Source organism: Tetrao urogallus (genome assembly GCF_951394365.1).
Source record: "Tetrao urogallus genome assembly, chromosome: 6".
NCBI classification, from domain to species: Eukaryota; Metazoa; Chordata; class Aves; order Galliformes; family Phasianidae; genus Tetrao; species Tetrao urogallus.
In genome coordinates, this window is record NC_136819.1 from 46,492,977 (window position 1) to 46,565,065 (window position 72,089).

At 38.9% G+C, this 72,089-nt stretch overlaps 1 protein-coding gene across 1 annotated transcript; it reads left to right on the forward strand.

Annotated features, from left to right (window-relative positions):
- Positions 1–23,588: 23,588 nt before the first annotated feature.
- Positions 23,589–53,183, forward strand: LOC306947418 (uncharacterized protein C14orf132; the record flags this gene model as incomplete). Its single annotated transcript, XM_079536729.1, has 2 exons — positions 23,589–23,615; positions 52,959–53,183. 2 exons carry the CDS (start codon positions 23,589–23,591, stop codon positions 53,181–53,183), a joined length of 252 nt encoding a protein of 83 aa, XP_079392855.1.
- Between the last annotated feature and the right edge of the window lie 18,906 nt (positions 53,184–72,089).

Below are 72,089 nucleotides of genomic sequence, written 5' to 3' on the forward strand. Positions count from 1 at the left end.
TGCATCTACCAGAGCAATTCCACAGTGAGTGCCTTCCCCTAGAACAATTTCAGCTACTTGCTTAAGCTACATATTTATTTATTTATTTATTTTGTCCCTTCAAAAAATTGAAAACAAAGATTGGGATACCAAATCAGCTGTATTATTAGAGCACAACAAATACGCCCGTGTCATTCCTTCATGGAGTGTGTATTGAGGACATGCTTAAAACATTTAAGAGATGTCATTTACAAAGTGTCTCATTGCTGAACTTACAACTGTCTGGGGATTTGCTACATGTCAAAATTAATATTAAACAGCAAATATTATATTTTGGAGTTATTGGAAAAGCCAGCTGACAGATTCTTATGTTCCAGCTATATTTGCACAATGTTACAAAATTTACTTGTTTAGATTTCTTTAGTAAATCACCTTGATCTCATGTATGATACTCTTTTAAAATGGCATAAACTCACTCTGTGCTTTAAAACACCCATGCTGAAAGTTTTATACATCAGAGCTTCCCTTTAGCTTCTATAAATGCCATTACAGCACCCAAAGGAATGGTGTGGTCTGGAAGCACTTCTAAAAGCCTAACAGCACGAGAAACATGTTAGATCTTGAAGAAGTAGGAACTGATGAAAGCATCCCATGTTCTCACTTTCTGTTTTGTTTTTTGAAAACTTTATCTATGGGACATGTGTTCTAACTGAGACATATACCCGTTTGATTCCTTATTCTCTTGGAGAACCAAGTGCCCAGTTTTATCTCTCAGAGTGAGCCTTGGTTAATCAGGGGAAGTGCAGACATTGTTATCACAGGGAGTTGAATTACTCAAGTAACTGTTGCCCACATAAACAGGCATGGGCGTGTTATGAGAAGTGCATTCTCAGGCTATTCACATTTAGCTATTGACCAGTTTGTCACAGAGAAGAGAGCGTGGAGCACCAAGTGACACCATTGATTCTGTTCGCTGGTCAGAATTTTCACAGGACTAAACCTGTCCTTCACTGCAAAATCCTTAGGCAGAAAATGATCTAGAAATTAAGATGATCATTTCAGAAAGTTCAATTGTACAGTACTGTGTACTGTGATTTAATTCTAGATGTCTCCACTTGTATGCTGTTAAACTAAAGGATTACTTTCTTTATAAGTTCTCATATGAACAAAATTATTTTTTTTACTGCTAGATTCAGTGATCTAATGCATCCTTCACCTATAAATGCTTTCATCTACAAATGCTAGATATAGCAATTCTGTGCCAGGAGTTTTCTAACTGTAAGTATTTTGGTATGTACACAACAAAAATCTCTGCTAATAAAATCACAATTTCATAATAAAGATTTATATTCACATGGTGTGCTAAATTACATCCAAATTTCAAAATGGATCTCAGTAGTTTTGTTATTTGTGTTAGGAATGAATTTTATCCTTGGTTTTGAAAGAAGGACTCTGAGGTAGGCTTTTAGAAAGTTCTCACACAGAGCAGATAAGTGAAGCAGAGAAATAGAGTACTCAATTGAACCATCCTGTGCTGAACATTGACTATTTCACAAAGCATTGTCACAACATTGAAATTATCAGCTTTTTTCAGATTCAGCTTTTCTGGTCTGAATGCTGAGCCACTGTACAGGCCAGTTAAAGGCAGCAGTTTCATTATTGTTAATTGTACTTGTTAATAGGGCACCAGGGCACTGACAGAGTACCTCTGACTGTCTGTGGCAGAAATTGCCTGAGACTCTCATGTCAGAATATTTTCCATATATTTTCCTATTCTAATACAAGTGACAAAAGCAGTGGTAGTAAGCTGTATACTGTAAATCCCAGAAAGCTATGTGCAACCTGTCTGCTTATGCACATAGGAGATCTCAGTTCTGTTACTGCTCTTGGAGAAGGAGGGAAGGAGGATACTGTTTGTATTTATGTCCATTCCAGAAACAGTGCTCAGACTGAACCAAGAAGCATGTTTTTTCTCATCAAGGTTCTATTCTGAATGGTGATTTCTTACATGGCAGGGACATCTGCTGGTGCTGAAGTAACCCTGCAGATCTGAGCAGCTTGTCCCAGAGCTATACCAGTCTGCGGTCTAGGGGCACGTGGGAGCCCTCACTGCAAGGCTGAAGCTCCACAAATGGGACCTTGGGCTCTCTATAAGGAGCAGTAAATTTTTTAGAAAGGTAATTCAAAATGTTGGACTTGCTTTTGCAGAAATGTAGTTTACTTGCATACTGCCTGATTTTACCCGCTTTTGTTACTTAAAGAGGTTGAATGTGTATGAGAGGTTGAGAGGATTGCCTCAGATTGCACCAGGGAAGGTTCAGGTTGGATATTAGGAAAAACTTCTCCAAAAGAGGGGTCAGGCACTGGCACAGGCTGGCCAGGGAGGTCGTGGAGCCTCCGTTCATGGAAGTGTTCAAGAAGAGTCTAGATGTGGTCATGGTTTGGAGGCCAGTATTGGTGATAGGATCTCAGAGGTCTTTTTCAACCTTTATGGAAAATTATCATCCCCACTGAAATGAATGGTGAAGAAGGCAGGCTGTACACCTCAACAGGCTGTGACATTTCTCAAAGGAAAGGTGAGAGCTGATTAAGTCAATAAATGTCTTTTTGGGAGAATGTGCAAATAGAATGCACCAGACAAAAGTGATTTGTTTCTGTTGAGTTAAGGTCAGAGGTTTAAAAGCAAATCTTGTATGATGAAAATTGATTAGGAATAATAAAAGATCTTTTTCTATATACAGGATTTTCCATAGAATGAATCAGAATTTCTAAGAGAAGATTGGTTTACAGTAATATTTCAGGTATACCAGGAATTCTCTTTGAAGTTAATTGTCCAATATTTGTGCAGTCATCTTTGACTACACAAATTGATATATATTTTTAGATAAAATCAGATAGTGGTTCTCCAGGAGTGAACCTAAAGCACTCCAGCAGCTAATGGGCCCAGCTTGTCTACAGTTAATATGGTATGTACTTTATGTCTTCAGCATCAGCTAGTTCATTTGCAGATGCAGCCTCTAGAATTTTCTGATGAAGCTACAGATAATTCATTCTGTTAAGATTTTCATAGTGTCTGATATATAGGTGAGAATTTGTGGCATTAAAACTCTTTGAAAGACAGCCCTTGTTCTACAGGTTTTCCAAGACTCCTAAATTTATATGGCACAGTGGTGTCCATTGGAAAGATGTCAGAGTGTTTGTTCTATGTTGACAAACTTTTGTCCTTACAGTTTTTGTTATCCACAGCAGTTTTACCAGTGGCTTCAGCAGAAAAAGTTTCAGGTCAAAGACTTTTGTGTTCCCTAATTCCATGGTACTTGTTTGGGTACTGAAAATTAAGGTTCAGATTGGGGGTAAAAGAAAAAATTCCTAAGGCTGAGTTGCAGAACACAGGCACCAATCCTCTCAACTGCACCCTCCGCCTGCAAAAGGCATAATAATAATAGTTTGGAGTACAATTTGTTCTATATATTACCTCATATAAATACTACATGTGATATAATCCTGCTTGTTTTAGGCACCACCAAGATATAAATCATCTACTTACCCAGCTGCAGTGGATTATGCCATATGATTAAAATAGGCACTATGAAGTTCATGTATGGGTAGGACATAATTAAGCTGGGATTTCAAATTATAAGCAAAAGTAATTGCATTGATGTCTTCAGGAATTCAATTTCTTCCACAGCAGAAGGAAAAAATGGAACAAGGTTAGCATTCATGTGCCTGCAGAAGTCTCAAAAGAATGTGTTTGTCACTTGTGGTGAAGGTACCCAATCTGTTCCTCCAAGTACAGATTCTTTAATGTTCTTTGAGTATTTTCATACTGCTGAAGATAGCTGACTGTGGTACTGGGGTGGCTGAACTATTCTATCCCTTCCCTATCTTCATCCTCCAAATCTTATCATGCAGGCACACATTAAAAAATGGTAATGGCTATTCAGTGAAGTGAGTCACAGCAGAGTGGGTTAGGTAAGGTTTACGTGAGCTTTGTAGTACTTAGGGGCAAGTCTGATAAACCTCACTGGGTTTGGAACTTATTACCAAAAAACCTTACAGACAGAGTGAGGAGACCCTGTGCAGCCCTTTGTTCCTGTGTCTGGGATGAGAATCCCACTTACATTTTATTGTATTGAAAACCCTCCGTTGTAACAGTAATATTAATAATACCAACAATAACGATGCAGCTGGAAAAAATTTTCAGTGAAGGGTATGAACAAGAACATGCTGGGTATGTTTAAGCCCAAAAAGCAGCAGAGGGCCTGTAGTTGTCGCCAGGGGGCAGAAGAAGCCCAGGGTTGGGGCTGCTGAGCTGTGGCTCTTTCCACTCGGGATTCCTGCTTATACAATCAAACTCATACAATCCTCTTTGACCAAAAATGTAAGCACGCGATTTGACGCAGTTATACCCAGCTGTGTTATTAGCTCAGTCTTGAAATATGATGTTTGAAACGAGGGCTTTTTATAGCTTAATGGAGAGATTAGGTCTCTTTGGAAAAGAGATTAGCCGCCTTTTGGGAAGGAGGATCTCCAGGAAGCCAGGTGTTTAACGCTGTCCTTAAGCACTCTTCTCTGCTCCTTTAAAAACCAGTCGTAAGACAAGTTGTGTTTCCTGGGGGAGAAGACATCAGCGTAAAACATAACTCTCCTCCCCCCTTCATCTTTGTACATTCATCTTTTGATTCTGGCACCCAGCATGAATTGTTGTTCTGATACACAACAAGAAGTTGCTTGTGTGCATTCAGCACATAACACGTGTCCTTGTCATGGTTCTGTCAGCTCCTGTGAGGCCACAGAAAATCCAGAAACATGGAAGCAGCCTTTCAGTATCTAATGGGGGGATATAAGAAAAAAGGGGCAGACTCTTTAGAAGAGTCTGTTGTGATAGGACAAGGGGAAATGGTTTCAAAACAAAGAGATGAGATTGATATTGCATATAAGGAAGTTTTTTTACAACAGGGAGGTGAGGCACTGCCTGAGGTTGCCTGGACTGATGGTGGATGCCTCATCCCTAGAGACACTCAAGGTCAGGCTGGATGGGGTTCTGAGCACCTGAATGAGCTGTTAGTGTCCCTTTTCACTGCAGAGGAGTTGGACTGGATGGCCTTTAAAGGTTCCTTCCACTTCAAACAATGCTGTGATTTCTATGATTCTTTTCAGGATCACTGCCCAATACTAATTTTAAATTTTAACATTAAATTTTAACGATAATACCTGACCTTATAGAGGTGGCAAGCCTGGAAATCTCTATATTCAGAGAAATTATCCCCAAAATTATTTCAAATGACCTCAAAGCATTGTGAGATAGGTATTTTAGCATGAAGTTATGTGAATTCTTGATTTTAAATCTAAAGTCCAAATCAGAGCCTGCTCCTTCCTGCCCACAGCTCTGGATCTAATGAACACATAGCATACCTGACTGCTTCCAACAGCTTAGAGGAGGAACTGGCACAGCCCCGTTGGATGGACCGCAGGATCTGAGCTGTTCCAAACTCATCCAGCAGTTCTGTTCTAGACAAGAATAACCCTTTAAATTGGAGCTCTGAGCATTGCCAAATCATTTAGCTAATGAATTATTCATTTGGATCAAAGCTTGTAATGATTATTTTTAGAAATTTTTCCACTTACAACTTAAGGAAGAGGACAGACAGACTCCCCAGAGAACTTAGCTGAATCCCCTGCCTAATGTAATACATGCCTAATAAATCTAATCTTTTCATTAACACAGAACTTAATTTAATGAGGAGTGGAATATTATAATTAATAATATAATAGTACTATATATATACATATATATAAAACATAGATAACAGCATCATTGGTGAACTTTTGAATGAATCATGTAATAAAAGGGATTCAGCAATCAAAGCCTCTTTTTTGGTATAATTTGCAGGCTGCCTTGGTGTAAAGGGATATACTTCCCCACAGAATGGACTGGTGTAGCCTGAGATACCAGTGAACTTTGAGATAAACAGCTTCCTCCTGCAACAGTCCAAAGTGACACTGAATGCTCATCTGCATGAGCTTCATCACACTTCAGAGGTGACTTGAAATGAAATCTTGGTTCTTTTCAGGGATTCCAATCTATGATTCATCTTCAAAGCAATAAAGATAATGGTTTCCAGTTTCTACTGGTTAGTTCCTACATTAAAATTGTAGATGTTACTAAACAAATAGAGACATCAAATTCTTTTGAGCATAAGAATAGAGTTCAAAATGTCCTTAACAAATTGCAAAAATGAGCTTAAAAATAGAGTGAAACTAAAAAGACACCAGAGTGAAACTTGAAATAAAGCCTAATATAGCCTAATAAATAATTTATGGGTGGGATTAATCATCATTGATGCAGGATAGGGAACAACTGGGAATCATTTCTGAAGAAAAGAATATGAGTTGGTATAGGCTATAAACTGGTCTCCTGTCAACCATGCCATGTCATTGGAAAAATAGTTAAAGTCATCCTTTTACCATCCATTTACCAAAAATAAATTTTGCAAGTTGCATGAAACATTTCCTTCTAGCGTACCTTTCCTTAGTAAAGCTTCAGCTGGAATATGTTATTTGCTTTTAAGTGCTGTCATCAGAGGAGTAGACCAGTGGGATCTGCTCAAATTAAAGATGAGAGGGTAAAAAATGTTGACTCCCTGGTGTAAGGTGACAAGGAGAAGAATTTGAAAAATTTGAGGAGTCCAAGCCTCAATGCTGGGCTTTTAAAACTGATAAAAGAAAAAAAAAATCATCTTAAAATCTTTAATCTTGTCAGTGGGAAAAAGGGAAGAATAATATGATAAATTCATAAAAATAATACAATGAAATTACTTAATAAACATGTAGGAATATAAAGATAGAAAGAAATGAAAAGTAAGCAAGTTAGAAAGTTTTAATCCGTACTTTAGATGGTACATTAGAGATGGAAACTTCAAACTAAAGCTCCTGGGAAGACATAACTGCAGATGGCCTGTGAGGATGTACTCAGCACTTGAAGGAATGTTGGTTTAGAGTTTCTTCCTGCTTACCATATCACTACTTAAAACTACTCTAGTTTATGAATAGCAAGTGGGTACAATTATGTTGTTTACAATTAGGCTTACTTTACAAACTGTGCTTCTTGAAAGTTCCAGCTCATCTCTTGCTTCTGAGAAGTGTGTTTTGTTTTTTTAATCCTGCTGTTCTCCTTCTCATTAGCTTTACTTATGCTGGGAAGAGGCTTAGTGATCTGTAACTCTTACTGCTTACGGTTTTCTAAAGGTATGCCTATGTTCCCATGGCTAGCCTCCCTTAAAATTCACTGTACTTACAGCCTAAGAAAATAAGATAATTTTAAGTCAGGCTGATGTTTAAAAGCAGGCTGAACAGCCGTCTGTGAAAAGTGGTTGTGTTGTGGAGTAGGGGAATAGGGGATGACATCATGAGACCCCTTCCAATACTGTGATCTTGAGAGGCTGAAGGAATTAGTTGATCAGTGTCTTATAATGTGACTTTGCTCCAGGGGCAAAGCTATGATCTGGGACTTTATTTGACTGATTTATCATATTTTTGTGTTTCATGTTTTCCAGTGACCTATTCTGCATTAGGTCATGGGTTTTTTTTCATGGTTTGTTTGTTTTTTTTCTATATTCTTTATTGTTTAAAACTAATTTACCTGGAAACTATTACCCTTTTGTCCATCTGAAAGTTTTTTAGTGCAGTCCATGTCCATTCCAGTTTAGTTTTTACCGTATATAATCAACAACAATATCAGCTTTCATGAAGTGTTCAGCTTTGTTTGTTTTCTCGCTTAAAATTTCTGCTTTAGGGTTTTCCCTTTAAAATGTGCAATGCATTCATTTATGTTTTGTTTGTGCCATCAGCATATTTCCTGCTAACAAACAGACTGTTTCTGTGAGTGGTTATTTTCTGATTTTTTGCATTTTTCCTCGGGTACAGACCTCATATATTGTATATGAGAACATATAATGTTCTCTGCTGACCTCTTTCTTTTGGGCTTTCTATGCAAGCAGTTAATGAGCTTTGGTATTGCATTAAGGCCTTGTTGACTGCTCCCCGGAGAAGAGCACTCTTCTATGGATGGAGTAATAGCACACAAATATTAAAGTCTGTTCCCAAGACACTTAGACTGTGAGCTTTGCGAAGTAGGGGAGGAGATTAGTTCTTTGTGCCATGTTGTAATGGTAGATGAGGGAGCACTTAGCAGCTCCCTGCTCTGTCTCTGTGGAATCCCACCTCCAAAACGGGACAAACCTCACACATCCAGATACCACTTCCTTTCCTACATCTCATCTTTATATCCACAGTGAAAAAATATCCAGAGCACAGGGACTGGGAGTATTCCCAGAGTGCACAACCAGAGAAACAGAAACGCTGAATCTGAGATGGGAAATAACAACCTGGACCTCATCAGTGCTATGACTGTACATATGAAACCAGTAACACAGAGATTCCTTCATAGCTACATTTGTCTGAGAATTACATTCAAATTACAAAGAATACACAAGGCAAATAACAATGCAGTGCTGCATTAGGGACACTAAACTTCACAGGCCAGGAAATTTAGATGAACCATAAACTTTTCTGAAATAAGTTCAACTCTACCTCACATTTCCTGCCCTTTTTATAAACACTCCAAAAGGTTTCTCAATACACTATCATGCAATCAAGATGACAATTTGCTTTAAGAAACAAGCTGAGATTGGGAAACAAGTATTACCATGCTCAAGAGGTGTGGCATGAAACCACAGCTGTGAGGTAGAAGGTTAATTTGGCACAGCTATAATAAACCAATAACCCTTTCCACCACCACTGCCTCTGGTCATGAAGAGAAAGTAGGCCACTGTATACGTATGTTACTATTAAGGAATGAAACCATATTATTGTAATAGGAAGGAAGGATGAAAGAAGGTGTTGCCTTGGTCTTTGTTTTATTTTCAAGTTCTCTTGGCTCTGCTTTTAAGCAGATTAAGAAACATTCAGATTTTCAGTTTCAATACTGATTTGCAAACTGCTGGTGTTTGGAAAGTTAAATGCTTCTATCTCTTGCTTTTTCTTTTGGAGGAAGCAGAATGTGTCAGGATTTGTTCCCGGAAGAATGAAGTATTCTTACTCCTTAGGCACTTCCTCTATTTCTGATCCTAAATACAGCTTGCTAAGATCCATGCATACAAAAATGAGAGAGAATCAGCATTAAGACCGCAGAAGTACCTTCAGTTGGCAGTATCACTCCCACATTGCATTTTAAAATGGTACCTGGAAGGACTGAGACAAATATGAAACAGCTGCCTCAAATCCTGTAACTAATAACATGTTAGGTCATACTAAACTGTTTCTTCAATGGAATTAATAGCTCTGGATGAAGCAGGAGAGTTACGTTTATTTGCTGCCAAGCTATTATTCTGATCATTCATGGGAAAAATCCAGAGCAAGTACCTTCCAGGGCAGGAAAGGTGCATGCTATTTTAAGACTAAGCACCTGACAGTGAAAAAAAAATCATACTTTCTGTGTCTCATGGAAAAATCAGATACGTAATCTGAATCATGTGGCTCCACGATGACTACTTAGTCACATAGCATGAGTATACATTTTTGTCAGATCTGACATTTTCCTACGCATACTATTTTTTCAAAGTGTAGAAATTCCTCTTAAGCTAAAATGTAGTTGCATACCTTCCTTAAATGTAGTTGCAGTAAGTAATATTCTAAATTGCAGCTAGTGAAATGTACAAGATGCAGTCATTTGACACAGCACATGAATCTTTAATTTGGATTCATAATAGTCTTTTAATACCCAGATGTACACTATTTGTGTATTGTGATTGTAGTCATCTAAAGAGCACTTCGAGGAAAGATAGCAAATAGAACAGGTTCTGACAGTGTGCACCTACACATCTGCTAAATCATGTGACATTTCCAAATGGCCTTCCCTACAGCAGTATTTGACAACTGATGAAACCTGGGTTGTTAAATCTGACAGTCTCTCTCTCTGTATCTCCAGGACACTTGTAGTTAGAAGGTCCTCAGCTTTGTGTCTTCCTGAACAGAACTTCTGCAGTAATAACTGCACCAACATGTTGAAGTACACTTGTTTATAATAACTTATTTTTTAGAGGAGTCTTGCATTGAAAGATGTTTTTTTGAGGCACCCAAAAAAAGTTGGAGAAAATGTTCCATCCCCTCTATTCTGGAATTGTGAGATCATCTCTAGATGGACTTGAAGGTCATCCCCAGGCTATTCGGTGTATAAAGAATTGGTTGGATGGTCACAACCACAGGGTTGTTGTCAGTGAATTTATATCCAGGTGGAGGCCAGTAGTGTACCCCAGGGGTCCATCTTGGGGCAAGTGTTCCTCATCATCATTATCAGTGACATAGACATTGGGAATGAATGTACCCTCATTAAATTTGCTGATGACACAAAGTTGAGTGGTGCAGTTGATACAATAGAAGGGAGGGATGCCCTTCTAGAGGGACATGTACGGACTGGAAAGTCGGCCCACACAAACCAAATGGTTCTGTATGGTAAGTGTAGGGTGTTGAACTTGAGTCAGGGCAATCTCAGATAAACATACAGTCTGAGAGAAGAACTCATTGAGAGTAGCCCTATGGAGAAGGAATTTGGGGTTCTGGTGCACAAAAAGCTGGACATGAGCCAGCAATGTGCATTTGCAGACTGGAAAGCCAACAGTATCCTGGGGTGCACCAAATGAAGGGTGGCCAGCGAGGAGAGGGAGATGATTGTATCTCTCTTCTCATTAGGCCTCATCTGTAGTTCCAGGCCTAGGGCCACCACCACAAGAAAGATGAGAAGATGCTGGATGCAGGTTCAGAGAAGAGCCTTGAAGATCAAAAGTTTGTAGCACCTCTTCTGTGGAGAATGGTTGAGCTGGTTTAGGTTGGAGAAAAGAACACTCTAGGGAGACGTCACTGTGGCCTTCCAGTACTTGAGAGCTTGTAAGTCTGAGTCAGACTGATATTCTATGCAGTCTGGTAGTGAAAGGAAAAGGTGAAATGGTTTTAAACTAAAGAAAGGGAGATTTAGGTTAGATATTAGGCAGAAGTTTTAACTTTTTACTCAGAAGGTAGTGAGGCACTAGCACAGGCTGTCCAGAGAAGCTGTGTGTGCCCCATCCCTGGGGCAGATTGGATGGGGCTCTGAGCAGCCTGATCTGGGGAGTGGAAACCAACCCACAGTGGGAGGTAGAACTAGATGATCTTCCATCTTGGGCCCTTCTATGATCTCAAGTTCTGCATTCAAAATAGGGCTTTGTAGTGCTAGAGACATGGATGTAATGAAGCAGAACAAGATCAACAAAGAGCTTCAGTGTGTTTTGAGATCATACAGTCATCAAGGTTGGAAAAGACTTCTAGGATCATCTAGTCCAACCACCCACCTACCACTAATGTTGCCCATTGTATTTGGATATATGAGGACAGGCTGAGAGACTCACGGTTGTTCAGCTTGGAGAAGACAGGCTGACAACAACTACGTATGCCTTTCTTCTCGATCACCATCTTCCATCTCAAGACCTGCCTGGATGCCTACCTGTGCAACCTGGTGTAGGGAACCTGCTTTGGCAGAGGGGTTGGACTCGATGATCTCTGGAGGTCCCTTCCGACCCCTACAATTCTGTGATTCTGTGATCTTTCTTATGGGTGATATTTTCAAATGGAATGAAAAGCTCTTATCACTGTGCACCAAAGTAAATAAGTTTTGCTTAAGATTATAACAAAATACTAAATCTTGCAACAGGACAGCAAAGAAATTTAGTCACTCATGGAGGTATCTTAAAACTCATTCAGTGTCTGATTTGATAGGCTATTTCTTTCGCTACACAGTCAGGGTATCTGATTTGATTAGGTCATGGTTTATTTGACATGATAGGTGCTATGTATTGGTCCATAAAAGATGCATCAGTTATGACAGGTGAGGTCTATGAAAAACATTGATACTTCCACGAGCTGTTCACATTTCACTTGGCAATGTACAGTTCAGGACAGCTTGTTAATGGGCCAAGTTCTTTAATAAAGAAAAGGTGTATTTGCAGTATTTAACCAAACATACTTTTTCCTAAATACTGATTATGAAGTCTCAAAACATTTTCCTTTTTTTTTTTTCTTTTCTTTTTTTTTTTTTTGTTTTGGTCAGTAGAGGAATACACAACATCCAGCAACAATGTCTGTTCTGTGTTGCTATTTTGCTTTTTAAAAACTTTCCTAATCCTGTTTGTTGTGGAAGTCATTCTGACATTTATTTGTAAGCTCACTAGGAGAAACCTTCAATTACTTAATGCTGAGCAGGCTCAGATGACATATTCTCTTTTTGGATTTAAAAAAAAAACAAAAAACTTCATTACTTTAAGGGTTAAAATAAAGTTTAGTACTTGTAAGTCTGTAATTGATGTATAATATCCCATTTTAATCCTCATTATCACAAGCGATGCAGACTAATTAGAGGAAGTACAAAGTAGAGGAACAAGAAGTCAAGAAAATCTCACATGGCCTAGAGAGCATGAGGTGGGTAGAAAGATTGAAGTATCTGGGGTTTAGCTGCAGGAAGAGGAGAAATGAAAGCAAAATTATAGTAGTCTTTATATTTCTGAATGTTTGCATTTGAAAAAGAAGGCACTGAACTGTTTTCTGTGTCAACTGAGAATGAAAGAAAAGTAATGGGTTTTAGCAGTACAAGGAGAGATTGTAGTAGTTAGTAGGGGAGTTAGCAGTTCTCTACCATGTGACCTCCTTACTGGATGTTTATAGGAGCCAATAATAGATTCTGCTTCAATGTGGGAAAATGGGCTTCATGGCCTCTTCAGGTCCTATTTAGTCTTATTTTCTGTGACTCTGTATTAATTCAAAAACAGCCACAGGAGATGGTTTTGAGACTCCTGGTGCATTGTAGCTTGTTGCTGCCACAGTGGCTGAGCTGGCATAAAAGTGAGCTAGAAATGATTTCTTCTTTCTCTGAAGGGTGAAGAACTAATTAGTGATATCTGTGAGTGTTTTGCATCTCAAAGCAAAGGGTGCTGTATGTTTTCAATTATTCTTTTTAATTATATGACTAACAGAGTTAGAGGCAGACTGAGCTATCCACAGATTTTCAAAACCATGGGAAATCAGACCAAACAGATTGGTGTAGGAATACATCCTACATACTACTAACTAATCCTACATACATACTAACTATGGGTTAGTGCTCCATCTATCAGGTCTTTAAGATTTTCCTTGTTTCTCTTCTCTGCTGCAAGCTTCAGTTTAGTTCTAAGATGTATAATTTTAAGACAGAGCCTCTCCTTCACACAGAAAACAGAAGAACCTGGGATGCTCTTGGCATAATCAAAGTTAAAAGGAGCACTACTTTGAACATAGAGCCCTGAAAACTGAGTATGGTCAAAAGACGCCTGACCACATTCTCTGCTGTTGGCTCCTTTCTCAATAAATTCATCTTCAGTGTCTATATCAAATACTACTGCTTTAACAGTGATTAATGTTAATAGTTATGACTGTTCTGCTTTAATTCTGTTGCAACTAGAGAGACAGCTTCATTTTCATAGATGTTTGTCAAGACTGGATTTATCACAGCACTTCTTAATTATTGGTGGATAAGTACTCCTGATAACAGGGCGTGCAGTAGGAAGACTCCAACTTAGTTTCCAGCATGGGATCGTGTTTGTTAGCAGCAAAATTGCAAACATAAATTACTGTAAAAGAAAATTTAAAAACACATTTCTTTACATTTGGAGTACAACTATATGAGATTTCAACTTGTTTGTCACCATTGTGCTCTTTTTTTCTTTTCCTTGACAAATAAAAAATTTCTGCAAATGTACAAGAAGGGAAAGGGCACTTATCAGTGGTCACATCAGTGGTTTACATGCTATTCTGTGATGGATGAATGAATACTTCACAAGTAGCATGGAAACAATCCAAGATCATAATTTATGTGCACATGCACCTTAGGAGCTGTTGTTATGATGTAATAGCAATTCCATATGTGTTTAAAAAGTCTGAGCAGATGGCCATACAATGTTCCTGTAAACAGGCAAGGATGTGAAGAATAGAGAGCACCAGAGTCCAGGGTTTTGTGCTGGTGGGGCCTCACCTAGATTACTGCCTCCAGATGTGGAATCCTCAGTACAGGAGAGACATAGAACTGTTGGAGCGTATCCAGGAAAGGGCCACAAAAATGATCCTTGGAATGGAGCAGCTCTCCTACTAGTACAGGTTGAGAGAGCTGGGGCTCTTCAGCCTGGAGAAGAGAAGGCTGTGAGGTGACCTGATAACTGCCTTTCAGTATCTATAGGGGAGCTACAGGAAAGAAGGGGACAACCCACTCTAGCAGAGTCGGTGATGATAGGACAAGAGGAAAAGGTTTCAAGCTCAAAGTGGGTAGATTTAGGTCAGAAACAAGGAAAACTTCTTTTGCAGTAAGGGTGGTGAGGCACTGGAACAGCTCACCCAGAGATGTGATGGATGCCCATCCCTGGAAAATTTTGAGGCAAGGCTGGATCAGGCCCTGGGCAACCTGATCTAACTATGGATGTCCCTGTTCATTGCAGAGGAATTGGACTAGCTGACCTTTAAAGGTCCCTTCCAGCTCTAAGGATTCTAAGATTCTATAAAGTAAATGGTAAGAGGTAATATCACAACAAACTCTGGACAGTAAACCTCCTTAGTTACCTAAGTCTTGAGAAAACAGAATCTCTACCATAAGCAAAAACGTAATAATAGTTTTATTGGTAGTTTTTAATAGAGCAGAAAATGCATTTTAAGATACTAAACAGCATGAACGATTATTGCCATACTTACTAAAACAGGCACAGACTAGAAAAATAAGAACTATGGGCTATGCTGTAATTATGTCTCTGAATGACAGTTATAGAATGTGACACTCATGCAATATTTTAGATTCATAAAATACTTGTAATGAGCCAGGGCACTTCTTGTAACACCAGTCAAAATCTAATTGTTCACATTAAATCCATCACATTATTAAAGAAAAAACACAGCAAGAAAATAAAAGGATAAAATATATTAAAATCTTTTATAAAACAGAAAACTCTGAGATATGCCATCAGAAAGGCATGCCTCTGTTGTTCTCCATCTGGTAACATCTATGCTCTATCTCACTATGTCTTTGAAATTGTAGCAGTGGCATAGCTCAGGCTCAGAACATTTGCTATTGATTGCTGTCCCCAAAACCACGTGTCAGTATATAGCCTATGTCTTCGTACAGATGGGATGAGGGACAACTCATCCAGAAGCAGACATGGCCTCTGCTTGTGTTCTGCAGTTGACCGCAGCCAGAAAAGCGTCACTCTGGTCCATTTGTTTTGGTCAATGTCTTCAGAATGATTTGGCTTTTTCACATTCATCCCTGTCAACTCTGCCATGTTGTAAGGAAGATTTTTGTTGCACTGCTGCAGAAATGTATTGCCAGTGTTTCTAGCTGGTTAGCATTAATTTCTTCATATCCAAGAGAACAGAGAAAGGGGAACCCATTAACAAATTCTCCTATTCATCAAACAAAGTGTAATCCTTATCATATTAGTAGCTTTCCTCATCAGCAAGGAAGAGAAAATCTTGACACCCACTCTAGAAGCATCTGTTGTGGATTCCACTATAGGATCCTGCAGGTCGCTTGCATTTCCCTATATTGCTTTTGCAGTCCTTTAATTAAAATAAATGAAGCTGGACAAAAGCACTGACAGGTGGGAAGGAGGAAAAAGTGATGTCTGCTTTGTGAGCAGGTTACTTTGTATTACTTAGACGTACTAGTACTGAAGTGTCTCACTCATAAAATGCAGTGGGAGGTATTGACGTGTCAGGAATACTAATTGGATCTTCAGTAAATGAGGCATTTATCACATTTTACACATGAGAAGGTCTCATTTTCTTTATTTTCATTTTAAAACAAGGAAAAAATGTGACTAACATTTCTGTTTCTAAAACTCTTACAGTGCTGAGACCCTTCCAGCATTACTGTGGCAGAGCTTTCCCTCTCTCAATCTTGTCTGGCACCTTAGGTGTGGTCCATCAAAGCCTCTGCATGGAGACATCAGGTTGTTATTTTGCTTTGCATGATTATTTCTGATGTAGAGTGGCCATGACGGTCAGATGACTTCTTTCTGATATAATTTTTATTTTGTGGAATGTTTTGAGATAAGGAGAAGACAAAAAAATGCAGAGATCAAAAGCAAGATCTTCTTGTGATAGCCTTTGATTGTAGAGAGTGTAGATCATGCCAGAGTGGAATGCACAATGAACGTTTCAGTAGTAGCAGTAGTACACCGTGCTAATGTCCACTTAGTAATGTTCTCTCCTGCATTTAAAAGCTCCTTGCATATTTTAAAGAGAGAAATTTGATTTTTCAGGTGCTGTCACATTAAACACATGGTACGTTACTTGGGAAGACATCTTCATTTGCTTTGACTCACTAATAAGCAAAGTTAAATGGTTGCTGATCACCCAAATTCAGCTCAGTTCTGAGTATCAGGGACTACCTGGTGCATTAGAAAACTACCAGGTGACAGAAACAGTGAAATTCAATTTGAGTGTTTCATCAGTGTGCTCTTTCAAGTAACGAGAGACAGTGGGGTTGCTCTGTATGAGATGAATGAGTAGCTTTTTTCTATTTCTCTACAAGCCTTCCCAAGATGAAGTTGTCAGAAGGCAGACTGTACCTCTTAGCTGCTGGTTTTTGATTCCTGCCTCTGTGGCAATCATTTGCAGTCCTGCCATGAGTCTGCCTTGGCTCTGGCTCCAGCATTTCCCCAAGGAAATGTTGTAAGTAAGAGCAAGAGAAAAAAAAAACATCAAATTAGGCAGGGCTTATTGCCAGCTAATATTTCCCACTCCAAAGCCATCAAATTGTGTGGTTATTGTTTTGGTTGCTTTTTGGTGTTGTTGTTTTTTTTCTTGATCCAGTGACAGAGGCTGAATTCCACCCCACCATGGGAGAGATTGATGTATCAGCTAACGAGATAAGCATGGCTGCATCGAGACTTGTACACTAAGCCTTTGAAATGTGGATAAGTTTACATAGACCACCCCAAAAGATGCTTGTCTAACCCATATACAAAAGCCTTTCAAGAGGCCAATCCTACATCCTCTCTGTTTAATTTGTCAGTATTGCCTTACTGGGCAGTTAGAAAGCTGATCCTAACTTCTGTTGCTATGTGTTTAAACTTTGATTGCCTTCTTCAGTTTTTTTATGTATCTTACCACTTTCTACCACTGCCTGAGAAGAGACTGTGGCAAAGTGAGATCACCTCCTTCTCCCTGATAACAATGGTAGGACGAGAGGTGGCCTCAATTTGCACCATGGGAGGTTCAGGTTGGATATTAGGAAAAATTTTGTCTTAGAAAGAGCAGTGAGGCATTCAAACAGGTTGCCCAGGGAGATGGTGGAATCACCCTTCCTGGAAGTGTTCAAGAATAGAGTAGATGTGGCACTGAGGGATTTTTGCCACTTTGTCTTCTTCTGGATCTTGAATTATCATCTAAAATGAAAGCTGATAGGTTAACAGGTTCACAGGAGTATCTCTTTTGCAAGCTATTCCCTACAGAGTCTGGCTACAACCAAGAAATTCTTGTTCTCAAGGCCATATGCCCCCTTCCAACACTTTTACCAGTATCCTAGTATTATGTCAACAAATTTGCAGTCAGTAGGTTTTTCAGGAAGGTGATTATGGTTCTCTATATGTGCTTACTTTTCATGCTCAGAACAGAATTCACGTTATGATAATTCTCTTTGTAAGCTTTTAATAATGCACAAGTATGTATCATTTTCTTGTTTTTCCTTCCTCTTAAATTACTGCCAGATCTGTAACAAATGACTTTGCTCTCTAACATGAAATAAATTAATTTTTAGCCATTACCTGAACAGAAAATCTCTAAGAAAAATGATTCCACACCAAAATACTGTAATTAGGAAGAGAGGCTACATTATCTCTCTTGTGTTCTAACCTACCCATTAGTACAACAAATTGTCAGAGCCGGGGCTGTAAGAGAGAGATTTGAATCCCTAGAAATATGTGTATCTCCATTGAGGCTAAGTAACTACCCCTCCCCCTACCTACTGATTTCTCACTTCTTCCTCCCAGCTCTTCTATCTATTTCTTTCAAGGTTGAGAATGCCTTCTGCCAACGATGCTGCTCCATCCTTCTTATGGGAGGTCACACATGAGACTCAGGGGAGAGAATAGGTTGATAAAGATAGTTAGTATGACCAGTTGGATTTCTTAGTTTCTTAGTTAGATTTCTTAGCTGCTTCAGTTGCATTTTCAGATCACATAAATGAGACAACAAGAGAACTGTCAATACCTTTAAGACTTACATTAGCCAAGGGTATAGCAGGGATTCCTTGGGAGTGCTGATTCCTGCAGGGCTGAGAGCCTGTTTGTCCCACAGCGGAGACCAGGAGCTAGAATGTAATTGAAGGCTTTCTTTTTTGTTTTCTCTCTCTACATTCAGTTTCCTCTGCATTGCTCCCCTGTGCCATCATGATGTGGACTGTTAGCTTGTAATTCTGCAACACCAGCAGTACAAGAGCAAATCTCTTGGATCTTAGGAGTATTCTTGCCCATTAGAGCTAAATTTTACATGAAGCTTGAATTGTTGAGAATTTGAGCACTATTACAGCTCATATCTCTGTTAATGATACTGTTTTCAGGAGTGTTTTAAATCCAAAACTCTTCTGGGAGGAATATTGTGCCCACAAGTAATTTGAGAGTAACAGCTGACTATTATTATTCTTGAGTGGGCAACTGTTGGGATTTGGGACTCACACACAAAGTTACAAACAATTTTTTTTGTTAAATTATTTGACTGTAATTTATTTCATCAGACAATTACGTATGAGTGAGGCCTTCAGTATACAATAGCTAAAGTGGAAGTTCAGATGCATAAAAAGGGGCGTATCCCACACCAAATATAATGGGCAATGTTGCCTATTCTCTTATGATTACTGAGATACTTTGAGAAATTACAGGGGTTGCTTCAGCCTTAAAAAAATAAAGATATTAAAAATAAATACGTGGTTTTTTTTATTTGTCAGGTCAGACATCTTGCCAGTAGGATCTGGGACTCTGTCTGCTTTTCTCACATTGGATTGACTTAAACATTGATCTACAAGAAGATTCTAAGTTTTTTCTTCCTCACTCATTGATTTACACATCCTTCTGCAGAGATAACTGCCTTTACACTGGTTTGAAGAGCAGGTCTTCTCCCTGCTCACAGGCTAGAATACATTACTCTGGCAAACACGGCCTGTTTGGTCCATCTTGGTCTTGGTAAGGTCACTTGATAGTTAGTTTCCCTCTCCTGTCTTTATCCTTCATCCTATTATTTTAAATAGGGAACCTCTTCCAGCAGATTATAAAATGGACCAGTACTCACACATTATCTTCATGAAAGAAAAGTTGTGGTTATCCTCTCTAGTGACAGGCAACTGGATGTGGAGACAGGGGATCTGCAACATGGATTCACGGCCTGGTGTTTTAGAAAGAAGTATTTTTTTAAGCACATAATCTGTACTTACTCTTTATTAATGGCCAGTTCTAACCAGCTTTATGCCTAGTTTGACATTTTGAAGATTGTCTTCAGCAAGTTCTCTATAGACCTGGGAAGGTGCTTGGATTCCACTCAGGGAAAGTAGCAGCTTGAAAGACAAGGGCTGCATGATGTTAATTTACAGTTGATGCTGTTGGTGGTGGTGGTTGTTGTTGAAGAACATAACACTGTTACAAAAATTAATCTATTTTCTGATTAATCATTTGATTTCTGAATGAACAGAGAGAAATAAGTCAAATGGTTCTGGAGGGATTTCAAGCAGACTATAGATGAAAAATTCAGCATCCTTGGCCTCCTTTATGTTAACTTGAACAGCTGGGGTCTGCCAGAGATAATGTGCGCTGTCTCCAGATGGGATACCACGTGTCACTGGCTGACTCTTCATTAAGAGAATTAATTGCCTTGTGTGACTGTAACCTGCTGCAATAAGGCAGCAGTAGGTTAATATTGTAGTTCAGTAAAAATAGCATTTACATACACTGAAAATTCACCAAGAAGCCAACATAATACTCTTTCCCATAGTGGAAGTTAATCCTCTCTATATACATTTTGCATTTAAATAATATAAACCTAAAAATTGGTATTGTGTTGTCTTAGGTAGCAAAATACAACATATGGTAAATAGGGCTGTACAGATACAAATCTTTAAAACCCTCTTCAGCTGCAAGATTCAATTGTCATGTTTTGTTAAGTTTGTTTTGCGAAGCAAAGGCAGAGCTTATGCACACATTCAGAGCAACAGAGGATTTCCTACTATGCCCCAGGAAAACTGAAAAACCAAGCTATTCTCTAATGGAGTCATGTTCTGCTGTAATGAAAATGTGGTCTTTTTAGAAAACAGCTTTAAAGCTAATTAAATAGGATATTAGGCAACCTTAGCTTGTTTTTAAGAGTAATGTTATACAACTGTATTTGCAGTTTTAGCTGTCAGCTATTGTGTTTGTCCACAACAACAGCAAATGATGATATAATCTATTTAAGTGTTCTAGATAGTTTTGACGGGAAAGCTGTAACAAAAGGTTGACAACACAGCTGCCAGATCTCAATTTAAATTCTCCATCAGCACTACTGGAAGAGAGATGGTCTAAAATACTTGCTTTATAGAAGAACTTACTAGTGGCATCTAGATGAATCCAGCATTGGACTTTATGGATGCTCATGGTTAGACCACAAGCAGAGCAGCTGATGTATGCAGTAAGCCTTAGCATGACTTTATTATCTGTCACTTTATCTGAAGTCTCTGGGTGCTTAACAGATATCATCACCTTCTATCTATATTATCAATAAAAGTATAAAGACATGATGATGGGTACCACTTTCCAGTGTTGCTGTATAATAAATGCCTCTTTCTCTAACCTAATAGGAATTTCTCTGTATCCACAACAACCAGAGATTTTCCATATTACTATGTAAGCTTGTGCCATAGAAACTGAAATCAGCTGTTTACTCTCCTCTGTTTGATCCTTGCTTTCACTAACTCCATTTTTTTACAGATTTTTTTCCCCAAAGAAGTCAGCATGGAAATTAAAACTTAAAACATGAAAAATTCACATTTATTTTCCTCCACTGATCTCTCTGTAATGTGTTCCTGAAGTAAGCAACTACATGAGACAAGGAAGAGGAAATCAATATTTGAAATACCAAGACTGAAAAGATAATTGTACAGAAGTATATTAATAGACTACTGTAAGCGTGGGTTGTTTTCTCAACGGAAAGGCAAAATTATTGAAAAACTGATGCCAAGAAATCTAAAGCGATGATGAGCCATCACCCACTAAAAGGCCAGCTAAGGGCAAGAATCTTTTGTTGTTACGTACTTAGGAACCTCTTGGGGATGACTTAGTTGTCTGAACCTGTTGAACATCACAGTAAAATACTTGAAAATCTGACTGAACAATCTTCTTGCCACCAGCAATCCTCATTAAGTGTTTTTAGGAGATGGACAAGACATCATAATATCAGACAAAGACAAATACAGTGCTCATCAATAGCCTCAGAAGGCAAGCAGTTGTCCCAGAGAAAATACTCCTCTCCGTGTCACAGGTAGACACAGCCTTAGGAAATGGCCAGTGGAGTAAGGCTATGTGTTGCCTGGCAGAGAATGAAGTTTTCTTCACAGAATGCTTTCAAGAAGAGATTTTCTTGTTTGGAGGACCACAGATATAACTGGCTATATTTTAAGCAAGTGCATGGACTAGACTAAGCTCCTTTCCAGATTTGTCTGTTTTATTCCCCCCAAAAATAACCAAATGTAGAAGTATTTGGAACTTTAAAACCTCAATTATTTTGTTTTTCTAATGGAATGATACTAAAACTGGTGCTGCAAATGCAGGCAGCCTTGGCTGCTTTCATCATGCAGAGACACATCACATGTAAAATTTATGTGGATGATAAGGACTAAAATGATTTTGAATTTACTTTATGGCTTCTGATGCATATACCAACATTCTTTCAAAATTTTGGAGAAAATCCACAAATAGATGATTTCATTATTTAGAGAACTGAGTTTAAAAATTCATAAAGTGGCACTGTCTCTTTTGGATTTTACTCGTTAGAGTTAATGGGCCTCTTGACATAAAAGCATTCTTGGCAGGTGCTCTAGCAGTCAATCAAGTAAAGCACTGATGTAAAGCAGCTGAGCTTCCTTTCACCACCACCTGCTGCAACAGCCCAGCGTTATACCAACCCAAGAGCACACAGTTCACAGTACAGATGCATGTGCTATTTTATTCCTCTATATTTTAAAGCCCCACAGCAAAGCTGAGCCTCCAATTAGCTCTTTTATTGACGTTACACTCATACTCCCCTCAGGTATTCAGCTGTAGTAAAGATAACTCAAAGTGGTTTAGTCTTGGAGATGAAACCAGCACAAAACAGAAAGATAATAAAAAAAATCTCAGAACAAAAAAAAATTCAGCACATAAGAATTTCCATTTTTATTATTCTTCTGTTCTAGTTAGTGTCAAAGGTTTTCCAACGCCACCCAATGTATGAGTTCACTGAATTTTTACTCAAAATGGCAGTATCTGTGAAATACAGGAGAAAATACAACAAAAGGCATCAAATTTATTTGCGATGAATTGTTGAATGGTAAATTTTGGACTGAGGAGTAGAGAAGTTAACAGATGAAGTTGTAGCAGATAAGTCATGAAAACATCTGAGAATGATAATATGTCTCTGAAAGAGTGGTCAGGCAGTGGAATGGGCTGCCAAGGGGGGTGGTAGAGTAACCGACCTGGAGGTGTTCAAGGAATATTTGGATGTTGTGTTGAGGGACATGGTGTAGTGAGAGCTACTGATGATGGGTGGTAGTTGGACTGGATGATCTTGTGGGTCTTTTCCAACTTTGGAGATTCTATGATTCTATAAAGTGTCACAAGTTCTTTTCAGCAGTGGTGTTGAATATATAAAAAAAAGAAAAAAAATATATTAAAAAAAAAAAAAAGATGGATTTGCTAGCTAGGCAAGAAAAGCCAAGCATATAGTAGTCAGTGTATCTCATGGGGTTTGTATCATGCAAAGGATCAGCAGATGCGGAGAGAGCCGTGCTGCACCTGCTCCCTAGCGCGTTTCTCCGGCATTGCCCAGCACCGGCCGTGCCTCCGACCCGTCCTCTCTATCTCGGCATCCACTGGGGTGCACGAGCTGCAGGGCAATTCCACCTAAGCACCAGAGAAAAGAACAAGACGCTACAGAGCAGGGGCGTTCCCCACTCACCCTGACCCGAGAACAGCGGTGTTCCACGCGGGCGCTGCCCGCGGGCGCCCCCCGCCCTATGTGGGCGGGACAGCCCAGCCCACGGCAGGGTCGGGCCGCCTCTTGGAGCCGGAGCAGCGTGCCGTGCCGCGCCGCATCGTGCCGTGTCGAACCGGGAGCCACCGGAGCTGGAACTGGTCCCGGTGCCGGTCCCGCGGCCGCGCCCGCCGCTGCTGGGGGAGGCGGCGCCCGCTCCGCGCCCCCGCGCCCCGCCCGCCCCCGGCAGCAGCGGCGGCAGCAGCCTCAGCACCTCTGGCAGCTCGGGCAGCAGCTCCAGCGACAGCAGCAGCATGGACCTCTCCTTCATGGCCGCGCAGGTAGGTGTAGTCCCGCTCCTGCTCCCTTTGCCAGGGGTGTCGGCGTAGCGGGAGCGTAGGGAGGCGAGGGATGAGTCGCTGCGCCGCGTCAGGAAGGGGGAAAGTGGCAGAGGGGGAAAAAAACAAAACGAAGAAGAAAGGAGGGGGAAATCGGGGAGAGGAGGCTCTGAAGTTGCCGGGTGCAGCAGGTGTCAGCGCCCAGCGGTAGAACCGCTCCTCGCCCGGCCCTGGAGCGCATCACCCGGGCCGCTCCGCTGCCGTCACGCTGGGGAGGGAGGCGAACGCAGCGTCGTCCCTGCCTCCTGCTGTGGGCTATAAATAGAAAGCGGAGATCTGATTTTTCGGTTCTTTTCCTCGCTTCCACGTTTGTGCACGCATCTGTGTTTGTACGAGTTGTCTTTGCCGCACGAATTCTGGCCTGGTGTATGCAGAGATGCTCCTGTCTGTGTGGCCAAGTTGTTTCAAGTCATGACTAAGTTTGGGCTTCAGCTCAAGGGTTGTTTGTGAATATTGGCGGTCAGTGTAAGAGAAGCGCCTCAGCTCTATAGAGCACCCAAAGACAAAAAGCATCTTGTGAATCCAAATGAATTAGATTTTTAAACAGACAAACAGTACAGACAGCATCACGCATATTGAGCATCCATTTCATGTTTTACCATAATGATTTCTTCTATCTACAGTAGAGTAGTTCCACTGGAAGAGACTTTTAACTATCATCAAGTTCAACTGCTGGACCTCTTAAGGGTTAACCAAAAGTTAGGGCATATTATTGAGGGTACTGCCCAGAAGCAAAAGCACTGGCAGCCATGGGCCATCAGACTTCTCTAAGAAGCGTGTGCCAGAGTTAGACCACTCTTATAGCAAATAAGCATTTTCTTAATGTCAGGTTGGAACCTCTCCTGGTGTAGTTTTGTGCTGCTCCCATTCTATTGTTGGTTATCAGTGTGTGACTATAAATACAAAATTGTGCATATGAATAACTCTATGTATGGATGAAATTGTTTTCAAGGATTATTTGGATCTAAGTTTGAATTTTTTGCCAAAAGATGTCCTCCGTTGTTAAGAGGTGAGACAGGAGCCCACCAGGCTTGTTGGTACTGCTGCTAGCTGAGCTCCCTGTATCTGACTTCTGGTCCTCAAGGCCCTGTGTCCCCATTCTGTAAGTGGAGGTGAAGTACTGCAGCAGCTTGTTCCAGTGATGGGAGTGCACTGTGCCAAAACTGGGACTGGTACCACCCTTTGGAGCCTCTGCTTTACTCTTGTTGTCATGTTTCATGCATCTTTTACCCCAGTTCTGTATGTTCCACTGGTCTGTGCTTCATCCTCACAGGGTGAGTTCCCCGTATAAATACACCTTGCCCTTACAGAGACTGCTACTGCAACAGTATCTATCCAATTATGTCCATGCCTTCCCGATTCTGTGAAGCTGGTTGGTTGTTGTTTGATCAACAAGTGGCGAAGAATAATCCATTCACAGTTACTATGGTGAACATGGGGGCTTTCTCAGACAGGGCAGCTGTGGGCTCTCCCAGCAGGTGCCTGGGCTGAGGTCTAGAGGCATACTCCCAAGGGGTTTTTGTGTAGCTGTCTTAGAATTATAGGAGAGGGTTTCCTGGACACTACTAAGGAAAATGTTTTTATGTTGCTGCATGATGTAGATGCTGCTCTTACCCCTGTGCTGTTCCCCTCTGTTAGGCCTTTTGCAACCTCTTTCTGATCCAGGCAGTGCTCTACATCTGTGATCACAGAGGCACTTAACCCACAGTGTCACTTCTAGAAGTGATGTGCCACTGTTCTTCCACTTTCTTTTTTCTGCTGCATCTTTTCCTCCTTTTTTGGAGTGCTTTTTGTGGCTTTCCTGGTGAAATGGTCCACTGAGATGACCCTTGGTGTGGAGGATGTATGAGAGCAGAGGAGAAGGCTGATCATTCCTAAAGATTCTCTGCTGTTACTCATTAGGGTCCTGGTGGTATTCAGCAGGGCTGGCATTTTACCTGGTGAATGTCAGGTTAATACTTCACGACAAAATAGGCAGTTCCTAAACTGAGATCCTTAATGGCAAGAAAGCACTGCTTGCTTCCCAAGTGAATTATAGGACACTTCAGGCTACGTTCCTGTAAGTTGCTTTTGTGCCTTGGACGCCCTGAAACTATTTCTTATGCTAGCAGAAAGATTAATGTAGTGCCCTCTGAATGATGTATTACATGCCATAGAAAGGATAATATTTTGCTATTAAAAATTGCTGTGGAATATTGGAGATTGTCAGAGCAGCAATGCTAACAAATGTGTGCACTGTAGGTACAGCACAAAGGTTAGGCTGCCCAGCTCAGGCAGGCACTCATGTCAACAGCTCAGCTGTACATTTATTAGTGTGTAATGAAGAACAGCTTTTGACTCTGACAAATCCCTCGTTAAAATAAGCCCTTTCACATCTGTGTGCTCAGCAGCACTGGGCTGTGAAGGCTTCAGTGTTCCCTGCTCTGCAGGTGCTCTAATTGATTTCTGTCAGGTCACTTGTGCTAATGGGGAAACCTATTAGTTAAGATTTTTTTTTTCATTTTGAATCCAGATTTTAATTAAAGTAATCCTGTGTGCCTCAAAATACCATCAAAGATGTTCAGCTGCTGCTGAGCTGTATGACTGGTGCGTGTGTGGCTTGTTTCAAGTGATTTCAGAGTGCTCTTGTAGTCTAGGCAACCTGAGAAGTAGCCTCTTACAGGTAGGGCCTTCAGCTTCCAGCATCGAAGCCTGATTTGGGGGACTTGAGCACTGTGTCCAGGCTAAGAGCATTCAGTGCTTTTCAGAGGTGGCTGCGCATTGCTTCTGCTGTTGAAATGTTCAGCAGCAAAGCAGGGGTCTGGGTTTTGCTATCAGATGCTTGGTGGCAACTTGTTCCCCTCCCTCATCTTATGCCTAAGAACAGGCTAAAGCATTTCCGCTGGGGAAGCTAATAGTAAAAATTGTATCAGAGTTAATAACATTGTGAGCAGGGCTAGAACATCTATTCAATGTGAAAAATAGAGGCATGCAGTGGGAAGCTACAGAGGAAAAAATGATGTCATAGTCCTCAGTACGATACAAATCGATATTAGCTGAACAGCACCTGCAGTCATAATAGCAGTTATCTGTTCTTCAGGATTTGTGTTTGCAATTTACCTTTCCCTTAAATGACCTCTGTGTTTTTTGTTTCATACTGAGAATGCAAAATAGACTTCAACTTGCAATATCTTTATAGTGGGGTATATGTACATGTAGTAAAAACACTGCTGTAGTTATCATATAAATGATCTTTTCTTTTACATACGGAACAGAGAAAAACAAGAGCTTTGAGAACATGCTCAATTCTGTGAAATTGTTTTTGTCTTACATGCAGTTTGTGTATTTATGTTTGTGTTCAGGAGCTCTTTTAAAACTGGGGATCTGAAATATGGTAAATAGAACTCTGTGTTTAATTTCAGTGAAGAAAAGTGAGATTTATTTTTTTTTATCTTGAATTCCTATTATGGTGTTGAGGATTTTTTAACCATAGACAATTTTAGAAAGCATGACTCTGGTCTATTTAAGGAGTTAGAGAAACATGAACAAACTTGGTACAGAAAACAAGGCCATGTAATAAAGAGAACTTAGACTTCATTGGTTTTGTGTTCTGTATCACTCTCCTGCTATTTCAGGTCTGATCAATTCCAGTCACTGTGTCTCTTTCATTGTTTTGGCAGTAGTTCAGGTCTGCTGTTTTCCCCAAAACAGGGCAGTGGGTCTTGGTGTACCTTGAAGAAGCACTGTAGCTGCCTATGCCCTTATCAGCATGAGAAGTCTGAGGCTGTCATGCCTGTATATTAAAAGTATGTTGTTATGAGCTGTGTAACTTCTGGAAAGCACTGGAATACCCATAGTAAACTGTTTGTTTAAGATGAGTTTGATTTACTATTCATATTTTCCCAAAGATACAGACTGCTCAAGTCTATGCTGCAAAATTGGTGTATGTGTGTGGAGGGTTTGCTTGGCATTTTGGGAAATCTAATCATCTGGGTGAACAGAGCTGCTGCATCTCCAGACATCTGAGACATAACTGCTGCTCCCCTTAATTCCTTTCTAATGAGATTTCTGGATGCAAGAAGAGGCACAATTAGGACTTGCTGTAGTCTGCTGTACAGAATAGAGGATCCAGAGCCCAGAATAATTCCACATCTGTTTTCCAACTTCTCTCTTAATGTATTTTCTGTCTCGAGGGTCAAGGCATTCAAAGATTTTATTAGCTGTGTGCTCTCAGCAAAGTATTCTGAAGATATTAAACCCAAAAGAACTTAGATTTGTAGGTTTGGTAGGTTATTTCCACTGCCTTAAAACAGATCCCAGGCTAGCTGCTCAACAAAAGCCTCTGTGTGTGTGCCTGTGTACACATTTATTTTCTGTGAAAGCTAACTGCAGAGACCATCAGACCTTTGGGTTGTGTTTGTGCTTTGAAAATCTGTGCCGATTTGGAAGCTTTAACACCACTGATGCAAGCTTAGGCAGACACGCTGGTTTTATTTTACTTTTTTCTTTAAAAATTGTGCTTGCCAAAAAAAATCCCACAAAACTCTAAGGCAAATCATGTGGCAAATTGTGATTTAACCTTTCCTTGTCAAAAGCAGGACTAAGATTATAATCAAGTCTGTGAGACAAAAACTCTTTGGCCTGTAGAATCAAATGCTAATTATGCTAGCTAGGAATATGTGGGCATTCTTTTACAGTTCAGTGGTTGCTTATGTACTGAATAGTAGGGTACTAACTGTTACTCTACCAGCTCTGCTTCCTTCCAGAGGTTAAGGGGAATTTCTTTGTCACTCTAATTCCTCCAGATTGTCTTGCCTTATTGTAAATAGAAATCAGACATTAGAAAGCTGAAAGAGCAAATCAGAGTTTAACTGAAGGTGTCTCAGGTGCTTGAAGTTAAACTTCAGTGCCTTGCTGTGGTATGGTACCCACATGGAGACCAGCTGAATAATCCAGATGTTGCAAAATGTTATTCTATGTATGAAAATCAATACTGTCCTCATCCAGGATGTCATCATCAGTTGAGATGAGAAACGTTTTCTGGAGAAGTCTTTCTGCAAACTGCTTGGTGCACCCACATTAGATCATTTTTGGGAGGACTGGGGAATGAGGAATCCCTGCATATTTCTTATCACTCCAGTGACAGTGCACACTCCATTTCCAAGTCTTCTGTAGCAGAAAATTCTGTGCCAACAAAGCTTTTGAAAGTTCTGAAGAGATTTGGGCTAACTGATTTGGTCAAGCGTGGATACTGTGCTCTGGGAGAGGCCGCTGTTTCAGGCCTTAATTGCTGTCAGAGATGCTAAAACCAGTGATTCCAATCCAACAAAACACTTAAGCACTTATTGCACTCGGAGCACGTGTATGCTGTTCCAGTAATGTCAGCAGAAATGTCCACTTACTTAAAAGGTCATATCCCAAAGCCTGGAGCTGACAGGGTGAGAATGCTTTGCATTTCATAGGAACAGCTCTTTGAAGAGCAGGAGGAGACCTTTTGGTGGTCTTTTTTTTTTTTTTTTTTTTTTTTTTTTAATTCAGAAACAGCTATGTTTTGGTTTGACTGTAATTCCATTGATTTTTTCCAGTTTCTCTTAGGAGATGTGGCAGGAAAAATGGCAGGGAAGGGAAAGGAGGAAACTGCTTGTGTTTTCATTTGTACAGTCTATGTACATGCTTTATAAGGAGGGTTGAGGAGAGACTGAAAATAATGTGTTTCAAGTGCCGATTAACTGTGAGACTAATTCTATAAAGTGTTTTTAATTTTAGTTTTGTTTGTTTGTATCAATTGACTCAATTTTCAGTGGATATGGGCTAAATGATTCACAAAGGGCGCAAGTCTCAGACACTTCCATCTGTGCTGAGTGCAAAAAGCAGACTTGTAAGATGACTGCAAATGAACACATTCACATGCATTACAAAGCTGAACCAGCATCAACAACATAGTTGACTGCAGCAGCAGCTGGGGTCCTATTGTACACAACAGATAGCTGCAGATGGCAGGTAAGAGAAATTAGGGCTGAAGCAGTGCTACATTCATGTCAGACATCTTGCTTGTTTAGGTGTCTGGTATTTCTTTAGAAGAAAGGATGCAACTCTGGTACACTGGGCAGCGATGCTCTTGGCAGACTTGGTGAGAGCTGAACTTAAGTGGGTAGCGCAGTGGTGTTGGGCCCATAGACTGGAAAATCTAGACTGGAGATACATAAATATATATATTATAAATTGAATTTATGAATTTGTTAATGACCTGCAAACGAGGGGAAGGTTCTGTTTTACATTTTGTTGGAAATGGCATGGATGGTGGCCATTAAGTTTCACCATTTAACTTTAATCTTGTTCTGCTAACAGGCAGAAGCTAAGTCCAAAAATCTCCAAATGAGTCAAAGGGTTGCATGGGATTTAGTAGAGCAGCCTGATGCATTGGTGAGAAAATATTAGTGTTTTCAAATGAAATGCATTGATGTGGATAGCAGAAAATTTGAACAATAACCCAGTCAGCTGGTCAGCAGTGACCAGCTCCATTAGCTTGCTGCATCTATCTGCTGGGACTTGCTTTCCTTTATGTATTTTCTGTCATGAATTGCATTATCTCCCTATGCTAGTGAGGTCTATTGGAGTCCTGTCTGTTGTTTTGGTAGGCTCCTTGGCTTGATGAGTGTGTCATATCCTAGCCTGGATGAGTTTTAACCTTTTCCACTCTTCACAGGGTGATGGTTTTTAAAGGTTTGTTTAGAAATAGTGATGGCTCTCTGCTATTCTGAGCTTTTTTTTTCCCAGCAAATACTCAAATGTAAAAGGAAGGTCAGTGAAAACTGGTGTGAACTGAAGGCAGTCATCACTCATCAGTGGCTTCATCTGCTTCTTGTGCCTGGGGATGAGTCAGGAGTTGCTCTGTTACAGTGGAGCAGCAGCAGTTTCAGCGTGGTGGAAGCCACTGGCAAACACACTGCTGACACTGCACATATAAACTGTTAGTACTAGGATAAAAAAGGGGTCAGAACAAAGTATCAGACCTCCTTGCCATGTATTTTGACGGTGCAGAATGTGCTGTCCAGGCTGTGCTCTCCTGTACTCTCTAGTACAGGAGTGAGCACTATTTGTCTCTACACTGAGCGTTTAAACAGGAAAATACTCCATGATGCCAAGAACCATGAACATTTACTGAATTAAATGCTTACAGCTTTGAAAGAATTAAGCAAGACATCACCAGATCCAAGGTAGCTCTCTACAAACACATTCAGGCTGTGTGTATGGGGCAGCCAGAGCTGGTCCTAGCTGTGGTCACTGGCCACCCTTTCTCTTGCAGGCTTGCACGCTCACATCGCACTTTCAAGTTCTTGCAGCACTTGTACTCTTAGGCTGAATCTTTAGTCTTTCTATTCTAAGAGCTCAATTCCACATACCTGGAAGCTGCCAGAACCAAAACCTGCCAAGTGGCAGCTAATTAGAAACCATTATTGTTACAGTCGCTTCTGAGAAGCTCAACACCTCCTTGCAGAAGGCTTTGGGAGACAGACTTGGGTATGAGGCCAATTCTTCTTGTTTCACAGATTATCTCTAGCGTGGAAGTGATTTTTTAAAATAAATTTTAAAAAATTAAGCTTTTAACCTCAACTAGTTCTGTTTGCTGCTGTTTTGCTTATAAACCTTTCAAGCATTAGGTGACAGGGAACAGTCTAGGGATAAGCTGTGCATAGTTAAAACAGGAAAAAAAAATTCTATCACCAGCTTCCACTATGGTGTTGTTTTTTGTTTTTTTTTTTTTTCCTGTCAAATCAACTGGATGAGCATTTTTCAAAAGATGGGAAATTGTGCTGGGACTAATTAGAAGCTCCCAAATCCATGGAGCTACTGCATGGAAGCAGAAGAGACAGCCATGTCCATTCAGCTGATGTTGTGTGTGTGTGTGTGTGTGTGTGTGTGTGTGTGTGTATTGAGGTGCGTGCAGAGAGAGGAAAAATAACAGCTGAACAAAGAAGGAACAAAATGTATCAAAATACATAATTTTTGAAGAATTTCTGAAAATGCAGTTGAACACAAGGACTTGAAGCAGTAGATCACACAAATTCTCTCAGCATTCTTTTAAGTGTATATTTAAAGTATGTGAGTAATCCTCTGATCTACACTTTTACTAAAAGAAGTACATAATTAAATGCTTCGATGATGTGCAGTAACTGCCAGAGCATTCGGAGGTATCATAACAGTTTTTCTTTGAAGGTGAGCGACTCTGAAAATAGATCAGGTTGTTCCTTTCTATTCTCTCTTTCTTCCCCTGCTCGACACACCATGTAATTTTATTTATTTATTTGGTTTGGATATTCTCACACCTGTTCTTTCATAAAAATTTCCATCCAAATCGTCTTCTGTCCTTCTTGAGTATCTTCTTTCTGCACCTCCCCTATCCCCTATGCCTGCCTTTTATAAATTATCTCGGCTGCTGTAGTAGCACCAACTGAAGTTCAAATCCTTCAATGATATAAATGTTTGTTTAAAAAAGTGAGCACAAAAAAAAAATTTCCCTTGTGTAGGGGCATGTTATCATACCTTAACAAGGATTTGTGTGGCTCTAAAAGATAGCGATCGTTTACACAAGATTGGATATATCCAATTTCATCCTGTGTTTCTAGAGCTCTTTGAATTGACAGGAAAAAAACAAACACCAAGCGAGCAAAAATAAACGTGAAAAAAATTGTCTACAGAACGATAGAGGAAACAGTTTAAATTTGAGCAGAACTAATTCCACTATATGTGTAGAGTAATGAGCTCTAGATGTCAAAATCTGTTGTCCTAACAATAGTATTTGTTCAGCATGTGATTCTGGATAAACCTCATACTCCTGTTTCTGTACTCTATATTAGCAGGTACTTGCAGATCTGGAGATTGATCAGCCTAGTAAATTGGTACAGAAAAGATGTATGTTTATAATGTATTGCTCATCAAAGGTGAAAGTGGAACTGAGTTGGGCCATCATAGAAGGCCACTTAGGTTGGTCAGGAAGGAATTGTACTCAGTGTTGCCATGCTGGTTGTCTCCTATCACCTCCCTCTTTTTTGTATGCCTTAACATAGCTTCCAGGAGGATTTGCTCCATGATCTTAGCTGGCACAGACGTGAGGCTGACAGATCAGCAGTTCCATGGAAGTGCAGTTCCTTTCTACCCTTCTTGAGTGGAAATGAGTGTGACACTGCCTTTATTCCACTCATCAGAGACTTCAGCTAGCCACCATGATTTCTCAAATATCATTGAGGGTGGCTTGACAACTATGTCAACCAATTCACTCAGGACTCTGGGATGCATCTCATTGGAACTCATAGACTTAAGGATGTTCAGGTTCCTCAGGCAGTCATGAACCAGCAGGAGGGGCATTTCCCCCCCCCCCCCCCCCCCCCCCAATCCCACCTTCATCCACTCAAGGGTTCTGTGTAGAGCAGTCACTAGTGAAGACTGAGGCAAAAATGTTTTTGGGTGCTTCAGTCTTCTCCTTATCTGTGGTAACCAGTCTGCCTACATTGCGCACAAGAGTGGTACGCCTTCCTTTTCCAGTTGATGTACCTATAGAAGCATTTATTGTTCTTTGCACCTCTTGACCCTACCCTGGACCCTGGCTTTCCCAACCTCATCCCTACACAGTGTAGCAGCATCCCTACACTCCCTTCAGGTTACTTGTCTCTGCTTGCCAGTGCATTTTTTTCTTGCTCTCCAGTTTCACCAGCATTTCAAAGTGCAGTGCTGCTCTGTAGCAGGATTCATGCTGTGAAATGGTTCCTTTGTTGCTGGTCTTTGAAACATCTGACTGAGCATACTGTGCAGATGGGCCAGGCAGGGAGGTCCTGAACCAAGTCATTGTCAAGGTGGCAGATGTTTTATTCCCTGATGACTCTTGAACACATGAAATGGAAGCAGCAGAAACTGAATTGCTGTGCTTGCTTTCACTTGTTCTCCAATGTTGTTTTGCAACTCATTTCTCCTGTAATCTTATCAAGTGTGAGAAAACTCCTGACTTCTCTTACAACTGTGCTTTGTACTTTCACACGTAATCTTTACCCAAGCAGCTATAATTTTCAGCATGGCTGGTTTTCATAGTGCATCTCTTGCTCAAAGTACGTAATACTCTTAACGCTGTTTTAAAAATTAGCATTTGGATGATAAAATAAACAGTCCTACCTCAGAAATATTTGTCTCACAACCTCTGGTCTGCACAGTACAGAAAAGGCAGAGGAGAGCACAGGCAAGGCAGAAGGCAACATGCTGATATAAGCCACAGTACCAGTAATCTGTTGCTGTTCCACAAAACCTTCAGGTACCACTGTATGGCACAGAGAATACTGAACTAAAGGGAAATAGGAGATAGCCAGCAAAGGTATCCTGGGCCTAATTCTGGTCTTCATCTTGAGTGTGCAGCATGGTATTATTTGAATTGATGCAGAGAATGCTAGCCAGTCTGTGAGAGCCAGTTTGTATTTCTGAAAGTTCTGGCTTAAGAAATGATACCTACATTATTAAAAAGCTTAAATTCACCTCTAGAGAATAAATAGGTGTCAGTGAAAGCTGTTTTGTCTCAGCTGTTTGATGTTTGCTATTAGAAAGCCAATTACATGTTTTTACATTTGGGTTCATTTTGTTCAAGCAATAATATCATTTTATCTATACGAATACATTTTTTTATTAGTTGGTTTTGTTTTGTTTTTTTTTTAAATTGCTACAAAAGATGTGGAATTTGTTTTCCACATATATTATGTTGGATTCAACTGGACTCCACCATATCCATGATGTTGGATTTTTCTGTTTGTTTTAAAAGAGACATGTAACATCTAGGGTATGGGTGCATTATTCCAGAGATCTCTGTAGCTCTATTATATAAGTGATGATTTGGTAAGCAACTTTACTTTGGGTGAGGCATGACTGGAAACGGACTGCTGTGACATCATGAAGGAAATAAAAATCTTCATCAGTGCAGATTCACAAATTGGGGCTTTCTCAACAAGGAAGCTTAAACTCTCTGTGAGTGACAGGCAAAAGAAGCAATTTCTTCTTTAGCCAGATCTGCAGTCAGGTGGCCCTCCAAATAAAACTCAGCGCATCCCTGGAGTTCTCAGTTTGGATGAAGTTTGCAGCCTTGCCTAACTAGACTTCTGACTCTCAAACTGTGATTTTCTTGTGTTTTAATTATGGTGTTGTGTCCTTCAAAGTGAATCTAGCAGGTGATTTTAAAGTTGGAAACCTCAGCTTGTCAGCCTGCACTATTTCAGCAAAGGCCTGTCCAGCTGCAGAATAGGGTATTCTCTTCCCCATTTAAACAAGCAGCATCTCTGAGTGCTCATTTTGACGGATGTTTAAGAGTAATACAGCTTGTGTATAGCTCTTTGCCTGAGGATCGTACTACACTGCTGTCAGCCCTGGTAGTCATCCCATTCCCTGCCTGTCTCACAGGAGGAGCAGAGCAGTGACAACAGAGGAGATGCTGCAGCTGTCACACCTTTTTACAGCTCCTTGCTCACTGACATGAGGATAAACAAACTTGGTTTGTTTGTGCAGTTGCATGATTAGCAATTTGTTTTGAAAGTTGGTCATTTGAAAAATACAAAAACACAAGGAAAATAGCTCTGACAGCACTTCCTGTGCAATTTACAACCTAGTGCTTGACCTAAGGCCTGTCTTTTCTCTCTATTAACTTAAGAGTCGACATAAAGGCTGCATCCCTATGCAGTGAAAGCACATGTTTCTCCTCTGTGAGGATTTGGCTCTCCAAATACAGGTACATAGCAACTCTTGTTCACTGCTGCCTTTTTATTCCCTGGTTTTATTACCAGTTCTGAAGTGATGATTACCTCACACATGGACTAGTGGTATTTCCTGCAAAAGGGCTGAGTGAATTCATATTTGAGTGGATGTCTAAAGAAATAACAATGGGAGATTACTTTCCTCTTTTGCTTGAAAACACTGGGGGGAGAGAGGAAGTGGGGAAAAACAACATTTGAAAGCATAAATGTTTTCTCTTGGATAACCATGAAACAAATACTCAAGCTTATATCGTTCAGCATTGCATCCCCATAAATGCTGGCATGAAGCAGAATATAATCGCATGTTTACTTGCTAGATATTATATAATCCAAAACAGTGGCTGCTACGAGAGTTTTTGTATGCAGGCTGACCTGCAGTCAATGTTCAATACTGGGACTTGCTGGTCCCTTACAATTTATCTATTTCTGAAGTGTATGGGAAATGATGTGATTATAATCTCAGCACCCAGTGGGTGCTAGTACACAGACAGTGCTTTTGGGGATGTGACCTTAGAGCTGCAGATGAACATCTTATGCTTCTTGGTTTCCTCTTATTTTGGGAGGTTACATCCCTGCTGCTACAGCTGCCTGTTGTTAATGTGCTGATGCAGATTTGCACCCAACACCTGGGTGATGACACAGCATGTGGCAGTGCTTGAGTACCTCAGCTGCCATTTGACCTTCTTGTGCCCAGCCCTTGCTGTGGCTCTGTGTGATGCTGCTCTTCCTTTCCTCATCAGTTAGTACCAAAGATGCTTGTCTCTCACAACCAATAAGGGATAAACTTATTCAGTAACTGCAAAGCATCACCCTCCATAGGATCCTGCAGGTAGATTTGATATCTCCTGATATAGAAGCTGGTTCACAGTCAGGAAAGCTCTGCATTTCTCTAGAGACACTAGACTATATCTTCCCAAATGTACCAGTCTGCATGTTTTTTTCTTTTGTCTCACATTTTTCCTCCTTTTTTTGGTCTTTTTTTGGTGTGGTTTTTTTTTTTTTTTTTTTTTAGTAATCATAAAGCAAGCTTGCTTTCATGAGTTCAGGACTGCAGGAACCTGCACTTCAAGCAGCACAACTTCCATTTATCTTACAAACATGCTGCTGTTGCTGCTACAGGAGCATTTATTTCATTTTTATGTAGGTTATGTTTATTTTTGTGGGTCCAAATTCAACTGTTGACTACACTGCTGAAACTGAGCCCTGGATTTTTGTGGTGAGAACTGTCAGAAAAGCCATCATTTTTTACTTTATTTTTTAAATCTGCTTCACAGAAGTCACTAAATAGCCTCAAAATCAGTTCTTTGGAAAATGTGATAACATTGCAAAGAAACTGATTGATGGGAACAATTGGCATTGAAAGGCTGGAAGCAAAGTAGAGGTAAGGGCATATGTGCACTTACATCACATAAACTAGATGCCTACCATTGTGGGTCTGTGCATGCTCTCCTTGCTGCCTGAGAAAGCCCGTAAACCTCTTGGCTTTATGGTTGCTTAAGGACAGGGCTAGCCCAGATTTCATCATCAAAATGCAGGAGCAGACAGCTGCAGGTTCATATATCCTAGGCAGAACAGAGGCCCTTGAGTGAGTAGAGGGTCCAACTGTTCTTCTGCTCTCCATCTGCTGCTGCCACCAGCACAACTGTCCTCATCTTTCAGAGAGAGAGGGAAGTACCTTTATCCAAGGAACAGAAAGAGAGCCCAAGAGAAGGGGTATTTCCCTTACACCCACTGTCTCATATTGCTCAAGGGACTTCTCAGATCTGCATCTCTGTGTGAGCATATTGAGTGCTCCTGTCAGCCGTAAATCATCAATGGGAATAAACACATCTTGTCTGAGTTAAGCCCACTGCCTTGGGGAGCCTGTTCCATGCTCACAGCTCTCTGGTGAAGAACCTTTTCCTCACACCCACTCTGAACCTTCCCTGTTCTTTTCTGTCAGTAGGGATTTTTTTTATTTTTAACTGAGATTAAAAAAAAATAAAAAATCTCATGCTACTATTTATGCATCTATTCTCAGATCTGGATTTCAAAAGCATGTGTTTAGATACAGTTTTTATGCATCAGTTCATCATTCTACTTGCATAGTCCATTTCAGGTTGTGAGTCTTTGCTTATCTTTTTCACCCTGTCGCTGTAATTGCAGTTGTCTTCATGCGTGTATGTCAAGGTGGGATAAATATTGTACTCTTTCCAAAACTTCTCTGCTCAAGTTATACTTGTCTGTGGCTGCTCTGAACCTCTTCACTCTACTGTCTTAAAACAAGTCTTCCAAGCAAGCAGAGAGTTCAAGATAAGCTGTGGAATTTTTGGTTGGTGAAAACTGGGTTTATCTAGCATATTTTCAACAGATGTGTCAGTCCTGGGGACAGGGTCTGTGCTGACTCCTATAAATGTGGGATGTGGTTGAGGGTGTCTCAGAAGAGATGGCTTTTACCTAGAATGTAATTCAGTACCTCTGTGTTGGATGTCAAATATGCATGGAATAGTTTGACTCCAGGTAACATTGTTCTGGTTTTGATTCATTTATTTTCACTCTATGACAAAAAGATGCAGATTTAATTCTTCTGAAATCATGATGCAAATTATTAGCTTTTTTTTTTTTTTTTTTTTTAAATTAAAATCACGTTTAGCCTTGCTAGAAGCTTCTTTTCTTTCACATACTTTTTATTTGGCTGAATGACATGGCCAACAGATACAAAGGGTATTACCTGGAAGACACTCTTAAATTTTGGTTTTCATTCTTAGGTGTTCAGGCTTCCTACCATGGCAAGTACTGCTTACCTTATTACAGTACTTTGTGTAATTTTTTTTTTATTTTTTTTCCACTGAAATATATTGTTAATAGGAAGTGAAACATTTATCTTAGTAACGTATCTCTTAATCAACAAAATATCACAATAACCTTTTGAGTACGTCAGTAATTCCATAATTCACATGCACAAAGTATCTCATTTGCATTTCTGCAAAGAGGAAAAAAAGACACATAATCTAAATGATATTAAGTAATGATTAAAATATTAATGGAGGCCTAAAATCAAAACAACATATTTTAATAAAGTATAATGATAAAGTTATATTTCTATAAAATAGTTTTTATTTTTATTTATTTATTTATTTATTTTAGTTTGTTAACACATACTGGGGTCATCATGCTCTCTTTATAAATACCCAAGTACTATTAGGAGATGTTGCAGCCTTATCTTGCAAGTACTGGAATCAGAGTGATAAGAGAAGTAGAAGCAGGGGAAATAATTGGAGTGTAATGGAAGCAGGGAAGGAGAGATGTATGAGATGGGAGAAAGGATGCAATGTGAGACTGAAATGTAAATAATCTTTGCTCTGACTCCTCAGTTTGATTTTTTTTTTTTTTTTTTTTTTTTTTTTTTTTTTTTTTTCACCACACCCAACCTGAATAACTTAGCTATGTCCCTGGGACGTTCTTAATTCTAATGTTGTTTATTCTGGCAAAAGTCCTTTGGCAGGATGGGCATTTCCTTTTTTTTTTTTTTTTTTTTTTTTTTTTTTTTTTTTTTTTTTTTTTTTTTTTTTTTTTACCCCTCAAGCTTAACCCCAATAAAAGATGATGCTACAGAGAACTGATATGAGGCAATTACCTTTGGTAATCAGGGCCTTTCCTCTACTATAGTCCATTCTTGATGTTTTCTGAAAACTGGGCATACTGCTGTTCTCTGAGCAGACTCTTGCTGAAAACCAATCTCATTTGGAGCCTTCATAGGTCCTGATCAATTGGCAGCCAAGGTTTTGTGCTGAGTAATAGGTAAAAATTTTCTTGGCACGAGATGGAATGACCTGGCGTCTTTCAGTACAAAGGCAGATATGACCCAATTATATGTCCTAAATAATGAGTCATACACTTCAATGCTTTCTAGAAATTCTTTGTTCCTCTCTTTTTATTTTTCTCTATGAGGCTAGCAGGACTAGAATGAATTGTTAACATCCCATCATTATTTTTCCTTTTGGTACAACTGTAAGTAGCTTGAAACAGAAGAGATGTGTGGTGATCAGATTCACAGGGGAGGTGGTTGTCTGTGGAGAGTGGTACTGTGGTATTTTACAAAAAGGGCATTTTCAATTTGTGGAAACTTGAATGGTGCCTGCACAGCAGGAGTTCAGGGGAAAATGGCTCCTAATGGAAGGAGAAGCAGGAAAGCTAACCCTTCTAATATGGCTTGGTCAGGTTACTGAACAACCATATTGTGTCTGAGTCTAACATGTAAAATTCAGGCTCTGCATTCACTTCAGAGATGATGTCACTGTTTTTAACAGTACTGCAGTGATGTACTGCCTCGTGGAAGGGAAAGTGCCACCATTGCCAGAGCTGCGATACACAGCTTGCTTAATATCTGAAGAAAATGTTACCATCAGTGATGGCCCTTACATGTATGTGGATATTGTTAGTCCCTTTTTTCATGCTAAGGCTTTGTCCGCCCTTAGAAGTGAAGGAGGGAGACGAAAGATTTAAAACATTGTTTCCTCTTCTTTCCATACTTGAGTGTTGTTCTTGGTAAAATTGGGTGAAACAAGGTTCATGAAAGCAGTTCTACATAACTCAAAATCCTTTTCTGTTTCCAGACTTGAGTTCCACTTGATGCAATCTTATCTGAGCTTGTAAGATACAAATTTTAGAAACGTGGTCTCAGAGTAGAGAATGAGTATTCTCATTCTTTCTAGATCTTGCAGAAAAAAACCCTGAAGTTATCCAAGGCCCATAATAAAATATTATGAAGCTTATATGTGAAGCTTATAATTAGAAAAACTTAAATTGGAGAAGATTTACTCTGGGCCAAAGTTATGTACGTACAGTGTACATAGCTTTCCAACGGATTGTCTTCCCTTGCACATATTTCTGACATACTTCTTCCTCATGTCCCCTTGCCTATCTTTGTTTCTCTGCCTTACTAACTACTTCCTGTTGTCTTTATGTGATGATCCAGAAAACTAGACCTAGGAGCATCAAGGAAGACAACACCATGACTTTCCGTGCCACGCTAAGGAAGGTCATTGTTTTATTCACAGAATCTGTAACAGGCACCAGTGCAACTTGATGATTATTCCTGTCCCTGTTAGAATTACTGAAACTGCATGGCACAGTCTGGTTCTCTTATCTTGATTGCACTATTTAAATGTCCCTGTTGAACTAAGCAGGGTATTGGATTCTGTGAATATTCTTTAGCTGTGTCTTGTCAGTTTTGCCTGCAAGCGTATAAACCCTGCAGCCCTTTGAAATCGGTGACATGATTGTGTATGACAGTCATTAGTGGTTGAAACAGAAATCTGTCTGCAAGCATCTGCTTTGAGAAAGCCAAATAGAATTAAAGTTTAACCATGCTGCATTTGCTCTTTTATTTACTGGGACAGCCACATTTCATACGGTCCCTCCAGAGGAGGTTTGACTTGCTGCCTTTTTGTGTTTTGTGTAAGTGTGTTTCATATCACAGGTTTCATTAGAGACTTGCTTCAAGATACTGAAACTCTACCTTTTTGAGTGTCTTCAAGATTTTTCCAAGGGGAATCGTCCTTGGTTTTGGGCAGTTCTGAAGGTGCAAACTTTTTTACTGTTGCTTCTCACTCAAGTGTTTCGTAGCATAAATGAGATGGAAAAAAAGGATGGGTGAATTTTTTGCTTGTTATTCCTTCAAAATGATGGAGTGTAATAAATACCAGTAAAAGTCTAACAGAAAGAGAACTGGGTTCAGTGAATCCAGTGGCTTGATTTTCAGATACATATAGCAGGTATGGATGTACCATGCACTGATAAAGTGTATTCAACAGGAGATGGTTGCTTACACTTGGTATAAAGAGTCTCTGGTAATTGCAATTACTAGTTATAGTAGCAAATGAATACTGCTGTAGTGAAAGTGTCCAGACAAGACTGGGAAGACTGGGACATCAGTGTATTTACACATTCGTGTAAACTAAAACTACACAAAGCTGCAGTGAAGCTCAGCCATTTCTCAAGAAATAACCTTCAATTTTTATGAAGAATTTAGAACATCAAAAATAGATGAAAGAAGGACAGTTTCCAAAGGTACTGGCATGGTAATAGCAAGGATGCATATAAAACTTCTTTGTGAGAACTGTCCTGCTTGCCTTTGGCACCCACTGTATCTCAAACCATTCTTTTTCAATTGGATGGCTGCCTACAGCCAGTAGTGTTTCTGCTTTGAAGCCTGCAGAGCTTTTCGACTGGCATCTTTAAGGCCCGTATGTTGTATTAAATGGAATCTGGTATGGAATTGGCCTTAAACCACATCACGTTCATCTTTTAAATTGGATGTGTTTGTTTTGCTGACTTAATTTGAATCCATATTAGCAATATAGAAACAAAAGAGTTTAGAATTACTTGCGAGTTTTACATCCCAATCTGTGTATTTTTGCTTGTTTTTGTTTGTTTTAATTTCCCACATCTCTATGTCACTGGTCACTGAACTGAGCTGGAACTTATTTTTATTAGCTTATTTTTTGCTGGTTGTAAATTTTTAAGGTGGACAGTCCTCTTGCAACAATGTATTGCATTTTAACAGTGATATTTCCATCATACTTTTTTTAGCAACAGGATTAAATGTGATTTTATTCTGTAATTATTTCAGTAAGTAATATATAATAATATATATTTATATATATATATATAATTATATATATATATAATATAATATATATATATAATATATAATAAAATAAGTAATAATTAGTACTTGCCAATGGATAAATAATGCCTTCCCTTATCTTAGAGGAAATTCAATTAGTGGTAAACTATGGATGAAAGGCATTATGTCCTCTTTTAAGAATGCATTGCAGAGGTCAATTTTGTACAGTCTCTCCGATCAGGGTGCGCATTATGTGATATTGCATCATAATTTACAATTTATCTTCAAGGAAGAACTGGAAAAGGTAATGAATGTGCTAGGAGGAAAGCACTCTGGGTATATTTGTGCTTTTATGGAGTTCTAAGAGATCTCATGGTATATAAAAGATTGTCATGTGTACAGGGCTATCAATAAATATGTAGAAAACTGAATTTTATTTGGGAATGTTTTCAACCACCTAATTGACCTCATTTTAAGTCAGGTGAACATGCTCATCTATTTGTTATGGTCATACATTGGTTAACTTACCTTTTTCCCTTTGAGTATGCATTCAGAGTGCAAACATTCATATTGCAGTAGGATTTATGACTTTCAAGGCACTTTCAAAATAAGAAAAAAAATCCTTCTCTTCTCTTCTACCTTTTAATCTTTTATCTCCTTTGTAATTTCACAAAAAGATCTGTCAGTATGATCCTAGTGCTAGGGGATTTCATGGAGCAGATCACCTGGAGTGCCATCACTCAAGAACCCAGTTATGCTGGGATCTGCGCTGTGTTGCGCACGCTAAAGTCTCTTAGAGCAAGGTGCTTTACTTCAGCCAGGCATTTTTTTCAGCTGTTCTTATAGGATTTGTACAGAGGATTTAATAAAGCAGGCTTTTGGATTTTGGTGCAGTTTGCTTACTTTGTTTTCAGCTGTTAAAGCTCGTTCTCACTCTTGGGCTGCTTTTGACTAAATTGGTTATTTTCAATTTGCACGTGTAGATGCAAGATGCCACCGTGTTATTGTATGCTTGATTGCATGTGCAAGTGAGTATCAGTACAAGGATATGTGTATTCACTTGTCTTGCTGTGAATCCTGTCTCCCTAAAGCACCAAGGTATCCCTTAGCTATACTGTTGTTCTGTTACTTTACCATCTGAAGTTCAAAGGGTTCTGAAGTTCAGGTTTGAAGAAAAGTTACTTTGACTGTCAGGCTTTGGAGAAACTCTTAGTGAACTTGGAACCAGCTCATTTCCTATGATCATTTTTTGACACCCTTTATGGGAAAGACTTCATCTGTTGCATTGTGCTGTTTGTAGTTTTTTTTTTTTCCTATAATTGAGTTGTGTGAGACTCAGGCACACGGTTGGACTTGATGATCTTTAAGGTCTTTTCCAACCTGAGCAATTTTATGATTCTATGAATCTCAAGGACAAAACCATTTCTGTTTATTTTAAGTGAATTAAGATGCTTGCTCTTTCAAAGCATTACTCCAGAGTCCCTAGGATGCCATGGGATTGGAAACTTGTGTCTTCTATAAAGTTTGGGAGGCCACCACACTGCACTAGCTCCTAGAACCTTTTCAGTCCTCCAGACCAATCGTGATTCTATAGCTCAGATTACACTAAATAAAATGAAGAAAAAGAATGCACAGACAATGTATTTTGCCTCCTTTTCTGTTTTCTGCCCTCCCTTCCATAACGCAGAAATAACTGAAGAAGTTCTTTTGAAGTCATTTTTGTGTATACTCAGACCCAAGAAAAACTGTTACATATTCATGTCTTTTAATTATCCTGTGCAGCCCTGCCAACTGTAACAGTTCAAACATCGAACTGCAAATAGAAGTATAATAAATTATACATTGATTTGAGCCCATCCTGTGTATATGTATATAAACAGTCACTAAGAAGTGCTACTTTGTGCATAAATATATAGACTCACGCTTATCTAGAGAGATAACATCAATGTATAATTTATTATATTATTCTCTAATATTCTTTGAACTATTTGAACAGTTTTAAACACAACACAGATGGTTTGGCTGTTCTGTTTTGTTTGGCGTGATAAAGATGTCATCAGCTGCTGTCTAGTTCAGCCACACTTAATCATCCCTTTATTGTCTTAATATATGAGCAAAACCTGGATATGAAAATCTGGGTTTCTGAAAACATATGGAATATTTGGCTCTGAGGAAGGCTGTTCTCACACTTTGATGAGGCCTGCTGCCCTCAAAAGGGCTAGTGAATGTCCCATATGGGCGCTTCTCTTCTACTTCAAAACTAAGTGATCCAGGCTTATTTTAAGACTTTTGTGAAATATATTTAAGCAATGCCTGTTGATTTTGCACCAAAGTGGATGAGAAACATGTTAATTCTTTTCCTTGAGCTCTGCTGTGGGAACAGCATATCCTAGAAGAAGGCTGAAACAGTTATCTGGTGGCACTTGTCTGGTTCTTAAGCACTCGCGATGTAGAGGTGACCAAGCTTTTAGCCTCCTCTTGATATTCAACCTTTGGAAGGCAGCTCATAGATGAGTTTCTTCTCAAATTCTAAGAGTTAAGAAACTTCCAACATTTTTTCACATTCTAATTTTTATTTTCTTGTATATCATACGATTAGCTCACTCCTGTGGCCAAAATACAAGATAAAATGATTAATTTTCAGACACATTAATATGGTTTCTTCTTCAGGTATAAAACACTTCTTAAGCATTAAAGAATAAGTTGAGGGGGATGTGCAGTCTGTAGGTTGTTCAAGCCATATGTTATGCCTGGTATGCCTGATGGAATCAAGAGGCATGACAGTCTGCCAGATGTTGGTATTCTATCAAGTGAAGTGTATGCAATAGGAATAACATTTGGCAGTCCTCGTATCTTCCTAGTAGCTGCACTGTATGTTTTACTTGACCTTCATGCATGCTGCTGCTCATATGGTCAAGAGGTGGTCAACAAGAAGGGGGTTAACACTGTGTCAGCTTTTTCTACCTTTTTTTTTTTTTTTTTTTCTTCCCATTTCAAGTGGAATACATCTTTTTTTTTTTTTTTTTTTTTTTTTTTTCTGACTCTTGTGTGTCTTGAACTACATGCCAAGTAGGTAAGCAAAAGTCTTTATAAAAATAGGCTTAATACTTGAGAGATATATATCTCAGATTCTTTATCAGCATAACTCAGCCCTCCTCTTTTTTCTTTTTTGAAAATGCGGTGCAACATGAAAATGATAGAAAAAAATAAACTGGTATGAATTGTTGGATGAAAATGACACACAGCCCAAATAAAATTGCTTTCATTGTTATCAGGTTTCTCTTTCCTGTGTTTTTTTGTGAGAGCCCGATAGCTTATGTAAACTTCAGGAAAATAATCATTATGGTTTCAGTTGAGACTGTTAAATTGTTTTTATTTCCTTTTTAAGGCTTTCTGTTGGATGCCCAGAAGTATTTTGCATGGGTAAATGATTTTCTGGAAGTCATCACAGAATGATTCTTTCCCAGTGGATTTGCATTATGATGAAGGTACTGGCCTCTTCTGTTATCACATTTGAGGATAGATTCCAGGTGGTTGTTTCCAAGGTGCTGAAAATGAGGCATTTATTCCCTACCATTTGGTACAGCAGAGCTGCAGTGTTAGTGATTACTTCCTTTAATAGGTAGGTGTATCCTAGCCTTTTGTAGTGCAGCCATTATTGTGTAAAACATCAAATGTATAGTTTGAAAGCTTTTGAGTCTTCATAGAATAGTAAATAATTTCTCTGATGAAACAGAGCTAAGTGATATCATGCCTGTTGCTGTGGTATAGCTAAATCTCAACCAATTAATTTTTCATGGGCTGTGTAACAGGGACTGGAGCTAGCATACAAGATTTTTCTTCCTACTTGGTTTAAGTTTGAACATAATCAGTGTATGCAACACAGAGGAAATTGTTTGCAATTGTATTTTTGTCTAGAGGAATAAGGTGTCCAAAATATCTTTCTAGGTCTATATCCCTGAACACCAGCCCCTTGAAATTCTTTTAATTTTTGTGAGAAGCATCCTGATTATTGAATACTGAAAGATACAGTAATTTACACACTCGCTCTTTTTGCCCATTTCTCAAGTCTGATGATTTTTCATCTGGAAAACTGGAACTAGTTTTAGTTTTGGAATTGTATTGTTGCTTCTATTGCCATGAATGGTTACTAATTTCCATCTTTTTCCCATGGCTACGTCACTGCTTCCTTCCATGAAACAGCCTAAGCATTGTGTTAGGCTAAAGGAGATGGAGGAGAAAGAAAACTCTAAAAACTGCAGTCATCAGCCCTACAGCTGATGCTCCCTATCAGCCCGGTTTCTTTGCTACTAAGACATCTTGGCCACAATAATGAATTGGTTATGGGACATTGGCACTTTGTCACAAATAGGATGACTTCAAAGACCACAATGGAGGATGGGCTTGTGCAGATCTTTTCCAAATTGAAAAATGGGATTAGGCTTCATTTAGTTATTCCTACATGCCTGCTCTTGAGTTCTGCTCTTTGGTTTTCTGTTTAAACTTCATCATTTGACTTGCTATTTTTGGTGGGAATATCTTTTATTCTTGAAGATATGGAACATCATTACAATCAGCTTGTGTTACACTTCTTTTCTGTCCAGCACTCAATAGCCACTTACTCTCTGTAAGAACAACTGAAACTACCACTGGATAGCATGTGGCTGTGCACTTGCTTCCAGCCAGCAATATCTCCATCCTGTAAGCCATTATGCTGCATGCAGTGTTCTTTCTTTTTTCCTCCTTATTGTTAGTTCTTTTTTCTTTTTTTTCCTTTTTCCCCTCAATAGGGGAAGTTACACTTGAAACCAGACAATAATTGCCAGGCTTTATCAAAGCAGAAGGTTGTACAAGTCCAGTTAAATCTATTAGTTTGGCTTTGAAGTGGCCAATGCCAAAACTAACAGATGGTGCAAGAAATCCTACAAAAGGTGGGGTGTTCAATGCTTCTTCCTTATCCAGTAGGAATATATAGGAAAAATTAAACTCGGAAGCTTGGTGCTTGACATCCTTCTAGAATTATGTTTAGGATTAAACTGACACATTTCTGCAAGTTGCTCTTATCTCTAAAGCAATTCTTATTTCCTCTGCTCCAGTGTGGCTACAAAAGGTGTAAGAGGGTCCTCCATTCTGCCGGTTTTCAAAACTGTGAAAAATTTGAATTGCTCTTCTTATGATAACATTGATGGTTGGTTTCATTTTTCTGTACTGATAGATGTTTACCTCCCTGGTACTCTCTGTTCATATTTTTTTCTTCCACATGTGTATGTACATTCCTGGAAGCAGGAAACCTACTTGCAGCTGCTTCTCTAGCATAATGTCCCCAGTAGGATGCTAGCTGCTATTATATTACAGTATTGATGCTTGAATGATTTTCCTGACTCATCCAGATAGCTCAAAGCATGTCATGCTTGACTACCCTGCACACTTTTGTGATATTCACCACCACCTCCGGTATATACATACTCAATTTAAATTAATTAATAAAACTTAGACTTGAAGGTTCTTTGTACAGTTGTTGTTTTTTTTTTCTGTTCTGTTTCTGAAGCTTTGAGCAAAGCTTCCCCTTTTTCTTGATGCAGTATTGCTTATACTGGCTGGAAGGGGAGGAGGAACTCTTGAGACTTTTACTTGCTCCTAGTCTTTCACACTTAGAAGATGAGATCCAAGAGCAGTTAACTGACACTGATAGTAGTCAATTTGAAAGCAGTAGGGTTTTCTTTTTTTTTTTTTTTTTTTTTTAATAATAAGAGCTATTACAAGAAAGAATTTGGGAAATCTAGATTGTGTGGAATGGAACCTGATGTCTTTATGTCTTTATCACTAAGGTAACTTGTATGCCACTAATGCAGAAATATAAGAGTTGGAAAAAAAAAATTAGGAAACGCCTTCTCACCAATTACTATTTCTTTTAATTGGTTCAGCAGAATAACTTTGCGCAGAGAGGTGCTTTGGTCTGCACTGGGCATGTTCTCTTACAAGGTACTTGTGATATGGCCATGTTTAGAGGGATAAAGATCTAGCTGAGCTCCATCCGCTAGTGAATTTCCTTAGTTAAGACAAAGAGTTTCTACAACTAAGAGCAAACTCAGAAGTGAAGTGTCTGCGCAGCTCTGGTCATTTTTGAATGTTCCTTCCTGAATATCTAGTCACCTGTTGGGCATGACTTGATTTAGCAGAGAGTTATTATTATGGTAGTATGGTTAGATTCCAGTTGGACTTGATGATCTTTAAGTTCTTTTCCAACCTGAGCAATTCTATGATTCTATGACATCTCTTAGTGTGGTCAACAGCAAGGCTGAAACTTGCGCTTTTGGCATCTGCAATACTGCTGATAAGGAACAGCTGTGAACATCAGTCTCATCTAAAAGGACATAAACTTACATTGCCTATCACAAGTAGGAAAGCAGTGAAGGAAATAATACACAGGTCCTAGGAATATGATGAAATGGAAGAAAATCAGAGATTGATTGGAATAAGATAGAGAATTTTTAGTGGGATTAAAAATAAAGCATGAAATCTTTATGCTTCCAAATTAGAGAGGAAATTTTCCATTGCCACTGGTAGGGGAATTATTTTGACAACTATATTTTAAAAATAAATAGCTGTTTTTCTTAAGCTTGTCAACAAGAGACTATGATTTTAAGGTGAAACAAGGATCTGAATTAAATGAAGTGAGAATTTGAAGTGATCTGCAGAATGCATTTGCATGGATCTTCCCCCTTCAGAATTAGATCTATTTACTTACATTAAATAAGATTGCCTTAGGTGCTCTTTAATTCCAGTTGTGTGGGGATTTAAAGCATTTTAACTAATCTTGTAGTGAACATCAACTAACAGTTCTGGTTGTCACTGTGTAGCCAGCCCTTGTGTGGTAAATAATAGGATGATGTTCTGGTAAATGGTGGTTGGAAGTAATTGGCTCTCCAGATGTTACCAGTAAATAAGTAACAGAAAGAACTTCTTTATTTCCATAACGGTACATGCCCTACAGTAGGTGAGTTACATATATGCATGATTCTGTGAGAAGCAAGAGAGTGTGGGGAAAATATTGGTTATGTGGGATATCTTTTTAATGCAAAACATTTATTTAAATTTATTTAAATATTATTTAATATATTATATCATTACATATATTATATTAATATAATATAACATATTAAAATTATTTAAATTAAATGAAGAATTTGTGATTGTAGCTAGGTTTTCAGACCCACTGCAGCAATCACATGCTGCTAGGCCAGAAGGAAATACTCATTTCACTTTAAGTGTTGAGAATCTATCATGGAACCTAAAAGAAACGGAACTTCTAGATATTCTGAAGTAACAACAGCAATTTTACAAGACAGCAATAGAGCTGGGGTGACATTTCACCTATCAGTATCTCATTTCCAGAGAAGTCTGCATCCAAGGCCAAGATCCAGCATGCCTGTTGAAGATGTTGCTGAGGTTTTCTAGTCTCTCGAAAACAGCTACTTGGAAGATTTAGCTGCTCTTTCAAATCTCTCTGCTGAGCCTAGGTTCCCTCTAACATAGCAGGAACTGAATGTTGTACTTGTCTAGCTTGCTGTAAAAGATGTTCCCTGATTCTCAGAGAAATGGAACGATGTTAATGATAAATGATGGATTTTATGTGATGTTACTTAAGAAAGCCATCATTTTTAGACTGTTGGTGACTGGGACCTGCCATGTTTCTTTCCTTCATGTGAATCATTTAAGTTATAAAGCAATATTATTATTTTTTTTTGCTAACGGGCAAATATATCATTTAACTGTTCAAGAGGCTTGTTCTTCTCTCCTTGATCCTTTGCCATCCTCTTGGATGGCAGCAGAAGGCATTCAGCACAGTGGGGGTTCTCATTACCTCTTGATGTTTTGTTTGGTTTTCTGCCTGTTGTTATTTAATGGTTCAAATCCTTTCTTTGCTGCTCCAGGAAGCTATTTAGCAAGAGATGTACTTTGCATTGTTGACTCAGAAAAGAGTTTCATTTCAGAGCTGAGGCATACTCCTTCACCATTCCCTCCTGCTGTGTCCCTCACTGCCACATTTCCCAACTAAGCCTTTGCCCTGGTCTTCTCAAACAGGAATTTTGGGAAGTGTGATACAGGTGCTGCACTGCTTTGCTCCAACTATAAAACTCTGTTTTTTTAATAGGATATATATATGTATACATATGATGACTGTGTAACATCAATGATGTGTAACATCATTTAAGTTCTTGGCTAAAATTAATTGGTGTATTTTTGCAGAGGCAGAGATAGGTAAGTGGAGCAAGAACAGGAAGTACTGCATCCAGAGTAATAGTATTGAGTTTACAAACAGATGTTAAGAAGTAGGATCAGATATACTCATCCAGTTGTGCTTTTACTCTTTCCTGAGCACTTAGGGCCATTGATGATGCTTGAAGACAGTCACAACCTTGAAAATCAACTTTCTGTCAGATAGTTTATGGCCATTCCTGTGTCCTTACATGAGGCTGTTTTATCAGTGGGAAGGGAGAATGAAAATTAAGTAAGGATCAATTTTTTCAAACGGGACATCAGCAGTGAGGTTTATTTCCAGATCTATGATGAAAGTGCCACTGACATACAAACAGAAAAACTGAAAGTCAATTTTACAGAAAGCCTGTGCCAGGTGCTGAACATCAGATTTTTATGTCAGGTCACTGCAAGCCTTTTGGAAACTCAGATGAGCTGTTTCACCATGTGTTCCCCTCAGATGGTGAAAACAGCTTGTTTGCACGGAATGAGCAAGTTCAGATCTGACATCACTTGCAGCATGGTGTGTAGCTGTGCTGCTACATGCGTGCTTCCTGCCCCTATGACAGCACCATGTGGACTAGCACAATGCAAGCTTGTCAGCTGAAATAATTCACAGAAGGTAGAGAATATATGGCCCGAAAAACAGATATTGCTTATTGGAACAGTGCTCACAACTTCCCACAGTCTTGGGCACATACACATTTACAGGAAACCCTGTGTCTTCCATGAACAATCACCAAGAATGGTTGCTCTGGTTGAAAGGCTTTGTAGATTTGATCAATGTAAATGTTAAAAAGATAATTATCTTGGACTGAGCATTTTGCTGCTGCTGTGGTAAATATATGCCTGTTGTTTGCTGCTTGAACTAGTATCTCCACAGCTGCTGAATGGCAGCACTTCTGCATGAATGCTCTTGTTGTGTCTGCTATAAAAGCCAATTCTGACTTCAATCGCTGCATGAAAAGGAATTGTGGTTAAACAATTTTCCCTATTGAATCCCAAGATGTAAAAGATACTGGTGCTGTTGGATTATGAGGTCCAAGCTGGGCTTGTTGCAAAACTGAAGCTCTCTGTAAAGCACAGTGTTGAAAGTAGGAGCAAAAAGTCTTTGGTGCAGGGGCAATGCTCCAGACCTGACTTCTGCAATTTCTGATTTGGTTTCTTGCAAACTGCTTTTGTCCAATCATACCATTTATTTGCTCTCAAAGATAATTTTATTTAATGTGGATTGGGAAATATGACATAACCCTTGCTATCTGTATTTCATTTTCAGTGTGACGTGATATTTTCAAGTACAAACAAAATCTGTTCAGCAGCCAGTTTTTGAAAAAGACTGCTTTGTAGAATGTTCTGAATATCAAGGGAAAAAAAACCTGCTGTACTGTCACAGTTACTTAGCAAATTCTTTGCTCTAATATTAGATTACAGCTACCACTGTGGGTGGAGAGAGGTGGCTTATCCTTGAGTCCTCTCTTGTTTCGCATCCTCCATAGCACAGCTGCAGGCAGACAGATGGGGTGTAGCTTAGTATCAACAGGAGAATCAGTGTGTTGCAGGATTTAAGGATAAAGTTGAAAGACACTAATTTTCCAGCACAGTGAGTACTGGGCATGGTAATTTAGCACTCATGGTTATACCAGCCTTCTGTGATGTGTCTAAAGGAATGGAAGGCTGATTCCTCCATTATTCATAAGCCATGACGACTTCAACAATATTGTGCTGCTGCTAGCTGTAATAGTACTATTACTAGTACTGAAGAAGAGAGGATTCTTATTTTGTTGTTACTGGGCCAGAGACTCTAGTTTCAGATGTAGAGAAGAGCCTGTTGGGATAGGTGAAGAGTGATGATGTCAAAACCTCAAAAACCTTTTTAAGTGCAGAACTGAGAACCTTTTGTGGTACCACTGACAGGGCCACTAACAACACCCAATAGGTGGTAGTGAAGTTGGAAATCTGTCACTAACTTAATTGCTATGAAGCCTATCATAACTGAAGTTTTCCACTGTGTAGATTAATAATTCTTTGGATTTACAGAATTATCAGAATTCATAGATTTACAAATAACACATTGCAGATATGTTTTCGCAAGTGAAGTTAGTGCACTTGGTGTGCTTCATCTTCTTTACTGTAACAACTTCTGTAATTCATGTTTTTGTTTGCATTTATAAATTTTGTTTACTTCTAAGCCATACACAAAAGTGGAACAAATTCCCTGCTTACATCCACACTGTGCTTATTTGGTGTGTTCCTTGCTGGTAGCCTTAAAACATATATGGTGCTGTGCTTTGGTACGTGAGTGCTTTGTGGATTATTATTTCTTTATCATTTCAAATCATCATTTTCATTTTCTTTATCATTTGTCATTTCTTCTCAATTTTATATTATTGTGTAGCTTTACTTGGAGCCTGTAGGCTAGCTCTGATGTATGATGGTACATGCAATATACATAGGTTTATTTAAGTAACAACAATCCTAACAAAAATGGAAGAAATAGTGTACACTGTGTATATGATAGTCCTGACTGCTTAGCACCACAAACATAGAACTTCAGTGATTTGGGAGATTGGCTACTGGTTATTCTTTCGTAATGACTTAGAGAGCAAACAAATGCATGCATTGGCTTTCAATCTAATTATGCCATGTTCTTCTTCACAGCTTCCTGTTATGGGGGGAGCCTTTATGGACTCACCAAATGAGGACTTCAGTACAGAGTACTCTTTGTTTAACTCATCAGCCAACGTCCATGCAGCTTCTTCCATGCAGAATCCACCAGAAGAAACATCCCGGTCTTCAAACGATGCCATATTGTTATGGATTGCAATCATAGCAACAATTGGAAATATTGTGGTTGTGGGAGTGGTGTATGCCTTCACCTTCTAGGATGTCTGTCACTCCAAACACTGGAAGAGAGGATAACCGCAGCAGTATTTGTCATGTGTTTGTATGTATGTGTGTATATATACATGTATATCTATATAAATACATATAGGTAGGGACTTTGAGTAAGTACTGCCACAATCACAGAAAAGAAATGCAAGCTAATCATTATGAATCTTGATTGCTGAAAGTTTGGATATTATGGCAAACTATATGGAGGTGAGAGCTCTAATGGAGAACAGCGCCAACACAAGATTTGTATGGAAATATAATGAAAGGCAGACCATTGTACTTATAGTGGATACAAAAAGGAAGTGAGATTTATACAGGAAGCGCTTATTTTCTACTGTTGAGAATTTTCTAGATGCTTTTCTGGGTTTTGTCAGATTTTTGTGCATTTTTTTTACTGTGGTATAACATTGTATGTAATTGTTCTATGTCATAGTAGCTAAACATGTTAGGTTTCCAGGTGGCATAGACTCAGTTCTGATACAGTACAAGTTCATTGTGTGTGCATTCTAGCACTTGCATATGCTAAGCTGTGTTCAAAATCATGAGACTTAACACTATGAGAGGCAGCTGCATGCTACTTACACTTGCCTTCCAGTATCAATGACTGGATATGATAAGCTAGGAATTGATGCTCCACTTGTCTGCTGGTTGCAGGAGGAACAAAGTATGTGTGGAATAGAGCAGCACAAGCCCCTATTTCAATGTAGAGAGACTGGATTGCAGTGACAACAGCAATTTATAGATGTTTCATCCAGGAACCAAAGGACAAATATCATGCTTTCAAGCTTCTTTATTTCATCATAATCCAGGTTTTCCACAGAGCACATTCTTTCATAAGCATATAGTTGTAGCAAATGAACGTGGGGGAACTGTGAAGCCTAATTAACAGCGAGTGATGTCTTATGAACAAAGTTGAATTGAAAGAAATATGAAATACTTCTGTGCTCACAAGGGAGTGAGTACAGGAGTCCGGTGTATGCCAGGTAGAAATAACACAGAGAGTTAAGAGGTGGCTAGTAAACAAGTACCTCAGTCTTAGTAAGTCTCTGGGTTCTGACTCCTAGAAGTGGCTTTTATAGAGCCTACTGTAAGTAACAGCTCTGATCGCTGAATTTTTTTCTATTGGGGAATGTTTTCATTATTATTATTTATATTTATTTTATTATTTATTATTACATTATTATTATTTATATTATATGTATTATTTCCATAAGCACTTCCTTTACAAAACAAGTTGCAGCTGTTCTTGTTTCAGAGATTACAAAAATCCTGAGGGGAGAGGAAAAAAAACAAAATCACCTTTGTTGAAAATCTCCCTCTTCCTACAAAAAGAATAAACCACAAAAAATAAAAACCTCAAAATATTTGAACTTTGAGACAGTGGAAGAAAAATTCTTGCTCCAAATCTATATGTACTGCCTCATGAAACTACTGTGGTAATTCCAGAAAGCCTTGTCTGAAGGCACAGAGCCTATTTTTGACACTTTCCTGCTACTGAGCCTGAGGCTGGACTAAGAGATTGCAAATCCATTGAGAAGTTTGAATTTTCCTTCTTTTCTCTTTAAACTCATTTCCCTTCAGGGCTGGTGAAGAGTTACTTGAATCAAAGCAGCATGCCCCAAATTGGTGATTAGAATTAGCACTGTGTATACTTTTTCCTGTCTTTATGAACTTGCTTTTAAAGCTGTAAAGATGCAAACAGCTAGCAAGAGAGAAAAATAGAAAAAGTTATCCTAAGGATGAAAAATCCAATGACAACTCAGTTGAGAAACTGAGCATCTGTGTGTTTAACTATTTTCCAATCTGGAGCAATTCTGTAAAGATGGTTGAGGACAGAAGAGATCTGTTCTAAGAAAAATCTTGAGAATTAGTGTTATGGAAGCTTAGCCACACAGAAAAAAAAAAAAAAAATTATAATAAAACACCTATAGTCCTAAGAAAAAACTGCAAAATCTGTGCTATTCACTGTCCTAAAGTAGCTGTTTGCCCCTTTGTAGGTCAAAAATAATGAAGTTTTAAAAATGGGTAAGCTGTATAAATTGTGTACCTGTCCTGTTCTTCAATTCTTCTTTATCCTTTCTGAGCCAAAAACAAACTGTTAAGTGAGGCTGGAAGGCTGCAGAGGGGTTTTGAAGAGGGAACTGAGCATGATGGGATCATGTTCACAGACACACAGGACCCATGGAACCATCACGTGAAGTACAATTTTCTGATATTCTCTTGCTTTTGTAGTTAGATCAATTACTTACATGCTTTCTTTCAGAATTTCAGTAGGCTCTTTAGTTACACGAAAACCTGGAAGCACATGAACAGCAAAACATTTTTCACCATGATTAAAACTAATTTGACAATAAGGTACTAGCCTAGTGAGGTTATTCTACTGCCAAGTAACTTTGTTTACATTTCCTAGAATATTAATCTAAGTGGGATTAGCAATGTTTGCAGTTTTTTTTCTCAAAGCGCTGTACTAAATTCTTTACCCATGAAGAAATGCATTGAAGAGGGAAGAACAGAGAACCACCACTCTGCTAATGAACCCAAGTGACACTTCTGTGTTGTTTTTCCCAAAGAAAGTGCCCTACTTTCATGTGAAATTAATAGTAATTGCAGGAGTGTTGGAAAACAATGAACTCTGACTCTCTAACCCAGATCATTCTCATACATACTTTCATCATTACAGGCTGAGTTGTCAAAAAGGGCCAGACAGAACTTTAATTAAAGTAATTGGCTTGACAGTGTGATAGGAAAAGAGTGCAGGCAGCAAGCACAAGCAGTTGCTGTCGTGTAGTTAAAGATGTTAATTGTACTGTCAGTTTCCTGCTGCAAAAAAACAAAATATCTCTAACATTCAGGTGCAATGATATTGCACACAGGAGTATACACAGAATACTGTCAGGTATATAAAAAGATTCCTATATTAATGCAGGAAGGCTGGTTCAGATTCTGGTAAGTTTTGACAGCAGTAACATACTGTGAATGTTTCTGGATTCTGTTATCTGGCTGGATCCATTACAGTCAATCTCCTAGAAGAATCAGGAAGGTTAAAATTAAAGCATTAAAAAAGGAGTGTCATCCAGCATTAAGTGCAGCTAAACCACAGAGGGGAATGGGGAAGAAATGGTGGCAGTTTCATAGATATGGTTCCTTTGAAATATGCTATTACTGCCTCTTTATGTGCGCGTGTAAGTTATACCCTGAACTGTCAGCAAGCTTGACTTGGAATGCTATAGCTTCTCCTTTCCTTGGAGCCCAGCAGCTGGAGAAATGGTATCCATCACTGAGGGACAACGAGTAAGCCCAAAGGCACTCCCCAGAGTCATACTGTAAAAAACTTGAGGAGGCTTCTGTGCTTTGCTGAGTGTTTTGTGTATCAGCTTCAGAGCAGGATTCCACTTGTAGAAGATCTGTGCTTTTATTTAAAGCATTTAGCACAGATAACAGTTAGAAGAGCCTGATCAGAGTTTGTTTTGTAGCAGATGAAGCAGAACTACCTGCAGTAGTAGACTCCTAATTATGCTGTAAGCACAAAAGCAATACTTTGATTTGCAGTGTTATTGATGATCCCCAGGAAGCAGGGAAACAAACTGGATACCCTTTGTGCTTTTTCTAGTCATGGCCTCTAGGGATCTGTGACAACATATCAAATAATCAAACTGTCACTTACAAATTTTATTTTGGTCTAAGCATCCAGCAGATTGATGCAGCCGCTGTGCAGCTACTGCAGCAAGGAGATGGAAGGCTGAGCACTCACGGAGGTAGGTAAAAGGAGACATTAGATAGGAGGATTGGGTGAGGAAATGCATGCAGCTATTCCTGTTACAGTTACAGTTATTCCTGTTACAGCCAGCCAGGGCTGGCTATCTGTGATTTTCCACAGCATTAATATCCCCCAAAATAAAATAAGGGAGCAAAATATATTTTCATGTCAATGCATTTGCAAAATTGAGCAACAGACTTTGAAGCTGATGCAGCAGCAATAGCAGAGGGACTCATCTGCTATGATTAATGTATTTAGCAATTTAAATGAAAAAGTGAGCTGATAGTTACCTTGAAATTAAAGAGGTCCCCTCTCCAAAATCCTTGTTTGCAAATGGACTTGAGGGTTGTCAGCATCCCATCAAACCGCTGAGCAGTCTGTAATAAGAAAGCTCCAGTGAATAGAATCATAAAATTCAGCAAGGTTGGAAAAGTCATTCAATCCAACCATTCACCTATCACCAATGTTTCCCCCTAAAACACATTCCTCAGTACAAAATGCAAACATTTCTTGAACACCTTTAGAGACAGTGACTCTACCACCTCCCCGGGCAAAATAGAAGCAGCCAGACATTTTATTGCAGCCCTGTACATTTCTTTGGAGTTAAAAGGGAAAATCCTTTTATCTGGGACCAAACTAAAATACGAGTCTTTGGTCTGTAGGTTGTTATGCATTTTATCTATTATTAGAAGCTTTCTTTTTGCAGTTCTCAAAATTATTCCAGTTCTTAATATCCTCTTCACATTGCTCTGCAGGCTGCTGAGAGCTATTAATTTCATGTAGCTCTGTTCATTTACACAATGTAATTTTACCGGGTTTCCTGTTGCTAATCACAGAGCAGAATCTAGAAAATTATTCATTCCAAGGCAGTGTTCCATTATAGAGAAAAATAGGCTGAAAATCAGAATTGTAGATCAAAATGCTTCTGTGTTTTTGGAGCACACAGAGCTCTGGTAACTGGATTTCAACTGGCTAATGTTCAGAAAGAAAAAGGGCAATCAGGTCTCTGATGATAATGTCAGACATCAGGGTTCTGACAAGCAAAGCTTAGTGCTTCATTAACTTCTCATCTGCCCCTCTGAGTCCCGCTGCTTTTCTGCACGCACAGTGTGAGCTGAGTTTCAGTGAGCTAACCATAAGATACAGCATGTCCTTCCTGTCTTACAGCTTGCTCATCCTCAGGGAAACAAGATAATTTATTCTTTTAGCAGAATAGCAGAGATCAATATTCTGTTAGGAATGTTGTTACCTGGTACATTGGTCAGTCATCATAAGATCAAGGTCAAGATCTTTAACAAGCAGTAAGCCCTTTGCTGCTGATCTGAGAACACCCTAAAGAACTCAAAACATCTTGAGGTCTTAAAGTTTTCTAATGCCTTCGATCTGATTTTTGTCTTTCCTCATACAGCTCCTCTTTTTGCCTTTTACCTTGTCCTCCCAACTCAAGATAGTAAAAATGAAGTCAACTCTTTGCTTGTATATGGACATACAGGGAAATCCTAGCAGGTTGGAACCAAGCATGTCCCATTGTGGTTTTGGCACTTCTAGCACAAAGTTGAAAAAAAGATTCCAGTAGTCTCTTCAGAACTCTCTAGGGAAGTGTGTCCTCACATGGTATGGCAATTCTGTGTCATTCTGGCCTGTTAGTACCAAGGTAAAAGCTCTTTCATGCAAGCACAGCCAGTGGTTCCATCTTTTTGTACAATTTGGGATGATTATGCTATCCACTCTTACCTTTCCAGTGCAAGCTGACAGTGAAGAAATTTTCATTTGCAGGAAATGCATAGAAAGCTTCCCATTTTGCAAGAATCATCTTCTAAAGTGCTGCTTAGTCTCCTGCAAAACAAACAAACAAAAATATCCAGGTTTGTTCCACAAGGAATGTTTGTGAGTCAAATATTATCTGTACAGTAGCAGCACCTCAATTTACTACTTTAATCTACAGCTTCATGCCAGTAAATCTTAAAGGCAATCTCGTTATTACTGATAATTAACAGAAGTGGAAAACAGAGACAAATCATTTTTCAGGAATGTCTCAGACATCACTTTATTCCTCTTACCTTCCCAAAGTAACCTCATGTGAACTCTCATCCATCACTTCAAAATCACTTATCACCATGCATCTTCATGCCTTCATTTTATTTCTCCCTTCTTATCTTCCTTCCATTCTCTGGCATCAGAGCATGAGCGTTTGGATGTCAGCAACGTTCTTCAGCCGTTCTTACCAACCTCTGGTTACCTTCATAGTAGCATTATACAAAGATTAAAATAATGTCCCTTCCAGTAGATACATCTTAGTCATTATCTACTTCAGCAAACTGCAGTGTATTTCCCCAAAGCAGAATAGGAGAATGCAACCATTAAGCTTTCCAATTGTAACATCCGGTATCTCTATAGCACAAAGGTACCTTTTTGATTTTTTTTCCTCCCACAATTACTACTGCATCATTCTGCATTTTCTGAGTTTTCTCCAGCCCCAAGTCCTTTGTTTTTCTTTGCAAATCAGTGTAATTGGCAAAGTACTTAGGATAAAGTGAAAGGTACTAAAAGCACTCACTAAAAAATACACAGAAGAAGAGGAAAGCTCTGTATGATTTACTGTAGGGCCAAGCCCTGAACCAAAGGCGATTCAGTAAAGAAAAAAAAGCACAGTGTGCTGAGATGCTGAGCCATTTCACATCTAAGTGGCACTTGTACTCAGATGTGTGGTAAAGTGGTAAAGCTGCTATAATCAGCTTCAGCATTTCTAAATCTTATTTTTAAAACACAGTGTAGTCCTTAGGACTGAAAAGCACTGAACAACCTTCCCTCAGTCCATGCTTGTTCTGGTATTGATTTGGGAGTTTCCTGAGTTCCAGTCACCAAGCTATGTTGCGTTTCCTGAGGAGTTCAGCTCCGTTTATGAGGGAGATTAAACTATTTACAATTACAGATCTAAAATATATTTCAGTTGCTGTCTTCACAAGGAAGCTGATGGTCTTAAGCATGCAAGCTGCTCTTTGCAGAGGGATCTTTGCCTCCACCTGGAGTCAACTGGATTAATAACACTTCGTCACTTCTGAAATCTGCTTCAGTGGATCAACTTACATGACTAGCTCTGGGTTGCTGGCATTCTTTTTTTTTTTTTTTTTAAAATAATTTTAAACACATCTAAAGATGCTCCTACTTCCATACTCACAAGAAAACAAGAAGAGCACTGTATTTTTTTAAATGAGAATAAAAGACAAGTCTGAATATTTTGATAGATTTGCTGGAAAGGTATATAACATAGCAAACTGTTGCACTATTTTTTCTATTGTCTGAGCACCGAACCTGAAAAGTGTTTTGTTATTTCTCTAATCCTCTAACTTCTCTTTCAGTTATGAAGTTATAAAAGTTTAGAAGGAAGGGAATGCAAAGCCTGAATGAAATTTTGAGCTAATGTAAATAAATCCAGTAGCTAGCTTTATGAGGTAGCCTTGAGGTAGCTTATATCATTTACTTTTCAGTTAAACAAATAGGCAATATTTGAGATACAGTTTGTTTTTCAAAATAAACTTATTAGTGGCACTTCCAAAAAAGCATCTGTACTTCACATAAAATGGAAGCATTTGGAAATGACATCCTCCTTCAGCTCACATAAAAAAAAGTTTACAGGAGCCACTTAAAATGCACTGTCATTTTTCTTAATAATAGTGGACAGTTTAATCTCTTGTTCTTTGTCTCTGCTATCTTGTTTTGCACACGAACGGGTTTGCTGGATTTCTTTGTATGTTTTTTGTAGTATATGGGTTGGTTTAAACAATAACATTTACTCTTGTAATAATCGTTCTTGAAATGTGGATCTCTATCTGTAAAGAGAAAAACAACTTAAAGAATACCCTCTGTTTTCTCTAAGTTTACTGTAATAAGCAAGTTTAGCTAACAGAACTGCATTCTTTTCAGCTCCTGTTATATTCTTATCCAGTTATTGACTGCTTTCACTGTGTGTGTACTCGGTACTGATTCACTCTTTTACTATGATGAAAATGACAAATTTTGTTAACATCAGATGGAAACCGTGTTTTTGGATAAAGTTCTTCAAATTGATGGCAATGTGTAATTTTTCATTTTAGTCTGTTTACATGGCTGTTTTTAGAAGTCTGTAAATGTATCTATTTAATTATTATTTCCTCCAGTGACATACAGACACCAACAAGTTGTTAAAATTTACAAATCTGCATGATTTGTCAACCTTTGGTAACTGTCTCCATTTTCATGCATGGTACAAACACAACACTAGGCTTTCTCTACAGAAATGTGTTAATCTTCTGTCAAAGAATCTCAGCCTACCTCAGAGCCAAAATAAAGAAGTCTCAGCTTCCTCAATCTTCAGCTCAGATGTCCTTATAGCCTGAACCCTTGTGGAAGTTGGTGCTCTCTCTCAGCTCACTCCTCAATCTAGAACAAGCCTACTTTCAGATAGTGAAGCACAGGCATTATTTTTTATTGTTCCCCAAAAACTGCTGTGCTAGGGCAGCCATGTGGAAGATTTTTTTTTCTAGGAATTCAAGGAGGAGCTTCAGATCTCACTGTAGGATGTTCAGCAATTTTCATAAAAGTAAATGGTGGTGAGAGGAAGAAAGGAAAACGTTTGTCTGTGCTAATGCAATAACTACATGAAGATCACCACCTGCCTTGTAATTCCCCCAAAACGGAACCAATGAGCCAAGTATGTTCAGAACTACTAAGGAAATGACAAAAGGACGTACTGATTATCCTCTCATGCACAGTTTTAAATAAAAATTAGACTTACCTTTCCATAAATCAAGCTCAGAACATCACAAAGCTGCTATGCCAATCCTGATGGCAAATCTGACAAAAACACAGAAAGACATTTTTTTCTACTTCCAATTTATACCAATCTAGCAACATAACATTAAAGATTACCCATCAGAATGTGAGAGTGCAATTATTACACTACAGTGATGTCCAATAAGAAGTCACTTTCTGTTGCAACTGTGAATATCTGGCTGCATCAGAATCACATAAATCTCAATAGAGATTGTTTTCAAATTCTACGAAATAATTCTAAATTATTCTTATTTCTAAGCAGAAAGGAATATTCTTTTGAACAGTTAAGGAGGAAAATACCAGCCACGTACAGCTATAACTATATGTGTTCATACTAATAAAACCATTTCAAATTTTTGGAAATATTTTCTCACATAGCATTATCTACATTAAAATACATTTGTAACCAGTTTGTTTATGTAAATTCTTCCATAAAAAGACTAAGAAAGAATATCTTTTTTTTTTTAGCCCAACAGAGCCTGTCCACAATAGGGTTTCAACCGCCACGTTTTGCATCATCTAGTGCTACATTAGAGCTTTATTTAGGCTGAAGAATAACTCAAACTCTAAACTGGAATGGCTGTACAACTTCACTGCAGCATATGTACCTCCAGTAGGGTTGAAGAAGCACTGTAAACAGCCTGCTTTCCATTTCATCACCTGCCATGATAAAAGAAGCAAACAGGAGTTTGTGCTTTGCTTTGAATTCCTATGAGATGTTACAGTATTTTGAAAAGGCAGCAGGCTGAGAGCACAGCACAATGAAGTTGCCAGCCCGTGTACAGCACAGGATTTGGCACGGGGACATATTCCTTTATACACTCAAATAATCCATGCATGCTAGAGGCAAGAAAGATGCTCTTTTTATGAAAAGTTTGTCTTATAGTTCTTGTTTTAGCTTACAAAGATTTTATTCTTGCAAACACTAGTTGAGTACACAAGCAACTGTATGTTCTTCCATAGCAATTAAAGTATGGGTGAAATTTTTTAGTCCCTGTGCCTCCAGTGCAGCAACAGGATTTTAAATGCAACTGTTCTGTTTTCTCAGCAGGTCAGCTCGTGTATCAAGTGCTGCAGCATTTTATATTTAATTTTTATTTTTGGTAATCTTTCTCCTCTTTCATTTCCAACCCTGTGCTAATACTCTAGTTCTTCTAATCTCAGGTATTATTTACCATTTCAAAAGAAAAGACTAAGGGTAAATATTCTTCAAAGTCCTCTGTGATGACAGCTAATGCAAATAATGTATGCAATTATTTCCCTTACTTTCTGGTAAGTACCCATTGATTAGTTTGAAAGTCTCATGGTTTTGTTCGTGATATATGTGACCATACACATTTCCTTTAGCCTTTCAAGTTTCCATCTTAGCAACCTTCCCAAGTAATTTCTGCTGACTGCTTACTGGTTTCATATCACTAAAGATCAGTCCCAATCTTATAAAGTAGAGTTTGACTGGAGTCTGTTAAAGCCAGACTCAAGCTTTGACTATGTAAGAATTGTTCTTACCCTCTTGATTCCTTGGTAGAGGAATACGTTCGAGCTCATTCTCAAGATTGTTATGCTTGTTGCTTCATTTCTGCTGGCAGGATACTCTGGATGAAACCTGGATATTTCTGTCTTCCAACTGCAATTTAGAATTTTTCAAGTGATTTTGGAAAAACAAATCCACTCTAAATGAGAAAGAAAATAACCCACAAAACAAGCAAGCATAAAGCCCATGATATTTTGTCTTATTTCAAAATGCTTTAGCGTAGCTTCAATTTTATCACGAGATGCTTTAAGATTTGACAGAAGTCAGAGCATTTTTGTACAATACAATGTGACAGTGTAGCTGTAAATAATCACTGATTTTTTTATATTCTAAAACTTGCTGTATAATCTTTTAATTGGGGGCCCCATCACAAGAAAGACATCAAGCCTTTGGAGCAGGTCCAGAGGAAGGCCATGAAGATGCTTAAAAGGCTCAAACACTTCTCTTATGAAGGTACCTGAGCTTGTTGACTCTGGAGAAGGATCTGCGGAGACCTCATTGCAGCCATCCTTCAAGGCACCCAGAGTCAGCTTGGTGAGCTGGTGAGGGGCAACCTGCCACTGCAATGTGTTAGAACTAGGTGAGCTTTAAGGTCCATTCCTACACATGACATTCTTTGATTTTTATGATTGAATCAACCTTTAAATATATCAAGAAGTAGAAAGCACACTGCACAAAAATTACAGTGAAATTTTTCATAATCTCTCTTCTGCAAGAAAATTAGTTCATCAGATATTTTGACACATTCAAGTGCTGGCATTATGGATGCCTCCCCCACTGAGGCTGATTTCTGTCAGACAGGAGCCACCCTTACTTTATCACCCAACAAACAGCCCTGCTTCGTTCAGCAGTTGCATCCTTACTGTGTTTGTTCACATTACATGTGTAAGAGCCACCTCAGAAACCAGCTGTGCTGAGAACAGATGACTTTAGAGACTAAAAGGCTCTTCTTCAAGCCAACTGATTAATTGAACACCACAGGAAGGCATCACAGATGCTGCCAAAAACCACATATTGTTCTATTGAGAAACTACTGCTGGGATTGAGTACAGCACTGGGCTGGGACCAAGGATGGTAAATGGGGCAATATCGTTCAAAGCAAGGCACACAGCTGGCCTGCAAATTACTGCAGAGTAACCACTGCTTGTGGGTTAACCCAGCTTTTCTTTGTGAATGAGCCCTATGACTCATCCCAGAGATAAAGGAAGTATCTCCTTCAAACCTGTGTGGACAACTTCATTGTAACACATCCACTTCAACCAGAAAGCATCTTCAGAAGAAAATAAATGTTAAATCAAGAGGTGAAGTACTGTTCTACTACATCACCACAAAAAAAAAAAAAAAAAAAAAAAAAAAAAAAAAAAAAAAAGGCAGACTAAGTTTAACATAGAGGTGAGCATAGTGTCCTTCTTAAAACACTCCAGTACTTCCTCTCTGGCATAATAAAAGCTAGGGAAAATGCTACCATGCTAGATTAGTAAAAATCCTGAGTGCAAAAGCATTCAAGAACAGGAAATAAATAAAACCCTAACATCTTCTATTTTTCCTTCTGTATATCTCAATGGCCTATTTCATGTACACCTCACACACAGAAGAGTAGTGCAACAGCAAGATTTAAAAACAAAAGCAGTTTCTATAGTACCATTTTAAGGTTTCTCTTTTCCTGATCAACTTGAGAAAAAGTCACTTTTGCCCTAGATACCTGAAGTGAGTAATTGTTTTCATGCAAAAAGAAGTATCTCACTCTGTCTTGGTTTTGAATCTCACTTCAGCTCAATGCAGGCATCCACAAGTTAGCATCAAATCCACATATCTTACTGCTAGAGGAAAAATTGGCTAGAAGTCATGATATCTTTGAATTTCTTTAGATGCATATTAATCCGCTAGAAATCTGTATAGTATTTACTAAGAAGCTTTTAACAAGTTCAGTGGCTTTGTTAAACTGTGCCTGGATATTTGTGCTTTTCTCATGCCTTTGTAAAGTAGAAAATTGATGAGTGGAGAAGCAGTGATTGACTCGGCTTCTCTTTTCCCTGCTGAGTGTCCTAACTGCTAAGCCACTTACATTCAATGTCTCTCATGCACTTAATGTTTCATTAGAGTCTGAATGCTAAAATGGGAGTATGGCAAATAGCATTCCTCAGTTCAGTAAGTGCATCTGTCACCTTAGAAATGAAAGTTCATGTCCCCACAGCAGAGCTGGATCCTGAGCTCCTCTCCACCACATTTAGGTAAGTGCTCTGACCAACAAACACTGAACATTGAAGGGAAGGAGGAGAAAGAAAATTACTTTAGTCTCTTGCCATTAATTAGTTCTGTCCAGTGGTGCACTGGATCTCACAAATGAGCTTCATTGTTCATACATCATGCTCTTCCTGCTTGGGACCGGTATAAAAATCTTTTGTTCTTGGTTGTTTTTTTTTTGTTTTGTTTGTTTGTTAGTTTTTGTCTATGTCCCAAAATTCAAATTTTAATTGGTTCAGTGCAATCTGACAGGCTATCAGAAGACAGCATCATGGCTTTTGTTGATCTTGTTTGTTCGTTTGAGTACTTCCTCTGAAGGAACTAAAGAAGTTTCTGAACAAAAGCTGCTCCAAATAGTAGAATTTTGTTCTAATAAGAAATAAGTAATCCTTCTGACTTCATTTAACAGTCTTTTACAAAATGCCAGCCCATGTAAATATTGCACAGTCTCTGTGCATCAGTTGAACTCCTTTAAGTGTTATGATAAACATTTAACTGGGATTTTAAGACATTAATACATATTATGAGGTGTTCTACTCCATATGAAATCAGTAGCAGAAACCTCATCTGCTTGGATGGTACAACAGTCTCTAAGCCTCTACAACTTAAGAGTCCAGCCATGAGAATCTTCTTGCTCTTTTTGTGCTTGATCTATTAAGTGATACAATACTTAAGAATTGTTTTTATTCTATACTGATTTTTTTCCGTTCCTTTTCTCTCCTACATTCCTTAAATGATGCCAGTGTACACACTACAGGCAACTTCCATTCTTCAGACTATTTGATACCGGAAAAATACATAGGTTTCCTTGGACTGCTGTAAAGTTTAGCCAGGAGAAAAACTATGGATAGTTTTCATCATGAATAATACTACAAATCTTGCACGACAGCCTAAAGTGATATTTCTCCCATCTTGTTTTGGAAATAAGTAGCTCTGCTATAATCAGAACTGCAGTTTTTTCCCTCATTTTCCATCAGTACTGAATACTGTTTCATGTAACTTTATAGCCCTAAGATAGAATTAGAGCTCTCTACTGGAATGCCATTTTGTCTACTATGAATTATTAATTATACTATATCACAATTACAGTGAATGATGAATCTGTTTCTTAATAGGATACAAAACCAAAACGATTTATGTTACATTTGTCCAGTAGTATATGAGAAATTTGAAGTAGGCACCCCACCCATCACCCTGTTACTGCTTGTTTTTTCCTAAGTCACAAAAGATACAATCACATTAGTTGCATAGGGATGAATCACAAACTTAAAATAGACATTAAAACAAAAATATATCTAATTTCTTGTCCTAGATATGACTTACCACATAACGTAGATTTAAAATATATATATATATTCCTTCTCACTATGTGGTACTCAGTTACAGAAAAGATTCATGAAATCTAAGTGGCGAGAAAGCATTGTTTGAAAATATGTGGTCTATTTATACAGAAATTCAAGTTAAAAAACAAAAGCATCTTTTCTCTTTAGAAATCTTTTAAGAATTCCCATTAAATATTTGTAAATATCTGTAACATTATACAACTTTCATACTTTTCTATCTTTCCACAGCTTAAAAATATGTAAAAATGTATTTACAAGACCTCCAACATATTTTCAGACAAGCTGCTGAGAATGTTTGGAAGCAAAGACACTAAAATTCCAATTCCATTACTTGGAAAAAAAACCAAAACACCATAATATATCAACTTGACTAAATTGAGCAATATCTTCAGCTGATGTCTAACAGATAATCTAACTTGTCTATTTCATACACATTTTAAATAACTCCCCCTAATATAATACTGGCTCCAGTAAAGATTTAACAGTAAATTTAGTCAGAGCATTTGTTTAATATATGGCCCAGAAAATGACCAGCAGGGTGATGACTAAGTGCAGGCCTGGGAAAAGAGCAAAGCAACTTCATCTAGCCACCCAAGTTGTCATGCTTTAAAGAACTCACAGGAGTTTGAAAATCCTCATCCCTAGAATTGCCAAGACTGTCAATATTTCCACATGCAGAACGATGACTAGATTTTCTCTTTTAGAATCAGCGCATTAAGAGAGTGCATCCATTACTCAAGTTCTTCTAGTACTTTTCCTCCTTTGCTGTGTAAACCTGTATCCCTGAAGTCAATGAGGAGAAGTTCTTGCACAAGGATATTAGAACTGCTGCTTAGCTAACATACAAATGCTTATTTGCCCTTTATGCTCTGGATTTTTAAAAGCGATGCATACCACAGCAGAGGACCTTGAAAAAAATTGCTGATTTTATATTTCCTGTTACCACTCTTGGGCATTACTTTGTCAGTTTTCTCATGAGTGCTATTCTGTCTCACTTAGATACAACCTGAACAATTCTATGATTCTATGCATCAGCAATAAAATATTCTCACTTTCTTCTGTTTCACTTCAAAAGACATGGTACCTAAGTATTCAATCACTGTTCATTAGAGATGAATTCATAACCTTCTCTTCTTTCAATCTCAAACTTATTTTTTTCTTGCCCTTTTTATTTTGCCTCTAAACTATATGCAGTGCATTTTCTATCTTCCTTTAAAGTGCTAATTTTCAATTCATTTTCCTTATAACAAGCAAAACAGAAAAATACAGCTGGTTTTATGTATTTATACTTGAAGAAATATATAATGGATGTTTGCCAATCATACATAATTTGTCACAATTTGTCCCTTCTACATACAAACATCTTGTTCCCTTATCTGAACACAATACGCTGAAACTGGGAAAAGTTCAGCAAAGGGCAACAGCAGAGGATAAAGAAAATGTGCCTCTTAAGAAAATCTGACAACTTACATTTGATAGAGATCTACAAAATTAGGACCAACATTGAGAGAATTGGCAAGGATGAGGTGGTCACCATTTCTTCTAACACAAAAACTAGTGGCAAAAAGTGAACGTAGCAGGAAACAGGTTTCAAACAAAGAGATTGTTTTTCACAAAGAAGGTGGTCAGCTTGATAAACTGTGCAAATTCCTAGTTTATATCCTGCTGTTTGAAGTACGCTTTGATAAAGCTAGATATCAACTTAAACATCAACAATTCTTATAGGCATCAGACATTGGCACAACTTAGCCCACGGATGGACCAGATCTCTCAGATTAGAGAAAATCGTGTGCTTATTTGACTACGAGGGGCAAGACAGCAGACCACCCTGAGGCTGTTACCCATTCACTTTTGAAGTGGAGTATTAGTAAATAACACAACTGTGGAGTTTAATGGAGCTACAGCTGCTTCTCTTTCTAAAAATGAGAATATCTCAAAATGCCCAGCATCTGAAGTATTTATGCAATCCAGTATTAGTAGAAGACTAATACTTGGAAGAAGTAAAATCATTAAAGTCAGGAACACAGCAGTTAATAATAATATTCCAAACAGTGCAAAAAATAAATTTATACATGCATTTTTTTAACCTTTACATATAACATCTTCTAAAACAAGCGACTACAATCTCCCCATCATGACCCTAAGAATTTTAAACAATGAGATGAAACTAATAAAAAAAAAAACAACAACAAATAAATAACCAAATCCCACAAAAGACTGTGATTTCTACGCTCACATGCCACACATTCTTAATTGTGACACAAGTGGAATGGAAGGCAAGCTCCTTCAGATAGACATTGACTGTAAGGAACTTGACTAAGCGGAAACGTCTGAGTAAATGATTGTGAAACAGACAAAAAGTGTAAGGACGACAAAGCCACATGCGGCAGCTCAGAATTAACTAAAAATAAACTGAGTCCACAGCACAACAATTTATCAGAAAGACAGACGGCCAAGAAGAGGAAAGCCATAACTGTTTCCTCTGAGGCCATATATCTGAAAGTAAACACTCAGTCTAGTCCTGACCTTGTAATGGAAAATGGAATTGAATAGCATGGAGGAAACCCAGGAAAATTATACAATCATATATTGCACTGTTTAAAACCTTAGCCATATTAGGAAAGGGACCAGTGATGACAATTGTTCTTCAAATCAGAGACGAAAGCAGACTGAGAGGAAACTTCGTCTGCCAGAGGCAGCAATCTGGGTACTGGGAGACCTCTGTTCTCATCCTGGTCTCCCCCCACTGGCTCCCCTGAACTAGACGTTGTCTGCCTTTATTTATACAGTGCTTCCAAAGTGATATGTCTGTCTGGAGGGAGATATATTCAAGGGAATCATCACCTGAACCAAAACAGAGCTAATGAAACACTTTTCCAAATATTATCAAAATACATCAACATGGTGATACAGTAGTCTGCTTCAAGAGGATGCTTTACAGTAATGGTACAGACATTTGCAATCAGAAAACATGGTATACCTGTCAGTTTAATTTTTAAATACACCAAACAAAAATTAACTGTATAATTTCACTCAAGTCTTGACACTTTTTATCCCCCCCCCGATGTTTTTCAGGAAATCTCTGCTTAAGTTCCTCATGTTTGGACAGTTGACCTTTGCCAAGTTCAGTGAGGGTCTGCCCAAATTCAGAGAACATTTTCTTGGCATAGATGAGAACACTGTCCTGAGAAAGGCTCCAGCTCAAGCAATTCTGAGCATGACTAATTACATGGATGGGACTGCTCAAATTATTTGTTAGGTCCCACTCCAATTTGGAGAAGCTTGTAGGCCTTTCCAGTGAGAAACCAATTCATCTACAAAAGTTGACACACAAATGCATTTTCTTACTACACACAGCTTAAAAGTGGATGCATCTGTAATACTTTGATGAGAGGAGGAGCTAGGCTAAAAGCCTGCTACAATATCCAAACTCAGGCTGTTATTTCTCCATTGCTTCCAATGAAAGTACTGCTGCTAATAAAATCTATTTGACTTTTCTGAACAGTCTCCTATGTCCTTAATAAATTGTTTGCCAGAAGAAAGAATTTGGCCAGAGTACCAGTTCACTAAAGTGGCCAACTGTGTCTCACATCCTCAGACAAATTCTTACGCTGTAAATAGCTCACAAGCAGCCATATGCCATGGCATGACCTGATCTTATCATCTGTGCCATAGCTGGGCAAGGGACAAGCAAGGGGTTACTTCAACTGCATATTATCCAAAAGGCAAGGGACAAGCAAGGCGTTAGCTCGACTGCATATTATCCAAAAGGCCTCTGTGCCTAGCAGGGAAATCCTCAGTTCTGCAAACCCAGCTCTTCTCCATCCTTGGTAGATAAGCAAGGGATCAGAAGATGCACACCAATATAACTTCATAACATGGCTGTAATCCATCATTTTTTTTAGCAACAAGAGGAAAGAATATTCCCCTCATCAACACCACCACTTACATCATCCTGGTATCATTGCCATCTTTGGCCCCATAGTCTGCTACTGACAATAGGAAGCAAGAGCCTGGCCAGGAAAGGGGAAACATATGACACTGCTGCCACCACCAGGACCAGATGTACTGGCCTGCACTGCAGATAGGGTTGGGCTCAGGTCTTACAATGTGCAAGCCAAACTTCTCATGAGGATGCTTTCTTGACAGCACCCACTACATTTGTGGAAGTTTCAGATCCTTTTTTTTTTTTTTTTTTTTTTTTTTTTTTTTTTTTTTTAATTAAAAATAACCGTTTTGTTTCTCCATTATAAATTACACAATTGTTGGAAAAGAACATCACTTGCAAAGCTATTCACAGCAAAATATAACGTATCCCAGACACTATACAAAGGAGGTTCCTCAGTTAGGATCATCTTCTCACTGCTAATGCTGACCTACACCTGACCTCCCAATGGAAATGAAGGATAAGTCACCCTCTCTCTGGTCTCTAGTGTTTTGTTGCTGTGTCCATATTGCGTTGCATAGGCTTACTGGCTAATGATCACACTCCTGTATCTGTCCTATTACACTGACCACTCTAGTCACCCCTTCCCCACCACCTTCCTTAGGTCTCATGCCTATGCCTGCTGCAACACCTCTTTTTCCAGAGGAAGTGCCTCGGGGCCATGTAAAAACCTGGGGAGACAACAGGTGGGGTTGGGCATTTCCTCCAATCACTGTTTGGCACCACTTGTACCAAGTGCTGATATTTCCTGTCAACAAGATGAGCTCTGGCCTGCATTGCACTAGGAGAAAACCCTGAGTACTTGCTTCAGTGATAAATAACATTCAGGATACTTGAAAATATGAGCTTATGAAAAAACTAAAACTCATTAAAATACAAAGCCACATTGGGGGAAACCGGTTTTGTGCACTTCCTTGTACTTGTCTTAAGTACCCCAAGGCTCCTTAGGGCCTGGACAAGGCAAGGGAAAGCACATACCTTTCTCACAAGTTTATGTACCCTGGTTCACTGTGAAGCAAAACACCCTTCCTGCCAAGCTGCTTGCATAACTAGTTGGAATTTATCCCACACTTAATTTGACTGTAAACAAAGGCATTGCATTTGCCTCCCTCATCTCTTAAGTGCTGTTTATACACAGCTGCAGAGATGGCTGACTAGACCATTTGGATTTCTTCCCCTGCTGCTTTCCAAGTTAATTAATATACTCTGCTCTGTTTACTGGCATCAGTACACGCCACCAAAAACAGTGAGTTGTGGTCTTCAC